At 41.0% G+C, this 72089-nt stretch overlaps 1 protein-coding gene and 1 long non-coding RNA gene across 2 annotated transcripts; one reads left to right on the top strand and one right to left on the bottom strand.

Annotated features, from left to right (window-relative positions):
- Positions 1–26567: 26567 nt before the first annotated feature.
- LOC114613371 (40S ribosomal protein S17-like) lies at positions 26568–26972 on the top strand. Its single transcript, XM_028758655.1, has one exon. It carries the CDS (start codon positions 26568–26570, stop codon positions 26970–26972), a length of 405 nt encoding a protein of 134 aa, XP_028614488.1.
- A 22870-nt stretch (positions 26973–49842) lies between these two features.
- Positions 49843–56315, bottom strand: LOC114613313. The gene is made up of 3 exons (XR_003710161.1): positions 56202–56315; positions 52772–52955; positions 49843–51081 (listed from the first exon to the last, which is right to left on the bottom strand). It is a non-coding gene; the product is annotated as an uncharacterized LOC114613313 (long non-coding RNA).
- Positions 56316–72089: the final 15774 nt, after the last annotated feature.

Below are 72089 nucleotides of genomic sequence, written 5' to 3'. Positions count from 1 at the left end.
ATGAAGAAGTTAGAGTTGCTATTTGAGGTCTGGACACTTCAACATTCAAAGGCCCATTCCTAGACTTTGCATGTGCAACATGCAATGATTCTTCTTTTCACCCATGTAAATTAAGACATTGGCTACTCAGGAAAAGGATCCTTCCTGAGTAAGAGACGTGTGCAGATCAAAGACCACAGATACTGCTACCAATTCACACCTAGAGCAAACAGGTTTTGTGACTGTAACAGGAGATCTGGGTGAGAGAAGGAAGATGATTCCTGTTAGCATTTTGTCTAAGCTCTGCCCCACAGTTACTTGGCAACAGCCAGGTATGCCTGACTCACTATAAAAGGGGCTTCTTGTCCCCTCTGCTCTCTCTTGCTCTTGCCTTCTTGCTCCCTTTCTGTCTTCTTGTGCCCCCCATCCCGTTGCCCTCCCCCGCTCGGTCCACTTGCTTGTGGCTCGCTCTCTCTCTCTCTCTCTCTCTCTCCCTCCCCCCCCCACCTTTCTCTGTCTCTTCTACCCTCTCAACTCTCCTCTCCATGCCCTGAATAAACTCTATTCTATACTATACTGTCATGTGGCTGGTCCCTCAGCAGGAAGGCCTTCTTAGCATGGGCCTGTGGAGGCACCCCCTTCCCCCATACCTGACTACACATCAACCAAAACATATTCCTTCTCTTTTTATCTTTTTATAAACACAACAGTTCTCAATCCATGACCAGAACAAATGCCAGAATGAGAAGGAAATTAACAACAACAAACAAAACTAAATGAAAAAAACATCACTACGGGGGGCTTCAACAATGATGAGACTCATCAGAAGAAAATGACATTAGAATATAGACCCTCTGAAAAATAGTCTGAATGTGAGCAGAGAGGATGAGAAAATAAATGTGCCCTTGAGGTGAAGAGGAGAGAGTTAGGAGCTCAATTCTAAGAGATAAGTGAGGTAGTATTTACAGCATAAAGCATTCTTGTGTGGGGCACTGTTAGGATAATATTCAGCAGGAAGGGGCATTAAGGTCAAGAGTTTTGTTTCAACATCTAAGCCAGGCTAGCCCTTGGTGGACAAACTTAGACAATCAATCTGAAATGAGCATTATAGCAAACAATCTGGTTTCACTGGTATGTGGGACTTTTGAGAATTCCCATCAGGGCAAAACTTCATAGTGTTCACAACTAAGACATTGTGACTGACAAAGGAGGAAGCAACCTTAGTATATAACTCCATTTTAATTCGGAAAAAAAAAACCTAAATAATCACAAGTACTGAAAGATTCTCTGTCACCACAAGTGGATGTTATGATTCGTTGGGATGCAGCTGTACCTGCCTATCATTTTCTTGACTAGCATAAATTAATAGATGATATAACACCGGGTATGTCTTTGGGTTCTATCGATCAAGTAAAACTAATATAATGTCAGCTGGGTGAAAGGTAAAAGCCATTAGTGGTGTTAAAATTCCTTTTCTGGGAGATATAAACAACATCTACCATTCTTCCTAAGGACCAGATGACAGAGGAAGAATTCCACACAAGTTCACTCTGGGATGTCAGTGAGTTAATTAGGCTAACTTACAGAGAATGGTTAGGAGGTTATGGGCAGGCATGTGGGTGACCTTAAAGCAGCCCCGCTGTGAGGTCTACACCCAACATGCATGATGACTTCCCATGGCCTACTAGACAAAGCCCATGCACAAGTCCTTCCCAGACTACACAAGTCTAGCCCCTCCCTGAGGCAGTGTGCAATTAGGTCAGAATTCCATACAGCTCATTAGGAGTGGCTTCTATGATTGTGGTTATGGGTCCTTCCTTGCCCTTCCTTCTGGGAGGGAAAGTCAAAAATGAACAACCCCAGCCTTGGGGCAGAGTTGAGCTCAGGAAGATGGTGGCAGTTTGGCTCAGAGAACAGGCCTGAGCATCCACCTGGAGTTCCATTTGGGCCATCACTGTTGCTACAAAACCTGGAATTTACAGAACTCAGTAACACAGTGCCCACCAAAAACAAACAAAGAAACCTGCGCTACAATCAATATAGTCAGGTAACTAGGCTGACAAATAGAAAACACATTTGCACGGTGATAAAATTTTGCTTTCAACTCTTTCAAATACTTAATTTCCAAAAATATTTGCTTTGCAAACTTCAGAGTGACTCCAATATGTAGTCAAAGTTAGTTTACAATAATGTTAAGTGACTGTCCAAACTTCTACAATATTAACAGCATATAATTTGAGATTTGATAATCAAAGCCAGGCATAGTGGCTTTTCTGTGTAATCCTAGTATTTAGGATATTGAGGCAGGAAGTTCATGAATTCTAAGCCAACCTAGGCTACTACACAGTAAATTAAAGACCAGCTTGGCCTACAAGCAAGACTTTGTCAAAAGCAAAGCATTGGTTTTCAGATCTGGTTTCTCTGATCACTGACAGACTTCCATGTCTTTTACTATCTGGTAATTTCATCTGTTCACTGATCTGTGCCTCTGAGGGCCCTGGACACAGTGTTAAACTCCATTGTTTATGTGGCCTTGAACTACAACTGCTTGCAGAGAAAAAGCTGCTTTCATCTCATGTGTCTGGGATTTCCCACAACCCATAAAGGTTGGTCCTGGGGCAAGGAGATAGCTTTATTGATAAAGTCCTTGCTGGCAAAGTATAGACTTGAGTTTAGTACTCAGCACCCAAGTAAAAGCTGGGTGTACTGGCACACATCTATAACCTAAGTCTGGGAGAGGCAGAGACAGGAGGGTCTCTGAAATTCAGAGGACAGTCAGTCCAGCCAAAATTATGAGCTACCCATTCAGTGTAAAACCTCCATTTAAAAACCCCAGTGGACTCTGTTTTACAATTCAGTATGTTAGTCCACGTCTTTTTATTGGACAATTGAGACAGTTAATATTGAGAACTATTACTGAGTAGTGTTTATTAAACCAGGAGTTTTTCTGTTGTACTAATATTATTGATTTTGGAAGTGTATTGCTTTGTTTTGTTTTGTTTTGTTTTGTTTTGTTTTTAAAGATCTCTTTGGTTAACTGTTTTAGGAATATTTCTTCCTGCATCTTCTTGGGTGTAGTTTATCTTTTCTTCAGACTGAAGTTTTCCTTCTATTGCCTTCTGTAGAGCTGGATTGGTGGACAGAAATTGCTTAAATTTGTTTTTTTATCATGGAATGTTTTCGTTTCTCCTTCAGTTGTGATTGACAGTTTTGATGGATGTAGACATCTACACTGGCATCTGTGTTCTTTCAAAGATTGTAGAACATTTGTCCAGGTCTTACTGGCTATCACAGTCTCCACTGGAAAGTTGGGTATTATTCTACTGGGCCTGCCTTTATATGTGACCTTGGTCTTTTTCCTTACAACTTCTAATATTCTTTGCTCTGTACATTTGGTGAATTCCTTATAATATGTTGTAGGGAGTTTCTTTAGGTTTGGGGAATTTTCTTCTATAATTTTGTCTATCTACATATTCTTGACCCCAACAACTGTACCGGGAATGGGTTCTATCTTGTGAAGTTGGCCTTAAACTCAACCAGAAAGTGATTCAGTTTTCCATAACACTTGGGTTCACACCTGGCTAAGACTGATGGATACTGGGACTGGAGCAATATCTCAATGGTTAAGAGCATGGACTACTTTTATAGAGGTCCCAGGTTTGATTCCCAGCATCCACATGGCAGTTCACAACCATTTGTGTAACTCCAGCTCCAGGAGATTGACATCCTCTTTTGACCTTTGAAGCCACTGCATGCATATCATACACAGGCAATCACATACATGCAGCTTTATCATTATGTATCTCCTCCTATAACATGCATTGGAAATATTTTTGAAATTATAAAAATAATGATTTTTATTGACTTCCCAGCATATCACCTAAATTTTATCTCCAGTTTTCTTTTGTGAAAGTATTTATTTGTGACTATGTGGGTGTGGGTGTGTACACACACATGTGCACGCTATACATCTTTGTATGGTATATGTACATAGGGGGTATACTCCTACACACTTGAGGAGACAAGATGACATCAGGTCTCCAACTCCAGCACCTTATCTCTCTCCTGATTCCTTTGAGGCTGGGTCTCTCTGTGAACCTAGAATGAAGCTACTGGTGAGCCAGCCCCAGTGATCCTCTGTCTCTGACAGGATCACAGGCACATGTGACTATATCCAAATGCTGGGGTAAGTCCTGGGAATTAGCACTCAGATCTCAGGCTGGGTAACTGAGTGTTCTCTCCAGCCTCTCTCCTATATTTTGACTTCGTATTTCCTGACCATTCCTTCACAGGCCAATGCTCTGATAACACCAGTCCTTCCAACACAAAGATAATTCTTTCATCTACCCTTGCTGATCACATTTACTTTTGTGTAATTTTTTTAAAAAGTTTCTTTCACTCAGAACTTAATAGGCTGAGGCAAGAGGATCATAAATTCAAGATTGGCAATGTAGTGTGCTCTCCTTTGAATAGTTAAAAGTGGTTTTTTGTGTCATGACACCAGCAATGTTAGGCATGGATGGTAGGAAAATGCCAGGAAGTAATTTTTGTATTAACTCAGCCAGCTAAATAGCTCTGTATGAACTGAAGACAATGTGAATGTACCTCTGACCTAAATGGACCCCAAGTCAACCTTCTTGTAGCTTGTTCTCCAGGATGCTTGTTCTCCAGGGTGCTTGTTCTCCAGGATGCTTGTGCCAACTCCAGCAGGGAAAACGGAGGCAAGAAGAGTTAAAAGGGAAGCAGGCTTTATTAACAGTATTTTGTATGTACACCTTTTATTTTTAAAGAGAACACTAGACTGAATGAAAACTTGAAGTTTCCATTTCAATAACTGTCAAAAAATGTCTTTGCTCCCTGAATTTTTATCCCACTATGAACCTCATGGAGAACTTTCCTTCTGCAAAAGCTTGCTTCTCTATAATCTTAATATAGAACACAGATTGATATATATGAATAAAAATGTAAAAAATCAAAAATCATGTATTTAAAAAAATCTATTGGGATTAATAGATCAGACCCTAGATTAATCATCTGCTCTCTCAGTTTACATTATAAAGAATCTTATCAGTAAATTAAATATGTATATATAGTGGGCTACCAAGAACTCCATTAGATGCTACTGTATTCTATGGAGCAAAGGGAACACAAGATCCTACTGAGACGCAAGTATTCTCTTCCTATTCCTGTCTTCTTTTTGCCAGTGAGTAATATATACTCAAAATAGGGCTATATAATAAAGAACTCAATCTAAAAAGTGTTTATCTCATAGAGTTTTTAAGCAAAAAAACAGAAAGGATATCTGTTAAATGAACATCTACTTACCGACTGGAAGTAAATTCAATGGGAGTGACCATTTCAAAGATAAAGCTAAAAATTCACTGCAAAAATAATGCAGGTGAGTTCTAGTACAGGGGCAGCCTTGTGGCTTAGAGCAGGGGTGGATCTTTCTGAGACTGGCAAGTGTACTTTTCTAAAGTTTATTTTTTCATGTCATTTGGAACCTCATTTGCATACAATCCCTCCTCAATCCTGACATTTACCCATCCAAATTTTATTTTGAAGCTAATCATTACCCCAGGGAGTGTAAGCTAGGAACAGAGTGGAATTCAAAGATCAAATCCGGATTACTTCTTTTTCATAATTAAGAGATCTGTTGTTAGGGTTTGCTGTTTAGTTTGTATCAACATTTTCCCACCTCAAAACCATTGAACCAAATAGCCTCATGCAAACATATAGAACATTAACGGACTAATTCACTTAGGAAGCAAAAAGTAAGTGAAAAACAATCATAAAAAATGATACAAAATTAGTGTGTCCCTCTGTGCAGAACGTGGAGCTCCTTCACATGACACCGTGGCCCCTTCTCTACTTTGTTGTGGATGTGTCTTCACCATTATTTCAATAGAACATCACTTAAAAGAATTTGAAAAAAAAAAAAAGTCTTGCTCTACTCTTCCATTGTGATGTTAGACCTGAAACCAGAAATGCCACCATCACTGTTGGGGATCCTCCAGGACAGACCTTTTCCATCATCAGAGAAGAGAAGTCAAAACCCCCAGGGAAGCATTTCCATGGAGAGAAGGCTATGAAAACGCTGACTGGACCAAGGTGGGTGAGCGGGCCTTCTCTTACACACTTCTTGACCCCTTTAAGGAGTCAGCACAGTGAAATATGTCTAAAGGCTGTAGATCTTCCACTGGCATTTCTTTTATTCTGTTGAGCTATTGCTGTTGTTGCTGCTGTTATATATAATCATGTTTTCATGACTTTTTAGTCTTTTTCCCTTTATTCATCAATGACTTTATGCTCATATATTTCAGTCAACTAAACAGATATTTACAAAGATATATAAAACAAAGATATTTCAGTGAACCAAACAAACGGCTCTGTTACCACTATACAATTAAAAATTGAACAAGAAAGATAGAGAGGAAATAAATTATCATTTGAACAAGTCATCCTTAAGAGGCTTTCTCCTGTTGCCCAGAATGGTAGATTAAACTGATCTGGAGAAAGATGGATGAAAGCCAACCACTTGGAACCCACACTTTCCCACTGTGGCTCCAGAGGCAACATTACTTCTACTGTCTTTCTCAGTGAGATGACCATTGCCAACCTAGAAGTGTGGGTCATCATGCCTTCCCCTGGGTGACAGGTCACATGCCCAACTAGGTGCTGAAGGTTACGAAGATGGATTTTCAGAGAAGTGGGTAGACTTGCTTGTGAAACAGAAGAAAAGAGTCGCGACCTTCTAGCCATGTCATATAGAACTAAACAACCTGTGGCTTATCCTAAGAGGAGGCAAAAAAGCCCAGGGGCTGAGGAAGGTGGCATACACTGTGAATCTTTGCTCTCAAAAGACAGGCAAGAGGATCTCTATGATTCCCAGGCTAGCTTGGTCTACATAACAAGTTCTAAGACAGCCAGAACTTACCTCAAAGGGGAGAGAAAAATGCTCAGACTATAATCAAGGAAATAATATGATCAGATTCACATCCTTCACTACACTATGGATAATAAAATGGCTGTGAAATAAGAATAAAGGCAAGGAGAACAGTTAAAAGATTCAGGCCAGGCAGGAAAAACTGTAGCAAGGTCATGACTTAAAAAAAAAAAATATCAGGACAATGTGTCCATGTCTGAGGTAAGCAGCATGTCTAATGGTTCTTCACTAGAATGGACTTTCACCTGGCTGCAGGACTGCTACAGACAGTGTTTGGTTGGTTAAGGAGGGGCTTCAAGCCCCTTTAGTATATTTAGAATGTGTACTTAGATGAAAGAGTTTCTGACTCACAGAGACAGTAGTTCCCATGATAGAAAACAGAAACAGACTCTCTAGGTCATTCTTATGTTCCATCATCTGAGGCTTTCATCCAAGGAACGGGTGGCCCCTTCAAATGTGAAATCAAGCTCAGAGGTAGACATTTGCACCTGAATGTTAGAGGAAAGACCTAAATAGAGACAGAGCTGAGACTGATGGCTCACACCTGTGATTCCAACACTCAGGAAGGCTGACCAGGAAGATTGACAGGAGTTTAAAGCCAGTCTAGGCTACATAATAAGTTCAAGGCCAGCCTAGGCTGCATACTAAGTTTTAGCCCAACCTAGGTTACATAATGAGTTCTAGTCTAATCTACATAGTAAGTTATAGCCCAGCTTATGCTACATAGTGAGTTCCAGGGCAGCCTGAACTACAGAATGTCAGTCTCAAAACTCCACAGCATAAAAAAATAAGTTAAAAAAAATAAATTGGAGATGAGTTGGCTAAAAAGACTCACTGCCCAGGAGTCATAGGTAGGGGTCACATATCAGATATCCTGCATATCAATTATTATAATTCATAACAGTAGCAAAATTACAGCCATGAAGTAGCAACAACAATAATGTTACGTTTGAGGGTGAGGAACTGCATCTAAGGGTTGCACCATTGGAAAAGTTGACAACCACTGAGAGTCTAAGGGAATGTTTTAACCAGAGAGTGTGTAAGTAGATTGGAGGCTGTGTCTAATTTTGGCAAAGCCTGGCACTCCACCCTTCTTCCAACCATAGACCTCCGGATTGATTTCAGGCCTTCCACTAAGGAAGGCTGGATGCTGGAATGAGAGCTGTCAGTGGGGAATAATTATTTCAACTGTAGGGGACTCCAAAGCCTTTTTTTTTCCCCTTATTCTAAGATTTGGAGAATAATTACAATACCCTTTCAGATGCTAAGCACAAAAGGTTAACAGTCTCTGTACAGGAGCACTCGGAACATGTAGCACTCACCGGTATCCTGTGTTTACCTATTTGTGGCTTTGACACTAGCAAGAACCGAAACTCTCGGTGTTCAGTAGCGTTCTTTCTGGTGCCAAGCCCACCCAGGACAAAACAGTGACCTTTCCCACCCAGCTTCTCTCTGGGCTCCTACAGGAACATGGACAGATTTCTGTCTCTGGTGCAGAAACTATTGCTTTCTAGAATGTCGGCCTGATATGTGTGTCTCCTGATTTCCCTGAGGGCAGACCCTGATCTTAAGAGAGCTTCTATCTCCGGGGCCTATCACTGTGCCTAGCATTTGGTATGTGCTGAGTAAATGTTTGCTGAATGAATGGAAAGTTGCATAATCTTCTGTTAATTCATGAACAGGCAATCAGGAAATTCCATCTTGAAGTATTCTTTCATCATAGACTGTAAAATATTGTTTAAATAAAGGATGTGGTTTATCCATGTTTAAGTTTTAGGTCAATTTTCTATGGAGTTAGTAAAATTTCATTCCAATACAAATTATTTAATCCCCTGGTGCCTTGGCTTTTCTGCCTATAAAATGAGAACGGAGGTTCTGATTTCCCTTGGTTCTGCTAAGAGGGTTGAAGAGCTCAGAGTTCTTGCTACCCAGAATAGTACTCCTTGGGTTGAAGCTCAACTTCCAGCCTCAGTCTCAAGTTGGTTAGGAGGCTGTGATTGGACTTTAGCACTTGGAGTCTGCTGATTATTGCTCCCAGAACAAAGGCTGAAAGATGAGTCTTACTAACCATGCCACTCATTGCCTAAGAAATGATTTTCCTCAAGGTCTCTATCTCTTATAGGTAAACAATAGGAAGAATTGCAGGCCTTAGGGCAGACCTGGGCCAGCTGCAGCAATGGTGGTTACTACTGTATTTGAGGTCTCATTGGAGTTGGGTTATTTGTTCAAGGTAATCTTCTTTCTGGTTTAATTTTGCTTTTCAGTTGATTGAACAGTCTCTTGCAAGAAAAACTTGTCAGCAACCTGAGAGATTAGTTGAACCAAAGGCAATCTTTCTAGCTGCAGCCTAAGTAACAAAATGTACAAGCTTGCCACATGCATTGTCATTGGTCACTGTTCCACCTCCCTTGTAGTGGTCACCACAGATTAAGTGCTGATTCTACACCAGGCTTTGCATGTGCCTTGCTGTTATTGCTTTGTCATGTATTCATGGGGCATTGTAACAATCATCATTTTCCATGAAGAAGAGTGAGGCTCAGAGAGCCTGTCAGCATCACACAGCCTTGATCACTCAGAGACTGGACAGGCAGTCAAATACCCCTGGCCTCAGCTCAGCCTACTTACATCATTCAAAACTTCCCTTTAGATTCATAGATTTGCTCACTCCTCTCCCTCCCTCCCTCCCTCTCTCCCTCTCTCTCTCTCTCTCTCTCTCTCTCTCTCCCTCCCTCCCTCCCTCCCTCTCCCTCTCTCTCCTTCCCTCCCTCCCTCCCTCCCTCCCTCCCTCCCTCCCTCCCTCTCCCTACCCTGGAGGTTTCTAATATGCTTTGGTCAAAAGGCTGTCACCCCTAATTTGCTATATTCTTCCATTCCTTCCTCAAAGGACATACATATGGGTTTTCTTGTCAATGAAAATAATTTGTGGCAAATCCAAAACTGAAATGGAAGCAAGAGCAAGCACATTTATCTTTGTGATTTCCTCTGAAATCTACTGTTTGGTTTTAACTCTGTGGTTCTTAAAAATGTTTGTTGAGACATTCACATCTGTGATTATTTTTTCTCTTTTTCTTTAATTCTTGTAATAAATAAGTCTAATTATCTTCAATAGCCTTTTTAAAATTTCTTATCCTATTTATTACATAATTACATGTTTTTTTTTCATGAGTTTTTTCCAGCAGAGTAAGCCTGAGAAATTATTCTGAATGGCCAATGCATCAATAGTCACATGATTTTTTTTATCCATATTTGGAAGACAATTGTGTCAGTCATTGATACAAATTAAGTCTAGGTTTTTGGAGTTTTCTGTGTATTTTTTAAAAAATTTAGCCACAAAGGCCTGACATCATAATGAGAACAAAACAAAATTAATAAAGGTCATATTGAGTTGCCTATATGGCTGATATAAACAGAGAAGTCAAAATAACTTTTTGGGATGAAGATGGAATACAATTCTCTTCTTAGCTGTTAATTCCAAATGATTTCTAATTGTTCCCTGAAATGCTGTTTGAACAAGATTCTGAGGTATACCCAGACTTGGTGACAATGTTTGATCGTATCTCTATGTGATATCTTCCATAGGTGGTGCAGAATTGTGTCAAGACTGAATAGAAGATAGGCTTTGACATAGTAAAAGAGCAATGACCCCAGAAAAATCAAACACCAGATAAGGAGTATACTACTTCTATGGAAGAATGAGGATCACTGTACAGACAATAAGCTACAGAGGTAGAAGGGTGTGCCTCTGTCTAGAAGGGATGAAAACAGTGTCTTAAAAGATACATTAGTGCCAGTTTTCCTGGGCAGGAAACCATGAATCATTCTTGTCATAGAGAAAGGTATAGGCAGAGACATAAAGGCCACAGCACGTTAAGCAGAAAGTACCTAGAGCATACACTGTGATAAAGGAGTGGTCAAGGGTCAAGGTCATGATGGGTGGAATGTCAAAAAGACATGGCATGAGCATCATTGTTAACACAATCATCCTAGTAGCATTGTAAAGTCTGAACTAGAAGAGACATAGAGACATTAGCTAGGAAATGACTACAGTGGTCCAGGCAAAATGTCTTGAAAATTGGCAGATTTAAGACAACTAGGCATTAAAAATATTAAGGCTTAAATATTGGCTAATGAAGAGAGGGGAACAGGTAAGAAGTAAAGCAGTTAAAGTACCTCCAAGATTTGTGAGTTATAGAGTACCAGAAGTGCTTTGGTTGCCCAACATGTCTCATCCCACAGCAGATGTACCATCAGCCAGAATCCTGACTAGGGTCAGAGATTAAGATTCAAGACCACCTTCTTAGCTCTCTCAACAGCTGCATGATGTTTAATAAGTTGTCTAGCCTCTCTAAGCCTCAGCTTCCAGATGGTAAACCTGAGACAGTAACAGTATATGGCTTATATAAGTGATGCTGAAGAGGGTCCTAGGGATCAAACTTGGGTCATCAGGCTCAGTGACAAGCACCTTACTTGAGCCATCATCATGGCCCTGCTTCTTACATTTAAAGAAATTGGATTAATATGCTTCTTCATACTAGTCACATAAAATGTACATGCTTTTTATTTCAGTGGCTTGGCTGAATCTCTGAATATCTTAATATTGAGGTGTTTAATAATGTACCATATGAAAGTGATTCTGGAGCTGCCCTACACTGTGAGCACTCAACACTGGCTTTTAAACCATGGACTGTAGCTTCCTGCTAACCCACCACTTTACAGTTCCATACATGATAGAGAATTAGGCTAGATCCCTGGGATTGTGCTGGGATCTCTCACAATCCAGAGAGTACGATCACTTGACTTCCTAGTTTCTTTCACACAGCTCTTGCAAGCTACACTTAACAAGCTTAGAGTGAACTAATTGTTAAGTGCACTCTGTGGTGTGCAGCATGGGACATGGTAGCTAACTACTGCTTGAAAATGTTGGTTGAATGGATGCATGTGCTCATTTCACCCCAACTTGAATGCCCAGCCCCAGGAAGCAGCATGTGTTCTATGCTGACACTCACATATTTCTTCCATATTTCACTCATTTTCTTCATTTTTATAGACTTTTCAGAATACAACCAAAGTGTTTAATCCACCACTACCTTGTGTGGCCTCTCCTCACTCTCTGTCTCCATTCCCACATGACTAAATAGATCCTGGTGGAACACCCTGCTTTACTCTTTCAGTACTCAGCCTTCCCATCCCATCCCATTCCTAAATGTCAACTCCAAATGCCTAGGAACACATTTTACCTGGAACCACCAGTTGCTAAAACTCTCAGGATTCCAGAATTGCCTACCAGGCAACCTACAGCCACCACACTCTGCTAAGAACAAGAGTGCCCAACAGGAACCAAGAAGTAAAACACCCACCCAACAAAGATAAGACCAGCTATCAGCACATAGAATACAGTCTTCCCAAACCCAGATGCCTAGACACAAGATTAAGATGATAACCAATAACAGCCAGGACAATATGTCTCTACCACAGTCCAGCAACCCTACCACAGCAGGCCCTGAGTATTGCAATGCAGCTGAAACAAAAGACAAAGATCTTAAAATAACCTTTATTGATATGGTAGAAGTCCACAAAGTGGAAATGAATAGATTCCTTAAAGAAATGTATAAAAACATAAATGAACAATGGGCAAAAATGAATAAAGCTGTTCAAGACCTAAATGTGGAAACTGAATCAATAAAAAAGCCCAAACTGAGGGAACTCTGGAAGTGAAAATTTGAGGAACTTGAGAGGAACCTCAGAGGCAAGTCTCACCAGCAGAATATAGGAGGTGGAAGACAGAATCTCAGGTATCGGAGACATGATAGAAAACATGAATAGCTAGGTCAAAGAATGTGTTAAATATATTTTTTAATCTGGCAAAAAGATTCAGGAAATCTGGAATACTATGAAAAGACAAAAATCTATAAATAATAGGAGTAGGAGAAGAAACCCAAGTCAAAGGCACAGAAAATATTTTCAACAAAATCATAGAAGAAAACTTCCCTAACCTAAAAGAGACCACTATCAAAGTACAAGAATCACATAGAACACCAAATAGACTAGACCAGAAAAAAAAATTCTCTCTGAACACAGTAATCAAAACATTAAGCATACAGAAAAAAAAAGAATATTAAAAGCTGCAAGGAAGAAAATACCAAGTAACATTTAAAGAGAAACCTCTTAGAATAACTCCTGACTTCTCAATGGAGACTAAAATCCAGAAGGGCCTAGATAGATGTTCTACAGACTCTGAGAGACATTAGATGATACCCTAGACTACTGTACTTAGCAAAATTTCCTTTTAAGGGTTTTGTTTGCAGTGGGGTTTAGGGGAGCTTTCGGTTTCTTTGTTGTTCTTTATTTTCATTAATGTTTTTGTTGGGGGTGAGTCAGAGTTTCTCCAGGTAAGACCAGCCTGGCCTCAAAATCAGAGATCCACTTGCTTTTGCCTGTTGAGTGCAAGGATTAAAAGTGTGAGTCACCACACCCTGGGAACAAGTTTTCAATCATAATACATGGAAGAAGTTAGACATTGCATGATAAAACCAAATTTAAGCAACATCTATCTGCAAATCCAGTCCTACAGATGGGCACTACAGAAAGCACTAGAAGGAAACCTCCAAGAAAATACAAGGAATGAATAAACCCAGAATCCCAGGCTTGGGAATCTAGAAGGGAAACACCCACCCTCCACAACAAAATAACATATATCAGCAAATACTGTTCATTGATATCTCTCAACATCAATGATCTCAATTTCCCAGTAAAAAGACACGGACTAACAGAATTCAAAGACAAGACCCATCCTTCCACTGCCTTCAAGAAAAACACCTTAACATCAAGGATAAATAACCAACTTATATTCCAAGCAAATGAACCCAAGAAGCAAGGTGGTACAGGCATTCTAATGTGGCAATAGAGACTTCAAACCAAAACTAATCAAAAGAAATAGAAAGGACACTACATACTCATCAAAGGAAAAAATCACCAAGAGGACATTGCAAGTTTTAAGATCTATGCACCAAACACAAAAGCACTGAAGATCATAAAAGAAATACTGCTATATCTTAAATCACATGTTGATCTTCATACACTGATAGTGGGCATCTTAGTCAGTGTTCTATTGCTGTGAAGAGACACATAACCACAGTAACTCTTAAAAAGAAAAACATTTTTTTTAATCTAATTTTAATTTTTTACTTATTCACTTTATATCCTGCTCACTGGCCCACTCCCAGTCATCCCTTCCCATATTCCTTCTCTCAGACCCCTTCTCCTTCTTCTCTGAGCAGGTGGGGACCACCCTGGGTATCCCCTCACCCCAGCACTTCAAGTCTTCGCAAAGTTAGGTGCTTCCTCTTCCACTGAGGTCAGACAAAGGCAGCCTAGCTAGAAGAACATATCCCAGATACAGGCAACAACTTATGTGAAAGCCCCCACTCCAGTTGTTCAGGACCCACATGAAGACCAAACTACATCTGCTACATATATGTGTGGAGGCCTATGTCCAGCCCATGTATGTTCTTTGGTTGGTGGTTCACTCTGAAAGCCTCAAGAGTCTAGAGTAGTTGACTGGATTTCAACAACAACAGAAAGCTTACAATGTGATGAAAACTGAACAATTCACTACTGAATGAAAAGTGAGTCAAGAAAGAAATTAAGGACTTTCTAGAAGTGAATGAAAATGAGTATACAATGTATTCAAACTTATGGAGCACAAGGAAGGTGGTTCTAAGTGAGTACACTTAAAAAAATGAATCAATTTTATGTTAGTAATTTAACAGTCACCTGAATGCTCTAGAACAAACAAAAAGATATCACACCCAAAGGTAGTAGACGTCAAGAAATAATCAAGCATAGAGCTGAAATCAATAAAGTAGAAACAAAAAACAAACAAAAGAAAAAATACAAATAATCAATAAAACAAAAAGTTGAGAAAATAAGTCTGATGAACCATTATTCAATTTAACCAAAAAGCAGAGAAAAAGAGGTTCCAAATTAACAAAATTAGAAAGGAAAGGGGGGAGATAGCAGACACCAAGGAAATCCAGAGGATCATAAGGATGCACTTCAAAAATTTCACTAAATTGGAAAATCTAAAAAAAAAAAAAAATAGAGAGTTTTCTTGACAAATATCACTTGCCAAAGTAAAATCAAACTTGGATAAGCAATTTAAACAGACCTATACCCCTAGTGAAATAAAAGCAGCACTTAAAACACAAAACCAACAACAAAAACAACAAACAGGCCAGATGGTTTAAGCAAAGAATTCTCCCAGACTTTTAAAGAAGGGTTAATGCCAATACTCCTCAAATTATTTCACAAAATAGAAACAGAAGAAACATTAAACAATTTGTTCTATGAAGCCACAGTTATCCTGATACCCAAACCATATGAAGACCCAGCAAAGAAAGAAAGTCACATATAAATTTGCCTTATGAACATAAATGCAAAAGTTCTCAACAAAATATTTATAAACCAAACCCAAGAACACATCAAAAATTATTCACCATTACCAAGTAAGCTTCATCCTAAAGATGGAAGGATGGTTCAGTATATGTAAATCAACATATGATACTACATAAAAAGCTGAAAAACAAAACTCACCAGATCATCTCATTAGATGAAGAGGAGGTCTTTGATAAAACCCAATACCCCTTCATGATAAAAGTTCTGGAGATACTTGGTATATAAGAGACATACCTCCAAATAATAAAGGCAGTTTACAGTAAGTCCATAGCCAAGATCAATTTAAATGGAGAGAAACTCAAAGCATTTCAACTAAAATCAAGAGCAAGAAAATGTTGTCCACTCTCCCCATACCTATCCAGCATAATACTTGAAGTCTCAGCTAAAGTGATAGACAACTAAAGGAGAGCAAGTGGATACAAGTAGAAAAGAAAGATGCCAAAGTATCTTTATTTGCAAATGGTATGATTTTGCACATAAATGACCCTAAAATCTGTCAGGGAACTTCTATGGCTGATAAACTCTTTCACCAAACTAACTGGATACACATTAACTCACAAAAAGCAGTAGCCCTCCTATATACAAATGACAAAGGGACTGAGAAAGAAATCAGAGAAACTATCGCTTTCACAATAGCCTCAAATACTATACTATATCTTGGGATAATTCTAGCCAAGCAACTGAAAGGTTTTCATGATTTAAAGTAAAACAAAACAAAACAAAAACAAAAACAAAATCTTAAGACATTGATAAAGATATCAGAAGATGGAAAGATCTCTCATGCTCCCAGACTGTAGGATTAATATGGCTAAAATAGCCATCCTACCAAAAACAATCTACAGAGTCAATGCAATTTCCATCAAAATTCCAACATAATTCTTTACAATCATCTTTTTTTTTAAATGGTAATATTTCAAATTTATTAGAAGTGAAATCCAAAGATTCTTTCAAGCCTCAGTGAGAATGTGAATAATTTAGAAACTTCTTTTTTTTCCATTCTTTTTTTATTATTTTTTAATTTTTTCTCAAATCATAATTAATTCACACAGGGGTATAAACACAGAAAGGCAGGACGTGGGGAAGGGAATGACACTGGAGTGTGGGTGCTCAGGGGGAATACAGATATCTTCAGAGCCGGGTGTCGGCTGGGTGAAGGTTCAGGGGACAAGTCACCATGATTCTGCCTATGACTTGCTTGTCCCCATCTAAGCTGGTATTGTCTGCCAAGGCTACCTATTTACAAGGTCCATGACCACTCAGGCTTATAAATTTCCACAAAAGCTGCCGGTTGACATTAGCTTATAGCCATCTGTTTCAATGTTCTTCCACTGAGACCCAAGACTTGGTGTTAGTATACATGTATGACAGGCCCACTGCTGATCAGCCTATGGCTGATTTTAGGCCTACAATGTGTAAGCAGGACTGCCCCTGACATCTCCTCCCTTCTTTAAGTATAGAAAGGCTGTGGCAATTCTATACTTGCGAAGGCGGGGATAGAGGCCTGACCTCCAGTATTTGAAGGAGACCTTGTAATGGCTCCAGTCCCCCTGTCGTTGTACATAGACAAGACAAGGAGGGTTAAAGAGAGCATGAAATAGGTAGTGAAGCCTAAGAAAAATCAGAGCGAGAAAGAGACAGATGAATGCTGGTACAAGAATTGATTTGCAGCCTCTCCAAGGTTGTCAACCCTATTTCCTTCCATCTTGGGACCATTATTTGGGTTCTTTTTGCTTTTTTCTGCTGGTCCCTGGCCCTCAAATAGGCTGACTAACTCTGTGATACAACAGATAAATAATTTGGTAGCAAAACCTACTCAGATACATTATCATAAGTTAACTATGGAGGACCAGGAGACTCAAGATGAGGTTGTTACTTTATACAGGGTATTTCCAAAACCCATCTCCACCCAACCTAAAAAAAGGGGGACTTCTGCCCCTAGACCAAGCAGAGAAGGGCCACCCAGAACCCCCTCTAACAGGCGATCTGAATTCTTGCCTAGGCTGCGAGGCTAAGCACTGCAAGGGAATATCAATAAAAGATAAAAATATCTATCTGGGTTCCCTGAGGGACAAGCCTGACTGCATAGGGGTTGATGTCAAAAGTATCCCCTCTCCAGGAAAAAGACATAGGGACAGGTATGGCCCTCATGCCTCACTTTACAATCATCTTAAAAGGATATTCTTCAGCTTCATATGGAAACTTTTTTAAAAGGATAGTTAAAAACAATTCTGAAAAATAAAAGAACTAGGTATTATCATTGGCCTGATCTCAAATTGTACTACAAAGTTATAGTAATAAAAGCAGCATGATATTGGCACAGAAACAGACACATTGATTGGTGTAATTGAATTGAAAATCCAGACAGGAATCCATATACCTATGCACGCCTGATTATTTTTTATTTTAAAAATCGAGAAAAACACACTGGAAAAAAAAAAGACAGCATTTTCAATAAATGGTCCTGATCAAACTGGATGGTTGCATGTAAGAAGAATCCAAAGAGATCCACGCTTATCACTGTGCACAATACTTAACTCCAGATAGATCAAAGACTTCAACATAAAACCCTATACACTGAACCTAATGAAAGAGAAAGTAGGTAATAGCCTTGAACTCATTGGCACAGGAGAAGACTTTCTGAACAGAACAACTATAGCACAGGCACTAAGATTGTTAATTAATAAATGGGATACCATGAAACTGAGAAACTTCTGCACAGCTTGTCATTTAGAAAAAGCAGTAGCCTCCAGAATTGAAAAATATTTTTTACCAATTACAGACCTGATAGAGCACTAATGTCCAAAATATATGAAGAACTCAAAAAACTAGATATTAAGAAGACAACCCAATTAAAAACTGGTGTGCAGGTCTAAACAGAATTCTCAAAAGAAGAAACTTATAGGGCTGAGAAACACACAAAGAAATGTTCAATATCCTTAGCCATCAGGGAAATATAAATCAAAGCTACTTTGAGATCTCATCTTACGCCCGCCATAGTGGCCAAGATCAGTAAAACAAGTAACAGCTCGTGCTGGTGAGGATGTAGGTTAAGGGGAACATTCATCCATAGCTGGGGGAGGGCAAACTCACACAGCCACCATGGAAATCAGGGTGGTAGTTCCTCAGAAAGATGGAAATCAATCTACTTTAAAACCCAGCTATACCACTCTTGGACATGTACCCAAACATGATTTCATCCTACCACAGAGATACTGCTGAACCACATTTATTGCTGCTCTATTCATAACAGCAAGAATTTGGCAACAAGCTAGATGTCCATCAACAGAATAGATAAAAGAAATGTACTACATTTATACAATGGCATAATGCTGAGCCATTAAAAATGAAACTATAAAATATGCAGGTAAACTGTTGGAACTAGAAAAAAATCATGAAGGGGTTATCAGAAACCCAGAAAGACATATATTCACTTATATATGGATTTTAGATGTTAATTTGATGATAACCAACCTATACTCTGTAGACCCGCACAGAGTTAGTATAGAGCAAGAGACTAGGTGGGACAGACAAATCCCCTAGGAAAGGGAGCTAGAATCCATAGTTATGGGTGGACGTGGGAGCAGGCTGAAACAGGAGAATCGAGTGGGGATGGGTAGGGATGAGGGGGTGAGGGAAGGAATACAGGGAGAAACAGCTAAAATTAAAGGCCATTTGAAGGTAGTATGTAAACCTAATATAGTAGAATCTTCATAAATGAAGGCAATCTAAATGAAATCACCAAATAATGGGGGAGTCAGAGCACTAGTGGGTCATCACTTTCCACAGAATTAAGCTTTAAGTCCCAGGATTGGGCTACATCTGAGTTGTTGATCAAAAGAGTCCCATTGAACCCCCAACAACACAGACTGCTGCCAACTCCCAGGTTGCTCTGCACAAACTGACAGCAAGGCCCCATTGCTGAAGACCACACCTACACAACTCATTGAACACAGAGAAGATAAGCTACATGCTAGCATCTTTGGAACAAAAAGGTACTCTACACACTATGAAGGAAGAAACGCAAACATCGACCAACCCAGCCATAACGCTTTGGTCTACAACGGTGTCCTGCTTGCACGATATGCTAGAGCAACAGTGGCACAAAGTCTGTGAGAGTAACCAACCAATATCTGATTTGACACTAGGCCCACTTCACAAGATGTAACCTATACCCATCACTGCTTGGGGGACCAAGAACCTGAGACTAGATAGCCCACGGACCTAGCATAAAACCAAAACTGCTGTTCCAAAAAATATAGTAGCAATAAAGTGATTCTTAACGACATTCTGCTATACTCATATTTCAGTTCCTTGCTTATCCATCATCAGAAGCTTCCTCCCGCAGCAGATGGAAGATGGAAACAAATACAGAGACACACAGACATACATTAGAGAGGGGGGATGGGAGGGAGGAATTAAAGGTGAAACTTAACTCAAGGGAAAGGACATGAAAAATGATGTTGTATACTTAGGAGATAGTTATACGTCTAAAAACTAATTCTGGAGAGAGGAACAAACCAGCGGTGGAATCGCAAGAAACAGGAAACAAGGGGTGTGGGGGGCAGGGGGCTGGATCTTCCGGGAAGGGGCAGGGAGGAAACTACAGAAGGAAGAAGGCAATAGCAAGGATGTCTGGAAAAGACACGAGGAATCATATTATTAATCTAAAAAACCCTGTAACACTTGTGATTCTGTGTATAACTATACATACATAGTTTTAATGAACTTTTCTCATCTGGGCTGACAGATGAGACAGGTATCTACATCTGCCCCACCCCTGCCACCCCAAGAAACAATAACCACCTAACAAAAACCTCACCACCAGACATGAGAAGCCCTCTTTTGAGTTGATGGTCAGGGTTGTCCAAGAAATCCCAAACCGTACAATCTGCTATTTCTCCTGGTTGTCCCCCAGAGGCCTTTAAGCTGGAACTCACATGATTGCCTCATCTCTAAAGACTAGATTTCTTGGTACCAGAAGCTTCCAAAGGAGAAAAGTGACCAACAGACCTTCCTTCTGTGTCCTGAAGAGGGCTCACAAAATGGTTAGTACTTTGGACAGTGTCCTGAGTGACAGTCTAGGCTCAGCTCACCTGGACTCTGTCTGGGTAAACAGAAGAATCACTATCAGACAAACAAAAACCTACACTCAAAATTCCTCAGAAACATCATGAAGTGCGTTTCTGTTTGTTGGGGAAAGCCATTATGTCTCTTAAATGCCCCCAATAGTTAACTACCTTGAACAAAGGGCCTCTAGTTCCTGATTAGCCCAAACAGCCTGCCACAGATCCAAGCTTCCATGCTGAATCTAAGGCTGTTCTGGCCCACACCGCTCCTCTGCCACTATCTATACCAAAAACATGACAAGGTTTTTTCCATCAGCCACTGTTCTCTGCCCCTCTAAGAAACAGCCCAGTAGTTTGATTCCCAAGTAAACTGTCTTTCTACCCGTGGAGTGGTCTAGTTCAGTGGTTTCTCTGTATCTTTGTCTATACTACCCACCTAGGTGGGGTAGGGAGCATATAAACCACCACACAACCAGCATGGCACAATGACCCTCCGGGTACAATAGTGGCATGTAACCAAAAGCTCTTTAATTGGACTTAAGACCTGCTTGACAAGAGAGAAATTTTGCCTTATACTAGAAACTCAGCCAACTATTTGGGGCTAGTGAAATCATGGATCTTGGAGGAGAATCTACAATCTCTACAGCACAATTTCTAACTATATTCTGAACATTTATTTTTAAACCCACAGATAAGTATATTTCCTCACCCCTCATTGAAAAAACTTCTTTCAACAAACAGAGACCATTACAGAAAACCACAACAAATCAAAGTGCAAGATTGTGGATCCCAGTCCCAATGGATACATCTACAACACAACTGCCACACAAAGGGTCAGGAACATAGCAGAAGAGGGGTCTGGAAAGATGGCTGGACTCAGAGAACCAGGGAGTTTGCTGTGAGACTGTGTCTCCTAATGTCAGAAATCATAACCATAAACTTTTATTAACATGATTGCCTAAATAGGAGCTGAATACGGTCAACAACAGACATGACAAAGTGGAAAAGGGACAGTCCACGAGGTCTCAACCCGATACAAAGAATTACAGGAGTTAATGAATGCTAACAGTGAGAAAAATAATTTCCCCAGGGAAGAGCACACCAACTATTTATTCAATGCCAATGGCCAGCCCTTGAAACTTACATACAAATAACATTATACAGACTGAGCAGGTTATATTTAGAAATATGTATTATAAACACAGATAGATAGATAGATAGATAGATAGATAGATAGATAGATAGATAGACAGATAGATAGATAGATTTAACAACACATTTGAAAAAGTGGCCAAGAATTTGAAAGAGAGCAAGGAAGGGCATATGGAGGGGTTTGAAGAGAGGAGAGGGGAGGAAGTAGTGATATAATTATATCATAATATCAAAAATAAAATAATAAGTGGGAAAACTGTAATGTTGGAGCAATGACTCAGAGGATAAGCATGTTTGCTGCGCTTGGAGAGAACCCAAGTTCAGTTCCCAGCGCCCACACCATGTGGCTCACTCCCCATGTAACACAAACTCAAGGGGATCTAAGTCTTCTCCTGGACTCTACAGGCACCTACATTCACATGCGCACAGATGTATGCTGTACATGGAATTTTTAAAAAGGTAATCTGTAGGAAAAGTGGGCAAAGAGAGAAGGTGGGAAACTACATTCAGCAAATACCTAATAATCCTTAGTGTTTTGTATTTACTATTTATTATCAATTAATTTATAGTTACTATTACTGCTATGAGCTGGGTTTTTCTTCCAATTTATCCACAAGAAAACTGAGGTCTTCAGAGGTTATACACTTTGTCCACAATGATATGCTTCCTGTAGAGCTAGGCTCCATGCCTAGATTTTACTCCAAGCTTAAGCTATATGGCACTCATTAACCTGAAAACAAAAATCTGTGTACAAGAAAGCATCACCTGCTCTGGGACTTGACATTACGTTGATGGTTAATTCTGTGCCTTTCTATGTGATTTATTTTATTTGCAAAGTAATCATGAGGCATGACTATTTCTTTCTTGATATTACAGCATTCTTTGCACTGCGTGTGTGTGTGTGTGTGTGTGTGTGTGTGTGTGTGTGTGTGTGTCTGTGTGTTGGCCACAGGAGCTGCCAAGCTTGATTTGAAGGCTCGAGCTTTTGCTAGCTTGGCACTCACCAAATAGGCTAGAATGACTTTCTAGTGACCTCCAGGTTTCTGCCTGTCTCCCTCTACAGCACTGACTACAACTGGCCTCTCTCTTCAGTCCCACTTTTAAATACTTGACTCAAGATATAATTATGTAAGCTTTGCAATCCTATATGCTGTTATATTAGATATTTTCAAATTGGTACTTCACCAAATGGTTAAGAATAATAATTAATAATTGAAGCTTTATTTATTAATTTGTTTAAGTCTTATACTTAATTTCGTGTTATGGGGGAGGATGTAAGTGCAAGTACATGCTGTGGAGACCAGAAGCATCAGATCCCACAGGAGCTGCAGTTACAGAAGCTTGTGATCCACTTCGTATGAGTTCTGGGAACTAAATTCAGGTTTTCCACAGGAATAACAAATGCTCTTAACCATGGAATCTCCTCTTCGGCCCTCTTTATGTCTTTTGAGGCAGTGTCTCACTAAGTAGTTCAGACTGGCCTCAAACTCATGATCTTCCTGCCTTAATAATCCCCACCGCAAGTGCTGGGAGTACAGGATTGCACCACTACACTTAACTAAGAATCAAACATTTTAATTAAAGCATACTACAGCAGACAGCTTTGAGAGGAGAAAAACTGCCACGCCATCCATTTTTCAGGATTTTTAAAACTATGACAATCATTGAGTGCAGAGAATGGGAGAGGGGAGCTAATGTCCTCTGCCCACTCTGCAAGGGACATTGGGCTTCTTTGACAGTAGTATACTTTCATCAAGGGGAAGCCTGGTTAGCCTCATCTGGGTCCTTTAGCTTTGAATCTTCCTGCACTTCCTAATTCTTCACTGACTAGCTGTCTTTCATCAGGAGATGCCTTAGGTCAGGCCACACTCTGGCCCATTTCCCCACTTCTGGTTTCTTCAAACAACCACAGTGCCACTATGTTCAAGACTCTCGTTTCCTTTCCCGGTGATGGGATACAGAGCCAGCTCTCCTCACTGCCCAGGCACGGGAATTTTAACACAAAAGCAAGAATGCCGGAGGCATGTGGCTTTCCTCAGTGTCCTGCCAGCCTTGACACTTGTCATGCATGCTCACATGCCTCACGAAGAGCCAGGCTGCTCACCATTGTTCTGACTTCAGGATTCTGGCCAACAGGATGCCTGCAATTAACCTCACTCACTGACTTCACTTGTGAGAGGCACAGCAAGGCTTTCTCCTGGATCCTAACAGCAACATCCCTCTCAATAAGTGTGTTTTCAGCTTCCCCACAGAGATGGAAATGGGAATGTGTGTTGAGGTAAGAGTTTCTCTTAATGTCTGTAAAGGTTTGGTATGAACTTAAAGGAAAGAAGCTTCACTGACTAACTTGCCTTTGGACCCTGAGGCACACCTGTCTCACTTTATCTTGCCTCACAGACCTCACATTTGCATACAGTGGAAGCAAAACCAAAATGGACCACAGAGGAGTAAAGCACTGGGGCCAGAGCCTGTCCAAAGAAAGTACTTTATAATACAGTATCTCCTAGCTCTGCTGGTCATGACCCACCAGAACCAGCCTTTCCATCGTAATTCTTGGCCCAAGAGGCTTTGTTTTTGTTCAACCATTGTTCTGACATCTGTGTATTCTTCCTAGCCTCTGTCTTAGCGAGATACCACAGATGTCCCAATTTCTTTCCTGCCCCAGAATCCCTTGGCAGGCTGTCATAGCACAAAGGACATGGCCCTGGTAGTAAAAGTCCCTTGGCATACCTTGTAGCACATTTCTGTTGCCATCGATGATGTGAAGATAATAAGAACATGCAGAGTGCACTTAAAAGACAAGTTAACAATACCTAGATCTGCTTTACAAATCACTCTCACATATAATATGGTCAAGATGCTTTGAGCTGTAACAGAAACCGACTCAAGCTAATTAAAGAAGATAATTATCATTATTATGATGATGATGCGTGGATTCCAGGATATTCCACTGACCCTCGAGGCCAAAATGAAACTGGGCCTCAAGAACGAAAGCTTGAAATGCTTTCTCTTTTGTTGTTTTTTTATTTATTGTTTCAACTAGAGAACTGCATTCTCTCAGACTCAACTGTGTGCATAATTGGAAAAGGACCACCAACGAAGGACTTTTGAATTTGCCTCCACAGTTGAAACTGGAATTTCTTTCTCCTACTTCTAAGAGTTTAAGGAGCCTCCTTGGTCAAGATCTCAGCCCTGGCTCCATCAACTGGGTTAAGGAGATCAGGCTATGTTGAGTAGTTATAGCTTGCAGGAGACCAACCAATGAGATTACAATGACAGGAACAAGCTGGGAGAACAGTTGATAAGGGTCCAGAAGAGGTATCCTAGGTGATCAAATATATACTTGGTTGCTTGTCCTGCTCGCTAACATGTTTGTTAGTAGTGGTGCTCTCTTCTTGCAGAAGAAGTTTGACTTTCAGAATAATCACATGAAAACTAAAGATACAAGCAAAAGTAGAATCAAAGAGAAACACTAGACAAGCAAAACCAAAACTCAACCAGACAAACTCACTATGACTCCTACCCCATCTTCAGATGGTTTTATAGTAAATTAGAGCTATAGAATAGACCTTCAGGAAAATAGTTGGATTGCATTTTGAAAGCAATCTGAAGATGTTGCAGAGCATGAAAATAGAGTCAGAGCAACTTCAGCCGCTTAGAAATCAAACCTTTAGATTCTTGTTTACAGGGAATGCTGGGAAGAATGGTTCTGATATAAGAAATAAAAGAACCACACATCCCCAGCAGCAATTCCCTATCAATACTGCAGATTTGATTCACTCACTACCCAAATTGTTGCCCAAAAGCAAGATGGACATTTTATATTTTAAAGAAATAAAGGAGATGCAGGTTGAGCTACAGAATTCAAAAGTCCCAGGTTTCCAGATGGGCACCAACTCCAGCTTACATAAACCCTGCCCATCACCTCCTGGGGTAGGCAACCTCCTTAGAGTCATTCCGATTCCCTCTCCCAAAGGGCTACTGACACCTCTAGCTTAGTAGGATTTACCAAAAGCCTTCTCAGACCACCTCTTAATAGGATTCCTTCTCATTTTGCATCATTGTGCTTAGATTAAGAATTGCTTCTGCTAAGAAGTAATCTTGCATGTCATTTTTTAACCCACATTTTAAAAATGGCACCAAGGTCTAAACAAGATGAAGTGAACGTTTTAGCCTGAGCAATCCAGAGTTTGCTTGCCATCTGGAGCTGTAGTCAAACAGACCACCACAAAGTCAGGGACTCTGACTCCAGTTACAGGCTTTCCAATGCTTGCTAAATTATTTTTTAGAACACTATCTACCCTCTGATGGTGGTTCTTTCAAGTATCCACTACCATCTTTTAAGTTATAACTCTGTAACAGAACCTACTCTAAGCTCAGGAGATTCATGCTATAGGGGGCTAAAGACATGCTTCAGCAGTTAAGAGTGCTCCCTGCTCTTCCCAAGAACCCCCGTTGGGTTCCCAGCACCCACACCAGGTGGCTCACAACTACCTGGAACTCCAGCTCCAGGGGATCTGACGCCCTCTTCTGGCCTCCACAGGCACTGCATGCACACACACACACATACACACACGTGGAATTTGCTCGAATTCACATTTTTTTAAGTGTGATTTCTAGTCTGCCCAAAATTTAGATTCTAGTGGCAGAAAACAGAAATTAATATTATCAATTTAAATGTTGAAAATGGTAAGAACTGTTAAAAATTAAAGGAAGGTGGTTCTAGAGAAGTGGTTCAGCAGCTCAGTACCAAGAACCCACATGGTTGCTCATAACTGTAACTCCAGCTTCAAGGGATACACTGACTTTTTCTCCAGTGCAGGCACTGCATATACATACAAAGGGTGTGTGTGTGTGTGTGTACACATACATGTACATATATTTCACTTACAAACATGTAGGAGAAAGACTCTGCACATTAAAAAAAAAAAAGAAATGAATTTTTAAAAATTAAAGTAAGGCCCGCCAACATGGGCCGAGTTCGCACCAAGACTGTGAAGAAGGCAGCCAGGGTCATCATCGAGAAGTACTACACGTGCCTGGGAAATGACTTCCACGCCAACGAGCGTGTGTGCGAAGAGATCGCCATTATCCCCAGCAAGAAATTTCGGAACAAGATAGCCGGCTATGTCACGCATCTGATGAAGCGGATTCAGAGAGGTCCTGTGAAAAGTATCTCTGTCAAGTTGCAGAAAGAAGAGAGAGAGAGGAGAGATAATTATATTCCTGAGGTCTCAGCCCTAGACCAGGAGATCATTGAGGTAGATCCTGACACCAAGGAAATGCTGAAGCTTCTGGACTTTGGCAGTCTCTCTAACCTTCAGGTCACTCAGCCTACAGTTGGGATAAATTTCAAAACACCACGTGGTGTTTAATCTGTTATGCCATATTTTCAATAAACCTGAAAAAACAAAAAAAATAAATAAATAAAATAAAAATTAAAGTAAGGAAAGAAAACCGGGGGAGTAACAAACTATGGTTCTAACTAGAAACCACGTGGAGAGAGCAGTGTGAGTCAGAGGATAGAAGGGAAGAAGCCATGCCTTGTTCAAATCTATTAGACCTTGTCACATGGTCCTTATCCCTCCTGTGGCCCTTCATGTCACCCAGTGGATACACCAAAGTTCTCAGAAAGTACCCTGGCAGACAGATATACCAGAATCAGACTTCAAAGTACCAACTATAGGTGAGGAAGACAAATCCTGGCTATCTAGAATAACCCCAGACCTTACGCCAAAGGAGTCTCTAATGCCTCCTCTCTTTGAGTTTATAGTACAACCTTGACTAAGAGGGAACATCACTGCAATAATATAAAGAAAATATGACGATACCGTGAGACAGTTAACAGAAGTGGCCTCATTCAAGATAACATTTGATGTGAGAGCCCAGAACATTCTTGATGAAATTAAATGTGCATGTGCATGTGCACACATGTGTGGGCATGTGTGTAGGTGTGGCAGAACTGAAGAAGACTAGTAAGATGCTTGAGTCTGAATCTAGAAGGATGCAATGCTATCCATCCGGCAGACTTTGCAGAAGAAGGTCAGCGTCCCACTTGAGGTGAGCTAATCTTGAGGCTCTTTGTTGGGTATTCAGCATTTGGAATAATGCCTGAAGCTTGGGAAGCAGAGAAGCCTGGAGGGAAAAAAAACCTGTAAAACAGGAGCAAGTGGGTCAGTGTAGGGTCAGTAGTCACAGGGAGAGGGTTGCATAGCATGAGTGAGCCCCTGGATTTGATCCATAGCAGTCTGGAGCAGGGAAGAACACATGGATGGATTTGAAACAGTGAGATTATAAAGCATCTTCAAAGATGTGACTGTAGAAAGAAGTGAGGTCCAAAAATGGAGTTCTGAGGGCCACAGCAGGAGAAAAGGGGGATGCCCCACTAAGGGGATTGAGAAGAACAGACATCGAGGTAAAGGGGGGTGGGAGAGCCAGGAGTTTCTACATCTTCACAGTGTGTTGGGAGCAATGCACCAGTGAATTCTTGTTATTATTTGATCAACAAGTTGATTGCCTGATTTGTTGATCACTTTGATAACTACCGCCCAGGAGATCCATCAGGGACGGTGATGTTTAAAAATGAACTACAAGAAGCAGTTAGAGAAAGTCCATTCCAGTTTTCTCACCTCTACTTCAATAAGAGCTGGCATGCTGTCTGTGTGTTTGTATGGTTTTGTTTGGGGATTGGGGCTTTTTTTCTTTTTGCTCTTGAATAATGAGCTGCTACTAAAAATTTTATTTGTAGAAAGGGTAGCAGAAGGTGAAAGGAAGCAGATTCTCACTATTAGAGAAAGAAAAGACTGACAGATACAGAAAACCATTACCCTGTGTAATCTTTGAGGTATACAATCCATTTGGTCCTATCTAGCCCTAAAATTTATTTCATTCTGGTAAATTGGGAGTGAGGGAGGGATTTTCTAGTATCAAAGGCTGCTAACCACTGTCACCTGGTAGAGCAAGTCACTTGTGTTCTTCGTCTTGACTGAAACCTGTATACTGTAGAAATTAAGTCATAAAGAGATAGGAAGAAAATATAACAGTTGGCTGTGGTACATGGAAGGCTGGAGAAGGCTCACCTATGAGTCCAGGGAACGGTTCATTCAAAAGCTATGGCATGTTCTAGCTGACTTGAGAGAATAAGGTTTCTCTCAAGTCCTCTAAACTTATAAGTGTTCCGTTGATCTAAGACATCCACAGAGACACATTCCAAGGGGGTCTCTTGTAGGTTTACACTGAAAAAAGATAATCAAAAGTCCTGGATGCTCTTAGCAATAGTTGCTAATAAGAAATGGTAGTCACTGAACAGTAACTTTGTGTGTGTTCCTTCACTCCATCCCCATGAGCATCTCCAGGTAGGTATCCCTGGGCGCTCAGCAAATACTTGCTGAAATAATAGCATGACTAAGACTCAGAACAGTTAACGCAGTTGCCAGAGAAGTGGTGGAATTGTGTTAAATCTGAAGTGCCTAGATTTCAACACCAGTGTTCTTAATTACAGTGTTTTGGTCAACTCACTGGATCTTAGTGTTGCACGTAGTAGATGCTTTGTGTGTCCCACCCAGCACCTGCTGCATCCACAGCTGCCAGGAGTTAGGCTACTGATGGCTCACAGCTGTTTCCTTGGCCAGTCCTCCCAGCCAAACAGATCTGCCCTGCCAAGGCTACTTCCTTTTTGTAGGAGAACTTAAGACCAGTAAGTTGTAGATGCAACAGTATAAGGGCCTAGTTCATGAGACTTCCAGGAGGCCATCCCACCTCTAGCACCCAGGGTTACCCTCATTCTACACAGTTTTGCTTTTCTCATTCCCTGTGAAATTCTCCCCAGTAAACCTCCCAAATTCAAATACTCTTCTCAAGGAGAGTGGCCTAGGGAAGCCAGAGAAGACATAACATCTGCGAAGAGCTTCTGCAGCATTTCTACTTATTCAGAACTAGGGAACATGCAATGAGCTCCAGGTATATGTGACTTTGTCTTTTGTGAATCGCCTGCTTGTAACACTTGTCCATTTTCCTGTAGAGCTGTCTTGTTTTAGAAATTACCGATATCTATCTCGAATTGGATATAGGTGTCCTTTGGTCTGGGTCTTGTCATTTAACTGTTTGGTACCTATTTTTTCATACATATGTCTCTACTCTTGGAGTCCTAGGTATGGATCCTTTATAGCTCTGTGTGTGTGTGTGTGTGTGTGTGTGTGTGTGTGTGTGTGTGCGCGCGCGCACAAATGCACTTATATTTTATGAGTCTTCTATACTAAAAAGGAATATGTAAATTAAAACAATAATGAGATCCACTTCTACCTGGATTATACTGGCAATTCTTTTTAAATTTTGATGACCACCAGTACCAACATAAGGGCCTGAGTCTAGCTTGCGCCCAAGTAAAGTAAGGACAAAAGAGTGGGAGCTCCTTAAAAGGGGTTAACATGGTTCTAGGCCCCTGTAAAGACATATCAAATTAATTCAATTAATCAGAAAAGTGCAATTTTAAACTTCTATATACCTAATTAATTAAGTTATTTTAGAATATAAAAAGCACACAAGAAGAGGGCATCAGATCCCATTACAGATGGTTGTGAGCCACCATGTGGTTGCTGGGACTTGAACTCAAGACCTCTGGAAGAGCAGTCAGTTCAATGCTCTTAACTGCTGAAAGCTAAAGATGAAAATTCTTTTTTTCCAGCATACTTAGTTACTTGAGAGTTTCCCAGAATGCATTCCAATCACATTCACTTCCCAGTCTTCACAGGTCCACCTCCACCTTTGTGATCTTCCTCTCAAAAAGAAGAAAAGAAGAAGAAGGAGGAGGAAGAGGTGGAGGAAGAGGAGGAGGAAGAGGAGGAGGAGGAGGAGGAAGAGGGAGAGGAGGCGGGAGGAGGAAGAAGAAAAGGAAGAGGAAGAGGAGGGGGGTGAAGAGGAAGAGGAGGAGGAAGAAGAGGAGGAAGAAGAGGAGGAGGAGAAAGAAGAAACAAGTCTAATTTGTGTTGCCCATATACTCACTGGAACATGGTCAAACTTCCAGTGGCCAGCCCCTTAGAGAACTGAGTCCTTCCCCACCTCCACCAGGAGCCATCAACCGTGAAGAGCTACATTTCAGAATCCTTATCACAATTTTAAGAGTTCTCTTCAGTCAGGTTCTTATGTTGGTACTGGTGTTCGTATTTCTACTCTGAATCAGCTCAGGTTTTGTATTATGCTTTTTTAATTTTTTTAAAATTATTTGTATGAGATGTCAGAGGGCAACTTTCTAAAGTCAAATCAGTTCTATTGTTTCACCATGGGGTTACGGGATTGCAGTCAGGGATCAGATTTAGGTTGTCAGGGTTATGCAACAACCCCCTTAACCTACTGCAGTCTCTCATTGGCTCCATGCCCCCACCTCCCACCCCTTTTTAGTTAATGTTAATTTGTCTTTATTTGATAGAGAGTATTTGGCCTTAAAAAGTCCCTTTCTCAGGTCTAACTGTGCAAACTTTACACTTTTATCTGTATTTGTGTATACTTATTTCCCTGTGTTTTTGTAGAAAGGCCCCTTAGAAACTGTAACCTTTCCCTCTAATGGAAGCAAAAAAACAATAAAAAAATTTTTTTCCTGGGAGAAAGGAAACTGATGACTGCAAGTACAAGCAAGTGCACAAAAAAGACCCTTCCTGTTGTTATAGAGTTTAAAAAAATGCAGATTTGTAGAGTATCGTGTCCAAATCTGAGGAGGCAAAAGATGATATGTCACCTGTGGAGATCCACCATTAGAGATAAATCCTGAAGAAACTCACTTCAGCTGTGAGCAAGTAAGCACAAGGACATTAAGAGAAATACAGTTGACTATAGGAGCCTCTCTTCCCTCCTTCCATCCAGTTGTCCATGCCAACCCCTGGAATGAATCTGTCTTTCCTCCTTCCTCCCACACCCTCCTGTCAGCTGCAGGTACCTAGAAACACTCTCTCTGGGACTCCAAATGGCCACACTGGGCTGGGATTCAGAAGGTGGCTTTCATCAGCATTCTTGTCCCCCACTGCAGTCTCTCCAGCTTCATCCCAGCGCTGTAGTTTGAAAGGCCCACCTCCCACCTACCTCTACTCCTGGGGATTCCACCAAACCTTGAGGTAGACCCACCATTTCTCCTTCCTGCAAAACCTCTCCACCCCACTTGCTTCTAGTGTATGCCCACTCTTTCCTGTCAGTCCCTGATAACTACAAACACTTTCAATATGGGACACCAAGAAGCCATACCTGACAGGGAGTCAGCTAGGTGAGTCAGGCTAGCCTTCCTGTCTTCCATTACTATCTCTGTGTCCATCCTCAGCCTAGTAACAGTGTGCTTACTGGCACCCCTCCTCCCACCTCAACCTCATTCACTGGAGACTCCAAGTCTTGGTTCAGACTCAGATGACCCTGTTGTTTTCATCCTTGTCCCTCCAGATAATTATTTGTCTTTCAGCAACACACTGCAGGAACCCTCCTGCGTACCCCACCTCAAACTCCCAGTGGACCTTTAGGTGTAAACAGGATGTGTTTTACTCTTTTCTGAAACCCTTCTCAGCATTTCTTCTAGCCCACCTCGTTCTTCCCCGCTATCTACTGACCTGCAGAAGCACTCCAAATTAATAAAATTAGAAGCAAAAGGGGGGGGATATCACAACACACACTGGAGATATCCAGAGAATCATAAAGACATACTTTAAAAACTTGTACTCCACAAAACTGGGAAACCCTAAAAGAAATCAGTTAATTTCTTGATATATATGACCTACCAAAGTTGAATCAAGATGAGATAAATAATTCAAACAGACATATTATCTTGGTGAAACATAAGCGGTAATTAAAACGCTTCTAAACAACATATGGCTGTACCAGATGGATATAAGCAAAATTCTACCAGGCCTCCAAAGAAGGATTAATGTCAATACGTATCAAATTATTTTTTTAAAAAAAAATAGAAGCAGAAGAAATGTTACCTATTTCTCTTTATGGGGCCATATTTACTCTGATACTTAAACTACACAAAAACCCAACAGAAAAAGAAAATTACAGATCAATTCTCCTTATTAACATAGATACAAAATTTCTCAGTAAAATACTTGCAAACCAAATCCAAGAACGCGTCAAAAGGATCTTCCACCATAATAAAGTAGGCTGTAATAGAGATGCAGGGATGGTTCAACATATGCAAATAGATCAATGTAATCATCCATATAAACAGACGGAAAGAAACTATGTGATCATATTATGGTTTCCTACTTTATGTTTTTTTATGGGATTTTTGTTCAGGCATGTGTGTGTTTCAGTGTGTGTGTGTGTGTGTGTGTGTGTGTGTGTGTGTGTGTTTCATGCTCTTTATTTTTTCTGTTGGTTAATTTGTTTTATTCTGGTTTGAATATACATATATATGTGTGTATGTGTATATATGTGTGTGTATATATATAACATATATATATATATATATATATATATATATATATATATGCTTGTTTGTTTTCTAAAGAGAGAGAGAAGGCACAGAATTGGATAGGTAGAAAAGTGAGAGGATCTGGGAGGAGATAAGGGATAAAAAATCCAAATCAGAATATACTGTATAAAAAAAACTAAACAAAAAAGAAAACACTAAGGGAAGGAAAGTACTAAGACTCACCCCTAACATGGTCAACACACTAAAAATGTTGAATCATAGTTATACCCTATGTTTTCATGCCTGGCTCCACCCTGTATAAAAGCACCTTGGATGCGTATGTAGTTGTGACACGCGCCCACCTCGCCAGCAAGGAAAACACGTGGCAACACACCAGGATCCTTCCGCAGCAAAACGTTTATTCCAAAACAAAATGGAGGAAGACCCCAGGCCCGGAAAAAGCACTGTTTATATACCCTTGGAGCGGTGTATTCACCTCTGATTGGCTGCTTACTCGTCGCCCGCCAAAACGTCCTGGGATGGGCTTAGACTTTGGCGTGCTTTTACCATAGCACATGTGCAGTTTACTTGTTTACTAGGAAGAGCACGGGATGCCAGCACCATCTTGCAATGGCGGATTCTGCTAGCACAAGCCGCGGCTTCCTACATGTAGTGACACTCATTTATTATTTATTATTTATTATTTATTATTTATTATTTATTATGCCAAGCTCCACACTCCCTCTGGAATACTGATGAAGAAAGAGGCCCTCCCAAGGTACATGCATACACTCCCCTGACTTATTTGTTCCGTTTACAATTACCACACTTATCAATCACACAGAGCTGTATATTTACCAGAAACTACACATCAAACGTTAAATTTTTATCTATTTTCCAAATTAGTGACAGGGGGTATGGTGTTCTATCCTAATGTTGGGCAGTAAGTATCACAGAGCTTCAGCTCCCAATCAAAACCTAATTACAAGAGGAAAACTATATAGTGTGCTATATTCAACACATGATAGTCAATACTTTATTAGATGCTTAGAATACATATATAAAGTACACTTTATGTTCAGTCATTTTGCCCCAAATACTCTGGTATGTTGTTCTGAGTATATTTAAGTTACTCTAGCCCAGAGGTTCTGAACCTTGGGGGTCATGACCCCTTTAAGGCTAGACTGGCACTTTCCAAGGAGTTGCATATCAGATATTTACATTATGATTCATAATAGTAGCAAAATTACAGCTATGAAGTAGCAGTGAGAATAATTTTATGTTAGAGACTCAGAACATGAGGAACTGTATTAAAAGGTCACAGCATTGGAAGGTTGAGAACCGCTTCTCTAGGGTATGCTTCTGTGTTCTTTGAGGAGATTAGGTAGGTGGGTTAAATGCATTTTTAACTTAGAATATTTTCAATTCAGAATGGGCTTACAGGGACCCAGTACCATCATCAGTTAAGGACTAGTGTCCACCTGGCTCTGTTCCTCTGGAGAACTCTAACTCTCGCAGGACCGCAAGCAAAAGGAGCATGCACTAAAAGCAGCTTAGGTCTGAGGGTGGTATAGCTCTCCAGTCAAATCCAGGCCAAATTCACAGACTGTGCCCATGTGCCAGCCCAGACCACTGTCAACCCTTCTACTAGTCAGGTCTCTGGGGACATGAAGTACAGTTCTCTGGTGGGTGAGTACAGAAAGGGTAAAGATTCCAGGGCCCAAAAACTTGTTAATTATTGATCCCGTTGTATATTCCAAAGAGAAAGAGTATCTGTTGAACATTCACTCAGTAACTGCCTTGGATGGCAAAGGAGAGTTACCTCCTCTCAGGGCTGATGGTGAAGCACAAACCCCTCTTCCCCACCATGCCACCCCATCCTCCCAAACCCCACTCCACCCACCCTCCCCACTCCCCACATCCCACCCCCACCCTGTCCCCAGGGTGTCTTTTCCCCTGCAGGAATCTCTGACCTCCTCCTACACTTGCAATTTCTTCAGCTTGGACATAAACCTGCAGTCTGTATACCACAGGAGCTGGACACCCACCAAGCCAGCTAGCCACAAGTTACCAGCAAACCAAAACTTTAAAAAAAAAAAAAAGCCCACATAGAGAACTTTGCAAACTATAATCCTGGCAGGAATAACAATAATCATTGTCCTTGTTCCGGTTAAATCCCATGCTTAGACTTGAGCCTGAGACTTATAACAGACTGTTCTTTTCTGTCTGTCTTGCAATATGTCTTGTTAAAAGAATAAAATTAATGACTTTTAAAACATGTGAAAAATAAACTTCTCAAGAGTTATTGAAAGCTCAAAATACTAAAATTCCAAGTCCTCTGCACTGATGAAATAGAAATATTTTTCCTATCATCTTTCAAGTTTGTACTGCAAGAAAAAGATACAGTATCTCACATTGTGAAGCTATGAGAACTTTGTTGGCAAGGATTCTTTGATGCAGATAATTCTACAACATAAATCAAGGCTTGTTAAACACACAAGAAACGGAAAGGCAATACAAGTAATTTTACAATTTGCTAGACACAGTAGTAAGAAAAACAGGAAGTGGGTGTTTATTAGCAGTCCCAAATATACCAGCCAAAATACAACTCCCCATGGAGTCTGAGTTATTCAAAATAGAGCAGAGAACAGAATTCCTAAGATTATAAAAGGGTAATTAATCACAAGCAGTATTCACAGACCAGTGATTTGGAAACTACCTTCTTACTGAAGATCTGGATCAAGAGTAAACTTCAAAGCAAACTGTGCTGATCTCAGATTCATTGCATCTGGTCGATAAACCCTACCAAAACGTCACTTTAAGCCCAGTTGACAGTCCATCTTTACTACATAATAACTGTGTGTGTGATGCCTTAGACGTCTTTTACCTGACTTAGGGAGTACATCAGTGCCTCCCTACATCAGTATTTGGCATTGGAAACACTGTCTTTTACTGTTGTTTGTGCATTGAATTCATAATTAGACATGTTGTTTAAGCCTGTTTCATAGGAACACATGGTCTGTGACCAGGAATCATGTTTGCAAGCTACTTGTATATCTCATATTACCTGATAACATGAAAACTTTGTTTTTGATTTAGAGAATCTTTTAAATATATGCCCCAACCAGTCTGGTTTGAAGCTAAGGGTCTCTTATTTTAATGGTAGTGGTTTAAAATATATACCTAGAGAGATGTCTCAGAGGGTAAAAGTACTTGCTGCTCTTGCAGAGGACCTGAGGGCGGTGCCCAGAACTCACATGGCAGCTCACGGCTGCCTGTTAAGTGAAGTTCAGAGGATCCAGAACCCTCTCCTGGCCTCCACCGATACCAGGCACAAATGTAGTACACGTTCATACAGGCAAACAAAACACTCACACACATAAATTAAAGATAAACAAATCTTTTTAAAATATATCTAAAATACATGAAGCATGAATAAAATTTTCATGAATAATGTAGAAGAGCTAAATGCAAATTTTTATCTGATTCCAGAACCCATTTGCTCCTAGCTGGTGAGGCGGTGGGATTTGATGATTTAGAGTCTTAGGAACTTGGGCAAATCCCTTACCTGTTCTGTGGCTTAGTTTCTTCCTTATGAACGATAGGAATTAGAGCGTTGGCTACATTAACCCCAACTACCCACTACGGTGAATAAAATGACATAGCTTTTATGGCACCATTAGCTCTTCCAACTGAAGCCACTTGGAAAAGCCAAACAAATCAATGAACTAAATTATTTGTTCCAATCAAGAGAAGATGTAATGTAAATATATATGCACAGAGAATTGGAATGCCATTCATACATCTTATATCAGTGTGTATACTCCTGAGTCGTGACTAAGAAAAGAAGAAAACGGGTCTTGGGAAGCAGCTCACCACAGGATTCAGAAATTAACAACAGGAATTACAAATTAGCTTGTGAGCACCAAACTGAATGAGACCTCAAATTCTTTCTTCCTTAATATTTGAAAACCCTACACACACACACACACACACACACACACACACACACACACTTTGGAGGATCGACAGGTGGTGGTACTGACACCAACTGTCTCCTCCTTCAGGGTGAGTGGGAAGACACACAGCTTCCTTTGGGACTAAGTTCTGGACGACTGTGGCAGAAGCAATGACTTCTGCTCCTGGGCTGGCTCTAAAACATGCCAATCAGTTCTCCTTGCTTCCTCGGTTGATTGACCTCAAGGAGACCCTAGGGAACCATGGAGTCCCGAAGGGATGAGGAAAATTTAGTAGAAAATACCTCCTGTGCACCTGGATGACTTTGTCTAAGATAAAAATAAGCTTTTACTGTGCTAACCCACTGGAATTGGGGGAGGGGGACTGTTGGTTACACCATCATGTAGCCTGTCATATATAATACAGACTAGGAAATGCAGACTCATTCAAATCAGTCTATTTGGCCAATCAGCTCTGCCTTCTGAAGCGTCTGGAAAAGTTGGGGGGAGGGGAGTCTTTCTCTTTCCTTCTCTTATTTTCCTGGCAAGTTAAGTTTCCTGCTGACCAGCTCAGCCTGTGGTGGCAGCCAGAGCCATTGCTTCCTCTTGGAACTTCTGAAATACAGAAGGCCACAGATGGTCTCTGCAGGTCACACCCTGACAATTAGCTCTATACTGGAGGAGGTGCAAAGTCTGGTTTTGGTTTTTAAATTAGTAGTAGTAGTTGCTTTTCTTCCTCCTCCTCTTCTTCCCAGAGTGGTACTGGCTCCCAGGTCTCTAGCAATCCCAAAAATTTCATCAAACATATTTATATCCAATAGGAGCATACCAGCCCCAAATGTCTGGTACATACTGTTGCCTTTTGTAGATGCTCTAGTTGGTACATTGATCACCAGAAAGAAACACTTGTCCTATAATTCAGATGAATTAAGCACAAGCAGCACCCCCAAGGATGGTCTACGACTTGAAACAAATGCAGGAACCCCAAGAACCTGTTCTAAGAAAGCTTCAGCAAACAGAAAAACAAATCCTCAAAGACACATTAAAGTCCACACAGTAACTACCATTCTCTATCAAAATGATCTAAGCCAAAAAGAGTTAATGAATATGGACTGAAAATACTACGTTTCATAATTATTTCCCTCATAGTAATATAGGCCTTTTGTGTCTAATCACACTAAAGCTACAAACCATAAATGGCTGTGGTCTATACCACAGATATGTTTGTGTGGTCCTCACAGTGTTCTGAAAAGAAAAATTAATTTGGTAAAAAGATTTTATACAAAGATCTCAAATTTATAGCTTCTCTTGGAAGACTAGAAGCTTGAGAGATATGAATGTGGACCTATGCGTGTCCACGTGTGTGTGTGTGTGTGTGTGTGTGTGTGTGTGTGTGTGTGTGTGTGTGTTTGCATGTGTGTGTGTGCATGTATACTTGAGTCTCCCTCTCCGTAATAACCCTGAGGGTCTGACCACTGTGCTTGCTTAATATTACCTGCCTGTCTTAAAGGTATTAGATGAGACTCTCTAAACAGTATTTGTATCAATTAGTACTCATATTCATCTGCATGGCTTTCTATATCAGTACTACCCTTTTGAGAAGAGACCAGCATTCAGAAGTACATGTGCACAAGCAGAAGACCCTCTCTCAGTTTATGTGGTCCTTTCTACTGGACAAGGATGAGTCTTTTCCTGCCCTGGGTTATTGACGTAAATGACCTTCACAGTGGAGTGGCCTCATCAAGGGAAGGGTGTACCCAGTAGACCGCGTAAGATGCATGGCAATCCTCTTTGCAGTTTGACTGTGCTTGAACAGGCCGGACTGAGCATCACGCCATTAGGTCTGAGTAAAGTTGGCTCTCATGGTTGCTACTTTCTATGTCCTCAACATATATGCTACAAAGAAGCATATTTGCAAACGGCACTGTGAACCTTGTAGAATTTGTGGACTTGGGCTGGCCTCCATTGTCATTGTCCCTGAATTTGGGATTTGCTATTTACAAGTTTATACTGTATGATTTCTTTTCTTGACCTTTCTTCTCTTTCACATTTTTTTTCTTTTTCCCTCTCTTTCTCTATATTATCAAGCACTCTTTAGCATCTTAATGTGGTATATCCAAGTGTGAGAATTCTTATCTGTTAATTGATAACTGTTTTAGTACAAAACACAGGAGAACCAGGAAGTCAAGCTTCATGTCTACATGGCCTCAGCTTGACCTATAATGATACTGGCTAAATACTTAAATAGAAAGGGATGAAAAACATGAAGGCCCAGTGGTATGTTGTAGTGAGGAAGGCACACACGCACATCTGTGGCATGTGAGCACTTCCTTTTCTCACTGTGAAGTCTTAAGCACAAGAGTTAAAAGCATGCATCCATCCTCACATAACTCAGGGAACTGAGCATTTATGAGCTTTCCTCTGCCCCTAACAGCATCAAAATTCAGTATAAAAACCCACCTAGAATCTGTTGCCACATCTGAGATTCAGCATTAGCCAAGGAACAGAGGGAAATCCTGTCTACTTAAGAATAAGCTACTCCTTCTCCAAGAAACGAAAATAAAAGGATATGAGTCTGAAAGTAACATATCCCTTTGAAGAAAAAAAAAATAATATTCTCTCTGTGTGTCCTCTAACTTCGAATTATGTTTTTGTGAAGTGTGTACCTTCAAAAACTATTAGAGTTCTTTGCTTCCATTTCAGGAGTTTACAGAAAGTCTGGCTACAGTCAGAAGTGACCTTACTTGACCTCAGGCTCCACTGACAGATGCTTGCTCAGGTTCAATTGTTGTCTGGGGATTGAGAGTGGCATAACAATATTAGTGAAAACAATAGCCAGTTCGTTTATATAGAGTCTTTCTTCCTGTGATTTCAAAGCACATTTTCAAGCCTAATACAAATGACATTAAAAGGAACCAGCCCAAGACTTGGCAACTGCCGCTCACGGGATACTTCATTACGCTCCACCAGCACATGCTGTGTGTGAGCGGTGGCTGACTGCACACTGACCAGTCTTTCTTCCCACAGCTCCTTCATCTGCACTTGTCCTGGTGCTACCAGCTTCTACGCTGATGGTTTCCTTCCTAGCAAAGTATTAAGAGTTCATTTCACATGAAACTTGGCCTCGTTAGCCCAGTGTTTCCAACTTTCTCTTTAACCAAGGTTTCACTGAGTCATCTGGGTTTCAGCTCAATGAAGCCATCATCTTTTTTGGTGGGGAGGAATGGACCTTCTTTTTCTTTATAGTTTTTTAGTTAGAGTTTTCCAAAAACAGGTAGTCAGTCAGTACACTCACTGGAGATTGGAGCAGTCTGTAGGGAGGAAAGGCTAAAGGTTCCCAATGCTCTTTCTCTCATATACTAATGAGCCCAAAACTGGGAGATTCATGTTTGGTAACATTGAAGTTCAATCTTAGTGGAAACTTCCGGAACCACCTCCTGCCCAGTACAATTACCTCACTTCCCTAGAATGTCTGCTCATTTTCTTTTCCCGGCATCCCTTCTATATGAACACTCCCCAGCCAAGTCAATTAAAAAAAAAAAAAACTCATTTCCCATCTTTGAATGACTCCTGAGAACTACCCACTGCTAATGTTAAACACAGGAGAACAGCAAATGCTTGAAGGCTTCAGACTGGGAAATGAGGAAGTGAGGGAATAAGGGTTATCCATTAAGAGTGGGTTTAGAAACAAGAGTGTCATGGCTACTTTGAAATGAAACTCATTTACACTCACCAAGACAAAAGTCTGCTAAATACATCTAGGAGGAGATATGCATAGGCGGCTCCAAAGAACAAGAATGGAGTCTTTGTGGATGTTTTGCCTTTTCTAAGAGTTGAAAGAGTCATAAAGGCGGAACACATATAACTCAAACACTTGAAGAATCTGTTATCTTTGGATCCATGTGACCCTTCAGCAGAGTCTGGAGTTCTTGTCCACAGATGTGTGCCCATGCACCACAAAGGACGTGCATTTCCACCCCACTCTGAACAAATGTTATGCTCAGTATTTCCCTCTGTGGCTGACTTACAAACACATTCCCCACTCCTGTGTCTGCCTTTCTGTCTCAGAGTCTCTCCTGGTCCATACATCATCAAGTAATTTACCATTTGGAAGAAGGTAACATGTTTTCAGAAACTCTCCAAAATTTTAACCAGTTACATTTTTTAAAAAGAAAAAGGAAGAAATCAATGTCCAATTCCTCATGAGATCCAAATAATTTCCCCTTTTCACCATTAAAGATTTATTTTAAACAAGTTACATAAAGAAAAGCATTAAGAATCATTACAAAACCATCATTTTTTTAGATGCCAAAAATTCTTCTTAAATCCCCTACCTTCATAATGGCATAACCTATGTAAAGGCAGCGGTCAAAGGCATTCCAGAGGCAAAGGCAGGGCTGCACTTTTAATTATCTTCTGGTATTTCCTCTTTTTCCTTAAAGGGCTTAAATAAACCCACTGGTGTTGAATTTGCCTGGTCTTTCCCAAAATCATTGCCACGGCTTTTTTAAACTGGACAACACAATTTCTGTTCCCAGTTCACTACTGTCCCTCTCCCAGACATCCAAATTCAACAAGGAGTGTGGCTCTGAACAAAGCCTTTTACAATGGATTGGATTTCGGCTAAAAGCATGTAATTCTGCATAGCCAGAAGCAGTTTCTAATCTTTATATATAGGAACTAACAAGAAAAAAAAAATCAAAGCCATCGGATTAAGTGGGGAAAAAAACTGTGAATGAAGAACACCAAGCCATTGCTCAGCTGACTCGAGCAAAGCCCTGTAATGTCTCCCAAGCTAATCACTGCTGCCAGTGGCAAGCATTGGAGACTATGTCTAACAGGTCTCGTAGGTCATTATTTACTGAAATGCTACACTGAGTGGTTATTTCTTTTTAAATACTAATAACTTAGAAAGCTGGCCCCATTTGGAAGAGGGTCAGCACAGAGGTGTCTGATTAGTGTCAAAAATGACCGCCTCTCTTTGGTAAAGGAATTCCCTAAAGGAAACATAATTCACAATGACAAATGTTGGCATTTTTAGAATTACTAATATTACCTACAACTTGAATTCGGGTTATGAACCCACTGGATAGTGTTCAGGGCTTGTTTGGTAGCTGGTCATGAGTCCCAGTTTTAAAAAAGAAATCCAACTACTTGTGAAAAATATAAAGAACAATATAACCACAAGTCTTTGATGCTCAAAACGGAAAGAAGCCTGTGGAAATGTCTGGGCCACGGGCTGAAGTTGGATGTGTCACTGGTTGTATTTTCTGAGCTGGGTCTTTAAACCACACTTTCTCAAATTTAGTAAAATCTTTTAATAAAGAAGAAGAAAATGTTGGCTAGGAATAGACAGAGTTTTGTGCACCCCCACCCCCATTCTAGTAACTTATTTATCAAGCATGCGGATTGCGTATCTATGCTGCTTTTAGTTTGGAAAGCATAAATATACTGATGTCCACTTCAGATGATAAACTGATCATTAGTGTAGTCACGGGGCTCTGTCTTGCATATGCATGAACATTTTTTTACTTAAAGATACACAAATGCAAAGTGGTGATTAAAAGCCACTGATTGCATGCTTATGATGAATGTATGCATGGACCTTCCTTGAAAAGGAAAACCTCCAGAGTGCCTCTCATAGAAACTTCAGAGTCATTGAAGTGCCAAAGCACTTTATTTATGACACTCTTAACTTTAAGGTTAATATACACGGCACTGAATAGTGTTAGCATCTGCCATCTGAGCATGTTCCTCCAACCACTGCTTCCCAACCTTCCTAATGCTGGGACCCTTTAATACAGTTGCTCATGTTGTGGTGAACCCCCAACCATAAAATTATTTCCTTTGCTACTTCATAACTGTGACTTTGCTACTGTTATAAGTTGTAATGTAATTATGTGTGTTTTCCAGTGTCTTTGGGGGTCACGAACCATAAGTTGGGAACCAGTGCTCCCATCAGTGATTGTTCTTTATGCTCTTCCATACTGTGGAGACAAGTCACTATATGTATTATACTCTTTTTTTTTCCTTAAAGAAAAAAGTTTCAATAATATGAAAAATATGAAATGTTATTTGCAAAGAAAACATTTGGAACTTCTGGTTGTTCTCTGGGGTTTTTTGTTTGCTTGTTTGTTTGTTTGTTTGTTTGCCTTTCTGAGTATTATTTAGGCTGATAGACACCTGTATGGGTTTTGGTTCAGTTTGCTAATCACTTTAACATTTACTATACAGCTGCAAAACAAACAAACAAACAAAAAACCAAACAAAACTATTTTTCGTGTATTTTTTAACCAGAAAATGATTTGGAATTTGAAAGATTATTCTAAACATTTAATGTCAGCAACAATACAGAAAGAGAAATTTAAATATTTAAGCTCAAGACAGTTGGGCAAGTGAAATGAGAAACAGATAGAAACTGTACATCGAACTTGTTCGCATGGGTGCCAAAATACCCATGTGACTTCTCCGTCTCCCATCATGTAATGGGAGACACTAAATTCTGAAGTTACCCCATTAGCCTCCGTCCTCACCACAGAAGAAGCAAGCTCTTGTCTACTTAGATTTTCAGGGGATACCCATATCCTTCTACGTGTCAGAATAAAGCAAAGACCCATGCTGTGAGCCAGAGCTGATCACAAGATCAAAGCCCCAGGCCACTTACAATAAAATAAGAGAGGTAAGCCCAAAGAACCAAAGAAACAAAAGAGATGATTAAGAGATAAGGATCAGTCTCAGATATGACATTTCATCCCCATCAGATGCTGAGCAGACGTTCAGAAGATGAAACACAAAGACCGTTGCTCACTTGTCCTTATCTTTGTGTTCTTCCTTTTTACTTTTTCTTCTAGAATAAGAGTGTATTGTTTGTTGAATAATGTCTTGATTTCATCTTCCAAAATTCTTTGTGCTAGTAAGGCTAGTGTGGATAGATACAAGGTTGCTATAAGGCTGTGTGTGGATAGATACAAAGTTGCTATAAGTCTGTGTGTGTGTGTGTATGTGTGTGTGTGTGTGTGTGTGTGTGTGTACAAGGTTGCTGTAAGGCTGTGTGTAAATAGATACAAGGTTGCTGATTTTCATTGCTGTATCTATAGCCCAAACCTCATAATCAAGTATAATAGAGTACTTCCATGAAAGATTAAAAAGAACCCAGCTCTAAGTAAACTGCTTGTCTATGATTATTTGTCTCTGTTGGACTAATAGGAATACAGTCCTTATAAAATATTCAGTGTAACTTTACATGATAAGTACAAAAATTGCATATGAATATTTAAACAAGACTCTAACTTTACAGAAAATACAGATAAATGTGCTTTGGAAAACCATCTCAAATTACTCCAAATACTGCATGATGCAAATTGACTTAAATGGGTTACTGAAATGAGCCTCAACTCCAATGATGGTGTCCATTTGTTAGAAAAACTCAAGATATAATATTGGGATTGCAGTTTTGGTTACTTTACTGCACATAATTAAATATATATAATAAAGTATTCTGAATCAGAGTTAGGCAAACCATAAAAAGTAATTTTATAAAGTATGATTTTTTTTATGCTTTCACTATTTAAAACAGCTTTATGAGTCAGACTGCCTCAGCTCATGCTCAACGGATACAAGGACCGTGAGGTCAATCAGCTGGTAAGAGCTGGGGGAAGGGAAGGAGACTGGGATGGGAGGATTAAACAGAGAGGAGAAGGGGAGAGGCAAATGAGAAATGGAATATGGGGAAGGACAGCTAAAACTAAGGGCCATTTGAGGGGTCCTATGAAACCTACTAAAATAGAAGCTTCGTGTGCGTGTGTGTGTGTCTGTGTGTGTGTGTGTGTGTGTGTCTGTGTGTGTCTGTGTGAGTCTGTGTATTTAAGAATATATATGCCGGGCGGTGGTGATGCACGCCTTTAATCCCAGCACTTGGGAGGCAGAGGCAGGCAGATTTCTGAGTTCGAGAGCTCAAGGCTAGCCTGGTCTACAGAGTGAGTTCCAGGACAGCCAGGGCTACACAGAGAAACCCTGTCTCAAAAAACAAAACAAAACAAAACAAAACAAAAGAATATATATTTCAGAGAGAGAAAGAAAGAGAAGACGGGGAGGGGGAGGGAACAACTCTAAATGGAATCACCAAATAATGGTGATGCAGAGACAAAGTCCCAACAAGACATCTCTTGCCACCAAGTGAAACCTCCAAAGCCAGGAATGAATCAAACTGAGTTGTTAGCCAAAGGTGCCCTATGGAAACTCCCAACCATCTCAGATGATTGCCAAGGCTATGGGTTGTTCTCCACAAACTGAGGATAAGGCTCTATTTATGGAGACAACATTTATATATCTCCCTGAACAGGGAGACATTGAGCTTGTGCCTAACTTAAAAATTGACCCCTACTGACTAGTATTCAGGGTACTGGAAGGTACTTTGCATGCTACCAAAGAAGAAAACACTAACCCAGCCAGGGACTCTTTGATCTATCATGGTGACCAGACTGCCCAATACACTGGTGCAGTAGTGGCCCAGATGTTGTGGGAGTAACCAATCACTATCTGCTTTGATTTAATGTCCAGTCCACAGGATAGAGCCCATGGCTGAAACTACTCAATCCAAGAACCTGAGACTAGATTGATCATGGACCTAGCAGAAAGCCAAATCAAAGGCTTAAAACTTAGCATCCACATGTAAAAGCATACACCCCATATTTGTCTTTTGGGGCCTAGGCTAACTTATTCAGGATTTTATTTTGTCTAGTCCCATTCATTTACCTGTGAATTTTGTGGTTTAGTTTTTGTTTTTGTTTTTTCAACATCTGAGCAATATTTCATTGTATAAATCTACCACATTTTCATTATCCATTTATCTGTTAATGGGCATCTAGGTTGTTTCAAGTGTCTGGCTATTATGACTAAAGCAGCAGTGAGCACGGTTGAGCAAATATCTCTGTATAGGGTAAAGCATCCCTTGGGTTTATGCCAAAGAGTGGTATAGCTGGATCTTGAGGAAGATCTATCATTCTGCTAGAGGAACGGTACTATAAAATAGCTCCTATGACATCCTCCTATAACCATAGATCAGGTGTCAGCCGGCCTTCATCAGGGAAGTTTCCTCCTGCTGTAAATGGGAACAAACATAGAAACCTCTAGCCAGACAATTTGCAAAGAGTCCTAAATTGGACACTCAGTCCTAAATGGGATGTCTTCATCAAACTCCACCCCTCAGGGATTAGTGAACTATGTAGAAGAAGAGGTGAAAAGATTATTAAGAGCCATTGAGGTTATATAAACACGAAAGACACAGTGCCTTCCAGACACAACAGGACTGAACCCACAATGACTGTGGTAGACCATAAGAGCCTGCAAGTGTCCAAGTCAGATAGGTCTCAGCACTGAGAGGGAAAATGGAAATGCACTCCCAACCTACAGGCTATCTTCAATTGGCAGCCACTCACAAAGGAAAAATAGTTTTCTCCAATGGAGACTGACAGGTACACAAACCACACTTAAGAGCAGGCCCTATGTCCAGCAGTAAACAGCCAACACAAAATGAACTCTGTGGGATTTTGGAAATGTTTTGTCTTTGGATGCTTTGGGCATTTTTTTTAACCTTATGGATCTCTTGATTACATACTATGGTTCCCAGTTTTGTGGGGTCTTTTATGGTGTGTGTGTGTGTATGTGTGTGTGTGTGTGTGTGTGTGTGTTTCATGCTTTTTCTTTGGACTTTTTTCCTGTTTGTTTTGTTTAATTCTGATTTGATTGGAGGTTTTTTCTTATTATTATTTGTCTGTTTGTTTTCTTTTCCTTTTCCTTTTTTTTTTTTTCTGTTTGTTTTCTAAAGATGGCAGAAGAAGGCCTGGAGTTTGATGGTTGGGAGTTGGGGATCCTCCCCAACTAGAGGGAGCTGGGAGGAGCTTGGAGGAGCAGAGGGAAGTTACCCTGGCTTGGTTTTTGTTAAGTAGACGAAACTTCAGTACTCATGCAGGCTTTGAGTCCATGTCACTCTGGATTGGATGTGGGCTGTTTCCATTTAGATTTATGATATTTAAATGAGAAAGAGAGTGACAGTAGAGACAGTCATAAAAATAAATAGTTGCATGTTAAGTTTATACCTAAATGGTTAGTGTGACTCCTTGCAAGGCTATTTTATATGGAATTAGAAGGTGACCCACACTCTCAGGAAGCCCCTAGGCATGCTAAGATAATCTCTTTAAAAGCCTTACCAAGTAAAACATGCACATACAGAAAGTTGGCAAAAACCAACCAAAAAAAAAAAAAAAGAAAAGAAAACTTACAAAACCCAAATAGAATTCAAACACTTCATTTGATTAAAAGTTTTTTTTTTTTAAACTGGAATGTTTCCTTTGATTTTCTCTTTGGATGCTAGGGCTACATTATGAAATTGCTTTTTAATTCCCCATACAGTGATTATATAATCATGCCTTACCAGCTGTGAACATAGTCTCTCTCCTGATAACATTTTATTTTTAAAGGAAATTGTCTTTGAAGAAAATATTTTGATATTATGCAGCAACATAAGAAACAACAACAGCAAAAAAGCCAAAACAAAGACAATAAAAAAACGAGTAAGTTTAGTTGGTCTGTGGGGAAAATAGAGGAATAATTGCTCCATAAGATAAAACAAAATCAGCCACACATGTAGGGGAAACGATTGACTTGTTCCACATAAACAGAACGGACTGGCAGCCCCTTTCTTCTGTGTTCCAGCCTAAGGGTATTTTGATATCTTTGGGACACAGTCAAGTGTGGAGACTCTCATGTCCTCTCTTGTAGGTCCCATTGTTCTATTGGGTCTTCACACTACCTGTGAACCTTCACTTGTAGATATATAAACTACAGAGGTACCTGCACCTAGGAAGGCCAGGTGGAGAACAACCTAATGCAGCTCTAGACAAGCAGTGTGGAGAATAAAGGGAAACTGCCCTTTTCTGTTCCTCTTCAATCTCTCCAGAACCTCTGAGTAGGGAATGAGTAGAGGAAAAGACAGCTGGAGGGTAGGTCCCCAACATCAAGAGGCACCAAGGAAAGCACATCTTGCCAAGGTTATAAATAACTGGGGACAAGATAATTCCACATGGGTGTGGTTGTCCTGAGCCTCAGCATCACTGCTTCTGACTCTACCCATTAAATGCCATTAGCTTTACCACCACATCCTTTGCATCCCGACTCTACCCCACACTGTGGCAAAGCTCTGTCCAGACATTGCTAAGTGCCCCTCAACTGGGAACAAGGATAGGCAATCCAGCTGAGATGCCCTGTCACTGGTGTGTCAAAGCTCATCAGAGGCCATGTCCTGGCCAGGTTCCAGACATTGTCTCAGGCTCATTCCCCACATGTAAAGCATTTACTTTGGAATGTTCTTTTGAATGTTACTTTTGAAGTTCTAGACCAGACACTGAGGATTCTGAGCTAAGGAAGACTACATCCTTGCTCAAAGAGAAACTACAACTTATGAGGGGAGCTAGAAGTGTGCACAAATGTAAACAGGTCATGCTATAAATGGGGTTGGAACTATACAGCTTCAAATCCAAATAGGTCATTGGGAAAGAGCCCAACAATTTCAACTCAAGGGGAAACAAACTAGCTGGATCTGTGGGCACACAATTATAATTGTAGTGTTCTGTGCGGTGGTGAGTAGCCACAGACTTAGAAGTTTAAGACCAGCTTGGCCTTAGTGAGGTCCAGTCTAGCCTGGGCTATATAGATAGACCTTGTCTCAAGAGAAAAAACAAATCAAAGATGGGAGTGGGAAATCAAGATTTTAGCAGATGATTTTAAAAGCAAGAATGGACCAAATGTAAACAGCGATCATGCTGAAGCACTACATTAAGCAAAAAGAGCAGAAAGTGAAACCCAAGAGAAAGGGCATCCGTTCCTCTTAAGAGAAGAGGATCAGGAAGTCATGATGAAAGAAGAGAACAAACTTTCCTTTTCTTTCTCCATTTTATTTATTTATTAAATTTTTACCCATTAATCTAAAATTTGATCATATCCTCTCCAACTCCCACCAAGCCCCTCAGTACTCCCCCTGAGTGCTCCCCACCCAGCTTCATGTATTCTCCTTCCTCCTTTGTCCTTCCTCCTCTGGGTCCTCTTCCTCAATCTCCTCCTCCTGCTGCTCTTCTCCCTCCTCTTCCTCCTCTTCCTCCCTAGTTCATAGAGTCTAACTAGTGTTTCCTATATGCACATGGATGCAAGACCATTCCTAGAGCAACCTGTCAGCAGCCACACCATCAAAGAAAAATGGCCCTTCCTCCCCAAGCAGCCATCAACTGCCAGTAGCCTCTCAGATAGGGATGGAGCCCAGTGAGCCCTCCCTATAGCCATGGTTGATCATTGACTGTCTTGATCTTTCACAGGCAGCCACAGTGACTGTGTGGGTATGACTGTAACAACCATGTCACGGTCAGAAGACAGAATTTTACCCATGTCCACCTATTCTCTGGCTCTTGTATTTCCTCTTCCCCCTTTTCCATACAAACCCTCTTAGTACATAATCCCTTACACATGTTCTCATTGATGTGACCCAGAAAGCTGCATCTATGACTTTTAAATTGCAGCAATGCAAAATAAAACAAAAGCAAACCAAAAAAAAATCTACCTATACTAAATGATCTTTGGTTCTTCTTAACAGTTTAAGATGAATAAATATTTACTGTCATTAAGAAACGTGTTTTCAGAAGATTATAAGCACACAAACAAGGGATGGAGAGACGGCTTTATGGTTAAGAGCATCTGCTGCTGTTGTGAAGGACCTGAGTTCAATTCCCATCACTCACATGGTGGCTCACATCCACCTATAATTCCAATCCCAGGAGTTCCGATGCCCTCTGCTGACTTCCATGGGCAGCAAGCATGGATGTGGTGCACAGACATACATACAGGCAAGCACACACATAAAGTAGAAACAAATAAATCTTTTTTAAAAAATCATTTGAACACACGCTCTGTTTTATGCCGAGAAGTCAACGCCCTGGGAAGACAGGGGCCAATCAGGTTTGAACTTATGCTGCGTAGCCACAGCCAGGTCTGCTTTACACATTAAACTCACACTGTCATCTCTCTGAGCAGCAAGTTTTAAAAGCAAGACAGGCTTTTTAGAATCCTTGTAAGGTTAAGTTTTTTCTGAAAGAACTTTTCGTCAAAGGGCTTAAAGACGAGCAAAGTGCCTTCTACACACTTGAGTAAAAGGGCTCCTCCACCCCTTTTCTTTGCGACTATCAATAGTTTAAGACAGGAAAGGCGTTTGGGGAAATCTAGAAAGCCAATTGCACTCAGCGGCTATGTCCAGCTGAATTACTCCAGTCCACCTCTGCAGAGGTTAAGCATTAACAGGTGCAAGGAGACTTTTGTTAAGAATGACATCACCACGTGACTTAATGTTCGTGTCAGATCTGTTCCCCTACAATGCATCAATTTTACCTTTTCTGCTCATTGCAGTGGTCTTGTCTTCTCCACTCCATGTCCCTCATCCTAGTCCCTAATTTCTCCCCCAAACAGAGTGCCACACTTATCCCCTCCCTTTTCAGAATGCCACACTCCACCTGAGTAATTTTGCTTCCCCCACACCCCAGAAAATTGGCAACTGCATGATCCATGCAGACCCCTCTGTCATGCCATTGATAAGAAACTGCAGCCTTCTTTCCTCCTGTTTCTCAGTGGAGTGTGCTCGGCTGAGACAGCAGCTGGCAGGAGCAGTCACTTACGGTGCATCTCAATTGCTGCAGCTGTGTGAGACTGTTGTATTCAACAGCCATGCCTGTGGATGACACTCCTACCCTCATGGCTTCTTCGTGATGACTTTCAAAAACCTGATAAAACCCTCTCCTAAAATGTTAACTTATCAGCCATCTCCAAATGATGCCAACCACCTGTTTATACACACACACACCCTTTGTTTCCCCTTTGTCTCTTCACTTCCCCCTTTCCAATTCCTCAGTCTTTCCTCAATAATAGTGGAGAGGAGAGTCCCTGAAGGGACACCATTCTAAGATGCTAATGAATCTAAGACCACTACTGCTTAAGCCCAGGATGACTTTTAAAAAGACTGAATATTGTTACAATCATTTTGGAGAATGAAGTCCCAGTGTTTCTCACTCTGAGCAGTCCTGTGCAGCTGGAGTCTTCTAATGTAACCTGTAAAAAAAAAAAAAAAAAAAAAAAAAAAAAAAGAGCAGAATGTCTTCAAGTCAAGTGACACAGGTCCTCCAACCTTGCCTCCAGGGTCAAAAAAGGAGACAGAAGCAGAAGGCAGGGGAAACAGCAACTCAGGTAGTCAGACCCTTGATCCCTGTGAACTGAACGTTACCCACATACTGAGGAACAGGAGAGGGTTGATCAGAGGCCATTGCAGAGCCAAAGGGAGACAGTGGAAGAAGACAATGAAAGCTGAATAGGAAGAAGTGGGAAAAGCAGAGCAATTGTCTCTTCTCCCTCAGATGAGGAAAGCAAGACTTAGAAAGTTTAAGAAACTTGCTTAAGATGTCTGAAGATACATGTCCATCTGAATCCAGCTGGATCTGAGCCTGGAGCATGCTCCCAGCCCACCTCATGCCTCAGAGTAGAGTCAAGTCCCCACCTTACACACTCAGGCAAGTATTCTACCTTAAGCCACATCCAAGCTGCTGAAAGAGTGAAAGAAGAGAACAAAATCTAGACAGTGTCAGACTAGACTTTTAGGAAAAGCTTAAATTTCCTTAGGAGTAGAAAAATAAAATTTGGGCAATAAAACTAACTTGGAGATCCCCTAGTCTGTATTATTTTCAGAAAATAAAAATGAGGATACTAAAGTGCAAGTAAAGTCTGTACCCTTGGAAAAAGAGGGACCCTCTGTTTCCCCAAACCCAGTGACAAGCTTCAGAAACAGGCCTCTAGTAGTCAGCCTGAGGCTGTAAGAATCACATGGATGGCTTTGGGTTGGGGGGGAGCAGTAAGGGAGAGTGGTTGGGAGTGGCTCTTCCCACTGTTGCCTACTAGAGTTTAATACCAAGTTTAAGGTGCCAGGAACTTGCCCCTTCTCTCCTTCCTGGGTGGGGTGTCTGGCAGAGGCTTCCTTACTGGATGTCTGAGGGTTCAGTCAGTGACAGTGAGGCTGACAACGCTCCTGGGTTGGCTGGCTCCTATTGCTTGTGTTGGAACAAGCTGGCTACAGGGAATTCCACTCAAGTGCTCCTAGCATTCCACATTCTTGGACGAGGCCAGCGCTTCACAAGACCGCGGATGGCTTTGTTAAGTCGTATCTCCTAATCTGCAGTTGGAGGGTTTCCTTCCTTTTGCAGGTGCTCCCATTTCCCTCATTTTTGTTTATTAGAAATCTTGTGGCCTTCCAAAGTCATTCTTATGCTAAGGAAGGTCCAGTGTGATAACATATTTGTGTTGGCCCGGAGTGAGGACAGGACAAATACCAAAAGTCACATAATCGTGACTCTAACTGAAAGTGGTGCTTCATGCATAAACAAAAGTCCCCTCCCCCAACAGAGGAGGGGTCACAAAAGTCGCAGACACACACAGAGAGAAGGCACAAGGCCACTGCAGCTGCTGGTGCAACAAATCCAGTCACTTCAGCTCAGAGAAAGCTGTGGCTGGGACTAATTTCTAAGCTTTAATTCAGGGGCTGTGTGCGTTAGTCAGGCAAGCCAAAATAATATCTGATGAGGCCTAGCGTGGCTCAAGATGTCAGCATAGGAAATGAGTTCTCCCTACCTTGGCAACTCTAAGTAAGGGAAGGAAAGCCACACTGCATGTGGTCAGTGGTAGCCCTGACTTTAGCCAAGTCTCCCAGGAGAAAAGGCCTGACCAAGCAGACTCTTAAGAGAAGTGAGGCTACCTTTCTAGAAGGTTCTACTGGATTACTCTCTTTCTCTTCTCATGGTCTCAACAGGATGTGAATGTAGATCCAGACTTCATGTCATCATAGGACTTTACAGTCTTCAGAATCATAAAGACCCCATCAGTTCTTATGCATAAGCCCGTCTTAACCATCAGATAGCAGTTCTTATCACAGCTTCCTCCTAAAATTAAAAAACAAACAAAAACAACAACAACACACACAAACCAGAAATACTGTGGTTGTTTGAATGAGAATGGCCTCATATACTCACATTTGAATGCTTGATCCTTAGTTGATGGGCTTGCTTTTGGAAGGCTGTGGTTGTGTAGCCTTGTCTGAGGAGGTGTGTCTCTGGCAGTAGGCTTTCAGATTTCAAAAGCCCATGTCAGCTCCAGCCCTGACCCTAACCCCTGCCTCCAACTTTTGGATAAGATATAAGTTCTTAGCTACTGATCCAGTGTCATAGCTTCCAGCTTGCTGCCATGTTCCCCCCTTGACAGTCATAGACTCACCTTCTGAAACTGTAAGCATGGCCCAGTTAAATGCTTTCATTTACAAGTTGTCTGGATCATGGAGTCTCTTCAGAGCAATAGAAAAGTAAGATCTACATTGAGGGCAGTTACTTTGAGAGCTACTTTTCTTAACCTGCCCTGCTGCCAGAGGTACTAAGGCAGTAGCAAAGCCTGCATACATCTTGAATCATATATGTTTACAAGGATGGTAAAGAAGAATAAGAAAAGGGCAGAAACCACAAGCAGCAAAGTAGCCTATGTACAAAGTGCATACCAGGAAACCCTCCGCATCTGTTAAACTACGGTCTAAGGCTTCCTAGCAGCCAAGCAGCTCAAGAAAATAATAATCAGATGCATGGCAGTATCTACAAGGTAAAACAAAAAACAGCTACTTAGGGGGAATACTGTTATTGGTAATGCTAAGGCCACAAAGAACCAAACACCTCAAAACAGTGGACTCTGTAGTGCAACAAGCACTGGACTTGTTCATTTAGCAAACCTTTACTAAGGCCACTAGTGTTGATCATGCTGTGAACAGGTAGGGGTATAAAAGCCAGTGGACATCAGGGCTTGAGAGGTGACTCCGTGGGTAGTGTGCTTGTCATATAAACACGAGGACCTGAGTTTGAGTCCTCATACTCACGGAAAAAAAGCCAGGTGCTACAGTGTGCACCTATAACCCCAAAACCAGGGACATGTGAACAAAGGACATGCCAACTAGTCTAGCTGAATCAGTGAGCTTCAGGTTCAGTGAAAGACTCTGTCCCAAAAATGTAAGGTGGTGAGCAACTGAGGAAGATACACAACACCTTAAATCCCAGCATTCAGGAAGCAGAGGCAGGTGAATCTCTGTGAGTTTTGAGTCTAGCCTAGTCTACAGAGTGAGCTTCAGGATAGCCAGGCCTACAAAGAGAAACCCCATCTTGAAAACAAAACCAAAGTACAAAGACAAGGCAAGACAAAACAAAACAAAACACCCAAAAAACAAAAACAAGACATTCACCATAGCCCACTGTCCCCAAACACACGTTCACATACACACAGGAGTATGTACACAGGCATACACACAAAAGGTAACCAAACATTGACTGATCTCCCCTCTCACGAAGCATCAACGGGAGATAAAAAGTTCCCTATCAGATAAATACAGAAATAAAGATTCAAGCACAACAGTAGAAAAGCCACAGAAGATCTCGTGTGGGCTGCATGGGAAGCTGATGAGACAGTGTAGTCTCAGGTAACTTTAGCTTTTGCTTCTATTGGGGCTTTTTGAATCATCAGTATGCTACGAGGGAAGAAAAAATACAGGGGCCTTCTGCCATGCAAACACTGAGTGAAGCAACGTCTGTAAACGGCTTTGAAAATTACAAAGTCTTATGAGCCACAAGGCACTTGAACAAAGAAGTTTTTAATGTCATCAACTAAAACAAATACAACTGTTCTGCATTCCTAAGGAAGCGATCTGAATGAGTAGATGTTGTTATATAATTCTGAGTAATAGAACTCACTCCTAGCAATCTAATCATAATTTTGTAATTCTCTGTAAGTGAAACAATGATATAAATGTTAAATAGTGTAAAGCAGCCATGATTTGAGTTTTCATTCACTTTTGCCACCCATTTTAAAAGCATGCCATTAATGTTCAGTACAGTGTGGTTGTAGGATATGTCCACCTATTTGATTAATTATAAAGAGATAAGTCAAACCAATATGAGATTTCTTTGCCATATTGATGAACCTTAACATAATCACAAATGGTTCATACAATATGAAAGCACCCTAATATATATGGCTTTACTATAAACACTATTTGAACAATATAAAAAACATATTTTATAGATTCCATTTTCACACCAACAATAATTTGCCTCTTCTAAAAGTATAAAAAAAATTTAAAAGCCTAAGCAGACCCTCAAGTCACATAACGTTTAACTAACTTTTCAAGTTGCTTTGCTTAGTTTATGGTCACAGCCACTCTGTGAAGTGATCAAAGCAAAATAATAATAATAATAATAATAATAATAAGGCTTTCAAAGGTTAAATGACAAGATCAGATGACTGGAAAATAACTGAGTTGTGAGGACTAGTCCCTCGCTCCTTAGGAGGGACTCCCCATGTCCCATTCTAAATCACCTAGGAAGGATGATATATTAATTGCTTTTTTACTGTTGGGATGAGATACCTGGCATAAGCAAATTAAGGAAAGAGAGTTATTTGGACTCACAGTTTCAGGGCACAGTTCACCATGTTAGGGAAGTTATGGCAGCTGGATTGATCTTAAAAGACCCAGCCCAGTGTGGGTGGTACCAATCCCTAGGCAGCTCATCACACTGCATATACAGTCTGGAGACAGAAGGATGAGGGCTGGTGCTCAGCTTGCTTTCTCCTCGTTATTCAGCCTAGGATTCCAGCCCATGGACTAGTCCTATCCACATTTAGAGTAGGACTTCCTGCCTCAGTTAAGACTCTCTAGACATACCCCTATAGACATACCCACATGTTTATCTCCTAGGTGATTCTAAATCTGAATCTTGTCACGTATTACCCTCAAGACAAGGAGTGTGTTCTCATTTAATTTCGGATATCCTGACCAAAGCACCTTGGAGAAGAAAGATGTTCATTTCGGCTAACACCTCCAGGTTATAGCCCATTATTGTGAGAAAGTCAAGCCAGGAACTTCTAACAGCTAGTCATACCACATCTACAGGGCAGAGAGGAATGAATGCATACATCCTTGCTTGCTTGCTTCTACTCAGCTCAATTTCTTCACCCTTATACAATCAGGACCCCTGCCCAAGAATTGGTACCACCTACACTAGGCTGGATCTTCTAAGATCAATTATCCTAATTAAGACAAACACATACACAATGCCCACAGGCCAGCCCAATGAAGACATTCTTTCATGTATACTCACTTCCCAGGTGATTCTAAGTTGTGTCAAGTTCACAATTCAAGTTAATGAACTAACTATCACAGATATCATCCACAACAGAAAAGCTGGAAGTTGAACTGTCCCCTTAGGTACTTCATCAAGAATGAGTACAAAGCACTTGGTTATCTTAGTTAACTTTTAACTGTTAATTGACACAGCATGAAGTCACCTGATGCACAACCTCAATTGAGGAATTTCCTAGACTGGATTGGCCCAAGTGCATATCTGCAGGGGATTCTCTGGATTCCTAATGGATACAGGAGAGCCTGGTCCTCTGTAGGCTGAGTCATTCTATGAGTGGGTGGTCCAGGGCTGTTTGAGGAAGCTACTAGAGCATGTGCTAGTGAGTGAAATAGCAAGCCTGGTTTCTGCTTGAAGCTCTTGCTAACTCCTCTCAACAGCAGACTATGACCTGGAAATGTAAGCCAAATAAACCCTTCCCTCCTCTAAATTGCTTATGGTCAGAGTGCACTATTACAGCAACAGAAAGGAAAGCAGAGCATTGGCAAAAAGTCCTTTGATCACCTAATGGAATTAGTTGTTTCAGTTTTTCTGTATCATGCACTTTCTGAAATGCTTTGTGCACCAATGTTCGGTCCTGGTGACTTGACCAACATCTCCTTCCAGATCTTTCTCACACACTGATGATCAAGCACCAGTTTCAGAGATATCCATTTCACCCACAAAAATAGAATAGTCCTATGCTTCCTGACATATGTCTTTCCCAATAAACTCCCTCATACTGATCCAGATATGTGTGCCAAAGGTAACTGTTAGCTACCAAAGCCCATATAATGGGCTTCCTCATTTCTATGCTACTAGTAGTTGGGGAATGAAATCAAAAGGAAAAAGCAACTTAAGCACAAGAAACTATTGGAAATGTATAAAACAGGATTATCTTGTTAAGCAGGTATCCTTCATCAGTATCATGGAATCCCTAATGTTTGTTATTTGGTTGTAATCACAAATAAGGGAGAAAAAAGAACAAAATCACCAAGAATAAAAAGTCTTCCATGAAAAGCTGGATAGCTCTAATTTCATTCTGTTTACATCTTTTCCTTCATCAAAATGTACAGTATAGCAGTGAGTAGCACCAGAAACAGGAGAGTGAGTGTGGGAGCTCCAGACCAATAGCTGAGCAGCAGAGAGGCCACCTGCACAGCAGGAACAATATGGGCCATTGTTTTGGGGACTCATCCATAGCAATTCTCAGTAAAATCAGAGCTAACACTTTTACAAATAGGCAGATCTGTGGGAAGATTTGGAACCACGCTTTTACTGTCATTGACCTTACTGATCACTGCCTCGAAAAATAACTCCTCCTCTCTCTTTCTAATGAAGTATTCTGAATAAGGAGAATACATCAAACATAATTCTGAATAGCATGATGTACGGGATTCTTGGAAATCAAAACTGGGGCTTCTGTCCTCAAAGAAGCTACAAGGGTTGTGTGGTAGTTTGAATAGGAATGGCTCCATAGATTCATGTGTTTGGATGTTTTTACGTAGGGAGTGGCACTATTAGGAGGTGTGCCCTTGTTGGAGGAAGTGTGTCATTGTGGAGGCGGACTTTGAGATCATACATGCTCAAGCTACACCCAGTGTGAGACATAGTCTCCTTCTTCATATGTAGAACTTTCAGCTCTTTCTCCAGCACCATGTCTGCCTGCATGTTGCCATGCTCCTTGCCATGACAATAATGGACTAAACCTCTGAAACTGTAAGCCAGCCCCAATTATATGTTTTCCTTTATAAGAGTTGCCATGGTCATGGTGTCTCTTCTCAGCAATGAAATGCTAACTTGGGTTGAATTTCAACATGTGCCCCTGGAATATCAAAAAAAAAGTTCAAAGACCTCTTGAGAACTCTGTGTTCTAAATGGCAGTCTTTCATCTGGCTCAGTCAGCTACAATAAGCATGGTTCGCTCCTCCATGTTTTCTTTCCCTGGATGATCCTAAGGAATGCTGGTGGTTACGTGGAACAGTTTATAAATGGACAGAGCCTTTATTCCCTCCTGCAGCACTTTGCCTCTATAAAATGCAGGTAAGAATCAGAGTGGAGTCTACACTTGACTCTTCCATGCATGCTGTGTAGATGGGGCCTGTGTTGGGGGTGGAGCACTGAGATACAGTTGTGCTGAGATGCCTTCCTGGAGAGAAGTTGAGAACTAACAGTGGAGGGAGATAAGGACCTAGCTCAGTGTGGCCAGAGCATGATCAGTCGGTATCAAGAATGCTATTGTCCCCTCTTCATCTTCTCTCTGCAGTTCCCTGTGCTTGTTTCCGTTGCTAAGACACCATGGGATTGGTCCTACTGTGATACAAGCATCACATGAGGTGCCTACAACTCTAATGCACATGACTCCTAGGTCATCTTTGCCAATGAAGCCCTAATCTTGCCCTCTTGGAATAGGTCTGAGAAGGGCAAGGCATTTCTGTGCTGTCTTAGGGACTGTAAAAAGTGGCCACATCTGCTTTCCCATGCAGTTCTTGCAAAGGTCTTCTGAGGTAGGGAATTCAGAGAGAGAGAGAGAGAGAGAGAGAGAGAGAGAGAGAGAGAGAGAGAGAGATAAGAGCTCATGACTTGCCCAAGTCTTATTGCTGGTAGATAACAAATGGGGACTAAGCCAAGATGATGCCAGGCAGAGCCACTCCATAACAGCCCGTGGGGTAGAGGCTTCTTTGAGTCTTCACCTGCAGATAACACACATATCACTAATGAGAAACTTAAACTCCAAGTGTTCCTGGTCCTGCTTATAAAGTAAACCACCTTAGCACAAATATATTTCATTCCCATCATCCCCCAGCTCAGGCCCCATCTATACAGCATTCCTGGAAGAACCAAGTACACAGATTTAACTGACTCAACATGCTTCCCTTGCCAAACATCATAAAGTGGAGTAGTGTGCATCCTGCACTAATTCTGCCGGGGTCTCAGACCTGCCTTTCTCCCCCCAGGAATGGAAAATGGTTTGAGTGAGATGGGAAACCAGGCTTTCCTCTCTCCTCTCTTCCCCTCTTTCAAAACTTCTCAAAGCACATTTCCGTTCAACTGGACAGAGTCATTAAGTTAAATCATCTGCACACATCTTCTCCATACGAGGAGTCCGAATGGTAGACGGATTCCATAGAACAGTTGCATGTAAACATCTCCAGGGAAAACCAGAGGGCACTGACACATGAGTGCCTTATTAGTCCCACAAAGCATGCTGGTTCTGGATATCATCTTTCCAGGAATGTCTAACCTAGGGAACTTCACTCCAGAGCCCAGCTGGTGGGCACTCTATGCCGCCCCCAGACATGCTCTTTGCTCATGGCTCTATAGCGCTTAGGGAAAGGAAGGCAGGCTGGGCCACCCACTGCAGCCAGTAATCCAAGGCCAGAAATTCAACAGAGACCACAAGGCCCCAAAGGGGATAGGAAAATAAAACCCCTAGACCAGTACATCACTCAGGGGGGTGGTCCTGGGGTATGGAAGGCCCACTGGGAACAAAGACCTATTAATTGCCAGTGCCCCAAAGGCACAAGCCTGGGGAGCCTTCAAATCAAAATGAAGAAGACCAAGGAGGACCATCTGGCAAAACCGAGCCTGGCAAAAATGTATGTAATAATGCCGTTATTTAATTAGTTATTATGTTTTTCTTACCATGGTAAAGGCTTTATATATTTTCGCTACATTGTATAGATCACAATAAATATAAAACACAAAGGAGAGGCAGACTGCAAGGGATTAGCTTAATTAGTGAAAAAAACATTAAACAGCTGACCTTGTAAATACTCCCTTTAAAACCTCAAACTTAAAAAACATGTTCCAAATGTCTTCCAGGGTCTGCCAGGCTAGAACAATAGGCCACCAATACAGCATCCCTTCGCCACTGTTGGCAGTTGAGTGGGGTCGTGCAGCCCTCTCAGGGATAGCTCAGGGTCTGGAAACAATAAGCGGGGTGTTCAGGTTCAAAGGTACATTAAGAACTCGTATGCCCCGGGGACCCAAATAAGGTCCTAGGGAATTTGAGTCATATCAAAACCTTTTCAGCAGTGGAGATTTCAACCCCATTTAAAAAAAAAAATGAAGAAGAAGGCAATGCCAGTTGTAAAGGTTTAGAAATAACCATTATGAATTAGTGTTGTTTCTGCCTTCTTCTCTAAGCTGGTAAATAATATTTTTTTTAAGGAAACCTGGATATTTTTATGGAAACCTGGATATTTGAGCTCTGTCCTTCCCTTCATGCTTTTCACTTCTGGTAGAAATGTCAATAAATGAAAAAAAATCTGTATTGACTACATTAATGAGCTTTTCTTTACTCAGAAAACAAGTATTTTTAATTTTTTTGAGGTTAAAATATAGTTACATCATTTTTCTTTTCTCCCTTAAACCCTTCCTGTGTACACTCACTTTTGTGCTCTCTCAAAATCATGGCCTAAATTTCTTCTTTAATATGTGCGTGCGTGTGTGTCTGTGTGTGTGTGTGTGTGTGTGTGTGTGTGTGTCTGTGTATGTGTGTGTGTTCCTACATATTTAACTACAGCCTGTTTAGCCCGTATAATGTTAATAGTATGTATGAGAACCAGTTTGGGAATTTGTCCCCTGGAGAAGACTATTTCTCCCACTCTGGGGATTCCTTGGTTGTCCATATTGACCCCCGATCAGCCCCCGTCCATGGTAGCGTGTTTAATGGAGCTGTCCTTGTTCAGGTCTTGCTTAGGAAGCCATGGTGATGAGACTTCATAGGTTTAGCCTCTCTGGTGTTTCCAGGAGACAAAAATCTCATGGCAAACTTCCTGTTTGCTGGCTCCTGCAATCTTTCTACCTCCCTTTCCTCAATGAGCCCTGAGCCTTGGAAACTACAGATGTATCAGCTGGAGCTGGGCTCCACATGGGGCTGGACTCCGTATGGGCACTTGTACTCTACATTTTGATCAGTTTTCTAGTTTAGTCTCTATTAGTCTCTCTTGAAAGAGATGCTTCCTTAATGAGGGTTGAGAGCTACACTCACCTATGGATATAAGGACATATATTTAAGAATGCAGTTAGGAATTAGGCTTGTGTAGCAATGTGGCAGTTGTAGGTTCTCCTCCAAGATCCATGACTTCACTAGCCCAGGGTAGCTGGCTATGTTTCCAGTGCCAGGCATGGTTCCCCCTTTGTAGAGCTGGCCTTACATCCAATTAGAGAGCTGTTGGTTACCTCGAAGGTGTGTCTGCCACTACTGCACCCTTAAGAATATCATGGTACGAGGGGTCATTATTATTTAGTCAACTTTTTGTTACTGTAACAAATACTTGTGAGAAACTAACTTATAAAAAGAAAAGGGATTACTTTAGCTCACAAGTTTGGGATTGGTTTGCAAACAGAACATCACATCAAATCAGGAGTACATGGCAGAACGGAGATGTTTGCTTCATGGCTAGAAGATAAGAGAAACAAAAGGAGAGAGTTGGGCTTCACCATCCCTGTCCAGGGCATGCCTGCAAATTACTGCAAGTTACCTTTCACTAGTCTCAACTTCTTCAACCTACCACCACCTTCCGAAGGCACCATACCAAGAACCAAGCCTTCAACCCATGGCCTTTGGGAGCTATTTTAGATCTGCACATCACAGAGTAAATAAGTTAAACAAATAAAACTAAAGAATCCCAACTGAGGAAGCATCAAATCAGTTCACACACACACACACACACACACACACCCATGAGAGCCGCACAGATTTCTACATCGAAAGCCCAGCGCTGAGACAACTATGCTAGCTTCACACAGCACAGCAGTAAAACTGACTTACCTAGAAACTGAACATCAAAGGAACTGAGTTGTACAAAGGAAAGTGTTCACATGTGGAAAACTTAGAGGGAACTAAACAAGGTTACATCAAGGTCAATGTCTGTGACAACAAAAGTAAATTTAGTATAAAGTGCTCACCTTATGTGCTCAGTCCAAAGTTTACAACAAGATTTCGAAGAAAAATCAGAAGGAGAAGATGTGATATTCATTTCAATAGCTTTGCAGACACAGAGGTGGTTGATTCCAAGCCCAGACTATTGTTTTTCTTTGGTAGATGAAGGGGACGGACATGAATGGAGCTGCCTGCCTATAGCCAGATCAGAACCAGTTTCTTTCCCTGGAAGTGTCCCATTCCTCCCTCCATTTACCAGCTTCTCTCACTGGTCCTGAGAAGAGCTTCCTGCCTCTTCTCTCACTCTCCCTGTACCATCAGCACAGAGATATCAATGACACTCATGTCTCTGTTGGAGCCCCTCTATTCTCTTCTGTACTATGAGGCTTCTGGCCCCTTTTCCTCTGCTGTGTTATCCCATGATCTCAGTCTGGGTTTCCTCCCCAAGGCCACCTTGAGTCATCTGGAAGCAGAGTTGCCAGGAATACTGGGACAAGACACAAGAGCCTGGCCCACCAGGGCCCTGAGAAGTGAAGAACACAACAAAAACCTCAGTGTTCACAAACACCCATCCACAGTACGTCCTACACGGCCAGTGGAAGGCATCTGAAGACATTCTGTCTTGTTAAAACAGAATTTCACTCTATATCCTAGGTGGGCCTCAGGCTTGTTATGTAGCCCAGGCTGGCTTCAAATTCATGGCAGTCCTACTTCAGCATCTCAGGTGCTGGGATTATAAGACTGATGTCACATCCAGCTAATAAGGTTTATTTTTGAAAGAAGAGAAGACAAAAGAAAGCAAGAAAAGAAAGAAAAAGAAGGAAGAAGAAGAAACAAAAGGAAGGAAGGAAGATGGGATTAGAAGAAACAGAAAAAGAAATGGATTTTTCAGATTCCACCTCTGGACATTCACCACTAGATCTCCCAGGAGGCCTGAGAATCTGCATTGTTATGGGGTAAGGTTAAATCTCAGTATGAGTGAGACCCTGGGGTTCCAGGACTCTCACAGCTGAGATCAAAGCTGGAGGAAATTCACGGAGACAAAATACTGGAGGCATCACGGGCCTGTGATCTTCTGGTATCCATTTCTTAGCCCACAATTTTTTTTTTTTTTTAAGCTTTGGGCCCCTGGTCTGGACATTTCCTTGATTCATGATCTCTTCCGCTTTCACAGTTGTCAGCTTGGGTGGCACTCCAGTCCCCAGGGGAGCGAAAAGGCCACCTATTGTGAGAACAAGGATGTCACAACAGTTTTCCGAGCTTTAGGCCAACATGCCTCCCCAGTCCCCAGATGTCGCAACTGGACTTGCAACTGCAAGAGTCCAGCATGGCTTTTACTGGGTTCTCAGGCTCCCATTCATCTTGTGAGGGCAGAGGAAGATGGGAGCCTTGGTCCTGTCGAGAGAGAGAAAAGACACTTGAGTGGTATGAACCCCACCAAGCAGGTTTGGGGTGGTTCATAGTAGAAAGAAAGCCAGCTGACAGCGAAATTCTCTCTTCTTTAGTAGGATCTCCTTAAGACAAATTTCTACAATACCTTCTCCCAGTTTCATGTTCATTTTGCACTGGGTCAGTCATAACACCGTGCTAGAGAGTGACAGGGTCAATTCTAATCTCCACTGAGTGAGCAAGAGGCCACAACCAATATGGATCTGTGAACTTCACCCACGCATGTTCTTCTTTGCCTGGATCCCCAAAGACCTGTTAGCATTCTGGGAAATGAATGTATTCTTTGACTCTGAAAACTGAAGGACTAAGTCAAGAAAACTGAATTCTTGAGGTCAGGAAGGAATTCCATGTATGTCCAATTGTCCAGGAAGTATAATCTACTCTCAGATTTCTACAGTAATTTTAATTTTTTACATTTTGTTTTTTGAAGCAGGGTCTTACCATACAACTCTGGGTATCCGGAACTCGATATATAGTCCAAGCTGGCCTTGAACTCACAGAGATCTTCCTGCCTCTGCCTCCTGAGTGCTGGGATTAAAGGCATGTGCCACTATACCTGGCTGTAATTTTACATTTTTACTGATGCTACTTATACCTACAAATTAACTATACTCTCTTGACATCTTAGTTAGTATTCTATTGCTGTGAAGATACACCATGACCAAGGCAATTCTTAAACCATTTAATTGGTGTTTTGCTTATAGTTTCAGAGGTTTAGCCCATTATCATTATGGTAGAAAGCATGGTAGCATACAGGCAAGAGCTAGAACAGCAATTGAAAGCTACATCCTGATCATCATGCAGAGTAAGAGACTGGACCTCCAGGAGCTTTGGAAATCTCAAAGAACATATGCTCAGGGACACACCTTCTCCAACAAACCACACCTCTTAATCATAATCTTTTCAAACAACTCTATTCTCCAGTGACTAAGCATTCACATGTATGAGCTTCTGGTGGCCATTCTTATTAAAACCATAACACTTGGTAACTTAGATACCATATGGCTTAAATAACAGCCCAACTTCTAAAATTCAGGTTGCAGAGAGTCCCAAGACATTCACTGGGACATCCTCTCCCATTGTGTCTCTTCTAACCCTATGTTCTCAGTCCACCAGTGCTTCTGCTTTTGATATGAAAAGTAAAATTTTAGAATTGTTCTTGAAGTAAAAAGAAGGAGGAGGAAGAGGAGGAGGAGGAAGAAGAAGAAGAGGAGAAGGAGGAGGAAGAAGAAGAGTAAAATGTTTTTTATTTCTTCGGCACTGGAATCTGTATGATGTGGATATAAAACATGGGGCTATTAAGTTCTTTACAGCAAAAAGATATAAAGTATATGATCTCTTTAATTTATAGTATTTAGAAACACAGAGGTGACACAGATAGCAAGCATATATTACACAGAGATGACCTAAACAAGTTCTGTCTTCTTTCTCATCATCAGCAAACTTACTGGAGAGAAAGAGTCTTGGGGCCCACCAGAGACCTTCCAAACCCAAGCCTGCATGCTATTAAGACCTCCAACACATTCAGAAACCCAGTGACAGTTGAGAAACACTGGCCTTGCTCTAGGCACATAACATAACATAACATAACATAACATAACATAACATAACATAACATAACATAACATAACATAACATAGCATGTACCTATATGTACAGTTATGACAATGAGGCCCCAGAGTAGATGAGCATCCCACCCAGAAGCAATAGGTCCTGACCGGAAAGCCACAGCTCTCCTAGCGCTCTGCCACCATCCTGCTCTCGTTTAGAGGAGCTATGCCTGTCCTTCTTGAGGCCTAACCAAACCCAGGCCTCCTGCCCTTAGTCTGTTTCTCTGAAGTTCTGTTGAATGCAAGACTGTGTGCAGCAGGAAGCTCTGGGAGGCCTGGAGCCAACTGAGCCCCAACGCTGCATCTGTGAAGGAAGTGCTTTCCAAATCCTATTTTAAATGTGTTTGTTTATTTCCAACCCATAAACATTTTGGAGTGCTCACCACATGCAATGCTCTGGACTAGATGAAGTGGGAGTGAGCGTAGCGACCTTGCAGCCCAGCCCAGGCTTGCAGTCTGGCTGAGGCAGCAGACACTATCACCATGTAATTTGGGGTGGGCTTAATGGAGTTACATGGAGTTTTATTTACTTTATTATGGAGTAGGCACCAACATTTATCTCTAATAGTATTATTACACCAGCCGGTCGCTTTAGACTGCTGACACAAACAGAGGGAACTGAAACCAGGCAGAGTAAAAAATCTGTAATGGAAAGAACAGCCTTGGTTTGCAGTGTGTGGGGCCAAACTCGGGGGCCTGTGCATGCTGGACAAAGGGCTCCACGCAGAGCTGTGCTTGCAAACTCCACAGTACAACTTTTAGAAAAGAAAACCTCAACTTGCCAATTAAATGTTAAATGGAAGAAAACATGTTAATAATCCTAGCATGAGTTTTGCTGTTATTGTTTCTAGTGTTTGGGGTTGGAAATGGCATATTCTAGCTAATCTAAATAATGTCAAAATGAGACTTACTATACCGGAAGTATGCCAAGTTAACAAAGCTGATTTGCAAAAAGATGTTAGGGAATCTGGGTCCAAGAGTATTGTATCCATAGCTCATATGCTATACTAGAAAACAATCGTTATGAATCTCAAGCCTATCTTAATATTACTGCCTTGTATCATCTAAAGTATTTTTGAAACATTAATACTAGTTCAGGATCATTTGATAAATATTCATCACAGCAGTTATATGACTTTTAAAAAATGAACTGTCTTTAGCTGGGCAGTGGTGGCACATGCCTTTAATCCCAGCACTTGGGAGGCAGAGGCAGGTGGATTTCTGAATTCAAGGCCAGCCTGGTCTACAGAGTGAGTTCCAGGACAGCCAGGGATACACAGAGAAACCCTGTCTCAAAAAAAAAAAAAAGAAAAGAAAATGGAAATTGTTGTTAAACCTTGAACTTTGGCATTTCTTCTGAAGGAAAAAAAACTAAACAATTACTCTATAAACCATCGCTTTGCAACAATTTCTAAAAGCAATTTTGCAAAATCTTGCTTGCACTTGTTGAAACAGAAATAGATGGATTGGTTATATAAAGAACATAATAAAAATGCCTGGCCAATTAGAAATGGATACTCAAATTACCATATAAATAATCTCTTAAAGTGTCTCTCAACAGGCAGGAGAGAGGGCTCAGTGGTGAAGAGCACTTGTTACTGTTGAAGAAGACCAGCTTTGGTTTGCAGAACCCACATGGTAGTTCACAACCATCCGTTAACTCCAGTTCCAGGTCAAATGTCTTCTTCTGACATACAAGGGCACACATATGATACAGATATATACATGTAGGCAAAACACTTGTACACATAGAATAAATAAATCAAATTTTTTAAATTGTCTTTCAAGGTCCATTTTAATTTCAGAATCACTTTGAAGACAGTTTTCATCTAATAGTGAGAACTAGGTGAAGCCTTGACATAGAGACATGGCCAGAGCTTATTTTCAGTCAACAATGTTCATGAGTAACTCAACAAGGTGTTTGGACTTTCACAAAACATTTAGATGGAGGGGGTGTGATTATAGATAAAATAAGGTTGGCAAAAATGTTGAAAGTCTTGTGATAAAAGATACAAGAATGTATGCTATATTTTCTTATAGGCAATAAAATTGATTTTAAAAACATCTTCAAAAAGATTTTATCAAGTTGCATATTGCAATTACATGGTAAACCAGGTTTAGGATTCAGAGGGTGAAAACAATCCATCTCTTTATCTTACAATTAAAGAATAGTCATTACTGATTTGACCTGTATATTGCCTTTCTTCACAATGTGAACAGTTCTAGTAGTAACATCCTTGATACTATGATTCAACTGAACTCAACTACAGGCCAGAACAAAATGCAACACCATTCGAAGAAATACAACAAATTCCAGCAAGACTCGATCAAAACCTCCAGGACCGTGAATTCTGACTACAGCATCTGCATCCCCTAAAAGTGCTTCCCCACAAAATACTTGCCACTTGATTTTTCTCATTATCAGAGGAGAAGATTGGTAAACCATGGGATAAAAGTGGTCTGGGCACTTGTGAGCACATCTTATCTGAAAACCAAGCAAATTCTGAGTCACAAAGGAAAAGATAAATGTCAGTGTAAAGATTTCCTGGGACCCAGAGGAAAAGTGAAGAATCTGACTCATAAAGAGACAACATAGCAGGGTGTGAGGCGTGGGCCTTTAGTCCCAGCACTCAGGAAACAGACAGGTAGGTCTTTGTGAGTTCAAGGTCAGACTAGTCTACAAAGAGAGTTCCAGGACAGCCAAGACTGTTACACAGAGAAACACTGTCTCTAAAACAAAAACAAAACAAAACGAGACAAGATAGCAACAGAGATTCAGCTATTAATCTCTAAGATCAGGCCACAGAAATAAAGGGTAATCTAATCCTGGACTTTAGATTCAATACTTCCATTAACCAACACTGGACTCAAGGCACTACTGATACTAGTAAAATGACTTCTATATTACTTCTCACTCTTTTGTTCTAGTCAGATTCAAATCCCTAGTAGGAAATTCTAACTGCTGTGATATAGCCAGCCCTAACTGGCTAGTTTCATTCTCCTTGGGAGATGGGGCTGAAACCTCACACAATAGCAGAGAGCTCAGATGGATGGAGTCAGCTCAACTGACAATAATCAATACCCAGTGCTCTTCTCCTGTTACACACACATCTAACAATATCTTTTGGTGGGGGGAGAAGGAAAATATTTCTCTGTGTAGTCCTAGCTGTCCTGGAATTTGGTGTGTAGACAGGCTGGTCTCAAACTCAGAGATCTTCCTGCCTCTGCCTTCCAAGTGCTGGCATTAAAGGCCCAGCATACATAGCGGTTCCCACTGTAATTCTGAATGTATGTTATGCTATTCGAAGGTTAGTTGAAGCAGGAGGTGCTGCATAGAATGCTACAGTATAGGCTGGATTGACTGTTAACATGATGAAGAGGAAGGAGTAAAGAAAGATATTACAACAAATAGTAAAGTCTGAACTCAATGAATCAACTCCATTTCAAGCTAATGACTGAGCACTTACAAACTTGATGGACCTGTTAGGCATTTGTTGCTGGCCCAGATAGCTTCAGTCAGCAATAGCCAGACATGAGTAAATGTTGTACTGCACATGCACCTGGTTGATGCCATGGAAATGAGAATGGTATGAAGAGAGTTACATAATTAAAAGCCAATGTGAGTAGAAAAAAATAATAAATCAGCAATCATATTTCTGCATAAAAAGCAATGCTTTGAGAAGTATTGTACCAAAGCCATAAATAAGAGAGAACAGCCATTTCAAAAATCATAGAATCCAGTGACTTATACAAGAAACAATAAGACAACATTAATATATATTTATCAAAATTCTATGAAAGAGTCACAGCAGGGCCAGGCATAGTATGGGAGGCCAAGGCAAAAAGATTGCAAGTTTGAGGCCAATTTGAACAAAAAAAAAAAAAAAAAAAGGTAAGCTTAGCTTGGGACCCCATTTGGTTTGGGGTTATAAATATACACCTATCTTTTAACAATGTACTTAGAAGTGTAGTTCCTTCACCTGCACATACTGGGTGCACATACCTGTCTTCAAACACCGCATCTAGCAACCTCAGACCCTTCTCAGACCCTCCCTCATCTACAACAGACAACACTCCCTCCCATCTTTGAACAATGACACAAGTTTTGCCACCCCCAATAGTAGTCATATTTAGGCAGTTTCTGTGTACCTATATTCCCAATATATCTGGGTATAAAGACTAATCTGGCCTGAACTGGTATTGGGTGCATGCATGGGAATGCAAAAACTTTGTTCTCTGGTAACCTTTTAGAGAGAGTTCCCTATTAACATCCTATGCACATGTATAATTGGGCATGTGTATGGTAAAAATCAGACCCACTGTGGAAAGGGTCTTACACAATAAACAAGATGATTACATAACCTAATCTATCAGTCAAAATAAAAGCTAGCCCACACTACTTTGGTTAGTAAGCAAAGTCCTCCTCTTGAATCCCCATCAAAGGAAGCTCTGAACAATAGTCAGTGCCTGTGTACCCTGTCACTCCCATGGCCCTCTGTCTGTCTCCACAGTGTATCCCTCTAATATGCACGATCACTTCACTCTAAATACTTCTATCCTGCTTCTTCCACAAATCTACCTTATTTTCAGTTCTTTGGATAAGAGGCCGAGGACCTGTAGACACCCAGCGCAGACCCTAAGCACTGGCAACCCTACTTGACAGCACTCTGGTCACGTCTAATATTAATCCAACACAGTCAAACTCCATAGAAATGTGCTGCTTATTTGTGTAAGTGCCAGGTCTCTAAACGTTGTAAGACAAAAGAGAAATGAGAAAAATCTACCTGGATATTAAATCTGGCATTCAGTACTCGTTTTCTTTTATCCCTCAACACTTTAGAAATCGTGATTGTACCAGTTAATCTTAGCTGTCAATCAGATGAGATTGTTTGGAGGATAGGCCTCTGGGAAAGCCTGGCAGGCATTATCTTGATTAGGTTGATGCAGGTAGAAGACTGGCCCCATCGTGGGTGGCACTGGTGCCTAGGTTGGGATCTGGACTATAGAAAAAAAGAGATAGCGCGCTGAGCACAGACGTTCACCGATGTCTTCTTCCTGTGGTCAGCCGATTAAAGCTCCTGCTGCTTTGATTTTCCTGGCTATTACTGGGGACTCCTTATTCTTTTCTTGTGGTGAATTTGTGATTTGGCAGGGTGTTTTTATCACAGCAACAGAAGAAAACAAAGAAGCAAGCAAACAAACAAGAAACTTCATGATATTTGAAGCAAGAAAACAGAAAAGGCTTTCCCATACAGCTTTAAGATGACAGTTAATATCAAAGTATGTGTTGCGAGACAGTGAAGTAATTCCTCCTAGTGATCAAGCAGCATAGGGAGCCAGTGAATTCCTGAGTGAATGTGTGTGGTTGACATAAGCAAATCCACCCTCAGGTCTGAGTGTGAATATTGACAGAGTATGTGCAGAAAATGGGAGATGTCCGTTGTGCTTTGCTTCCCCAACTACCACCATGTTTACAGCCTGAAGACCACTCCCCTACAGAGACCGCTTCTACCAAGCTAAACCTGCCTCCTGTTTACCTGCTTGTAATAACTCTACTTCCTCATTCAGCTGCATCCAAGAACCCCGATTCCCCATTTGACCGTATATAATAAACACACTAAGTTTCCAGGGTCCTGTGCCTTCACCATCTGAGAGCCCAGACCACCCAACCCCAGCTTTTCTGTGTTTGTATGTCTGTCTGCCCTTTTGTTCTTCCCCTGATGCCTTGGTTAGGTTGGTCCCTGGCATCATGCAAGGATTTAGAAAGGTAGGGAAGGTCACATGCCTGTTAAGAACAGACACCAGAAAATGCATGTGGGAAGAGGTGTTACTCAATATAACCATTAGAAAACTTGATCGACAAGAGATTAAAACATTACAGAATGTAACCGGAAAAAGCCTGACTAGCAGGACTCCAGCAGCTGGAGCCTGAAGGTAGGAGAGAGTCTCTCCAAAACAAGAAGTAAACACTCTGCCAGATTCATGGAGAAGGCTGGGCTTGGCCAGTCCCCTTGCTCACTTGTTTGAAGGTGGGACAATGGGTTAGGGTTGGTGCAGTTTTGTGACTTGGATAAGCCCTTAAGATTACCCTAATTCTGTTCAAGACATTTTCTCTTAACCAGATATCAAGATGTGCCTTCCCCTTTTCAAATTGACAAATATTGAGACTATTTTTTGATCAAAATTTAATGCGCTTGTGGCTCGACACAGCCCTAACTTTTGTGTTATGGATATGGGCCAATGATCACTCATCATGTGGGTGTGAGGTTGGCCCTTCATTTCTAGTCTAAGATTTACAGACAACTAGGATGAGACATGGAAAGTTGGAAAGACACTTGGGAAGAAGGGGTTTGTGGGAGGAGAAAAATAAGACAGGCTACGTGAGAGGGAATATAATTAAGGCACATTATACATATATATGTGTATATGATGTTGTGAAACAATAAACTGTGTAAAAATAGTTATTAATGAATCTGGTTAGCATGCCTATCTCCTTGGTGAGATTATAAATTCCTTCACAGTAGCAAAGTATTAATTATAGCTATATTCCATAAATATTCCAAATATTTCATTATTTAAATAATCAAAATATCCTGAACCAGTGAATATCTTTAAATTAATCCTTTGCCTGATAGTATTTCTTTGTGTGTGCATGCATGTGAAGGTGTACACACATGTACATACATGTGAAGGTGCACATGCCTGTGTAGGCATATGTGGAAGTCAAGGTCAATGGCAAGTATGTGCTTAGCCCACTCTTCATCTTACCTTTTGAGATAGCACCTCTTTCTGAACCTGGAGCTTTCCATTTCAGCTAGAGTGCTAGCCAACAAGACCCCAGCATCCTCCCATCTCTGCCCACTTGGCACTATGCTTGCAAGCACACTCCTTATGTGGAGCCTAAGGATTGTAACATGCATA

The sequence above is a fragment of the Grammomys surdaster genome, unplaced genomic scaffold, assembly GCF_004785775.1.
Source record: "Grammomys surdaster isolate TR1022 unplaced genomic scaffold, NIH_TR_1.0 126198, whole genome shotgun sequence".
Taxonomy (NCBI): Eukaryota; Metazoa; Chordata; class Mammalia; order Rodentia; family Muridae; genus Grammomys; species Grammomys surdaster.
The sequence above is the reverse complement of the archived record's forward strand: the minus strand, read 5'-3'. Positions and strand labels throughout refer to the sequence as shown.

What these genes read in the sequence shown, in the direction of transcription:
- LOC114613371 (XM_028758655.1), top strand. Translation starts at nt 26,568, where the DNA reads ATGGGCCGAGTTCGCACCAAGACTGTGAAGAAGGCAGCCAGGGTCATC.